The 69898-nt window shown below is 51.8% G+C and overlaps 3 protein-coding genes and 1 long non-coding RNA gene across 12 annotated transcripts; 2 read left to right on the plus strand and 2 right to left on the minus strand.

The window, feature by feature from the left end:
• The first annotated feature begins 11393 nt into the window (after window positions 1-11393).
• LTO1 (LTO1 maturation factor of ABCE1) lies at window positions 11394-34449 on the plus strand. 8 transcript variants are annotated; one of them, XR_013403230.1, is made up of 9 exons: window positions 11394-11557; window positions 13772-13877; window positions 15477-15547; window positions 19245-19362; window positions 19674-19853; window positions 20733-20829; window positions 30085-30180; window positions 32040-33362; window positions 33768-33949. XR_013403230.1 is itself a non-coding variant. In NM_001194174.1 (7 exon segments), coding segments are annotated over 7 exon segments (699 nt in total). In that variant the 5' UTR covers window positions 11409-11507; the 3' UTR covers window positions 34273-34345.
• On the minus strand, window positions 21447-25968 carry LOC144334064 (uncharacterized). The gene is made up of 2 exons (XR_013403431.1): window positions 25573-25968; window positions 21447-22813 (listed from the first exon to the last, which is right to left on the minus strand). It is a non-coding gene; the product is annotated as an uncharacterized LOC144334064 (long non-coding RNA).
• LOC144334063 (uncharacterized) lies at window positions 27395-30562 on the plus strand. The gene is given in 4 exon segments (XM_077961831.1): window positions 27395-29808; window positions 29810-30112; window positions 30114-30374; window positions 30376-30562. Coding segments are annotated over 4 exon segments (843 nt in total). The 5' UTR covers window positions 27395-29580; the 3' UTR covers window positions 30427-30562.
• On the minus strand, window positions 33040-46250 carry CCND1 (cyclin D1). 2 transcript variants are annotated; one of them, NM_001278446.1, is given in 5 exon segments: window positions 33040-36353; window positions 39277-39425; window positions 43356-43515; window positions 44103-44318; window positions 45849-46250. In NM_001278446.1, coding segments are annotated over 5 exon segments (888 nt in total). In that variant the 5' UTR covers window positions 46047-46250; the 3' UTR covers window positions 33040-36188.
• Window positions 46251-69898: the final 23648 nt, after the last annotated feature.

A 69898-nucleotide genomic window follows, 5' to 3' on the forward strand; every position in this document is an offset into this window, starting at 1 on the left:
GGATGAGCAAACTGAGGTGCAGGAACGTGAATTTCACTAACGCTGTCGAGAAACGTTTGGAATTTGGCAGGGTGCAGTGGCTCATGCCTGTAGCCCTAGCACTTTGGGAGGCCAAGGTGGGTGCATCACTTGAGCCCAGGAGTTTGAAACCCCATCTCTACCAAAAAATATACAAATTATCCAGGTGTGATGGCATGCACCTGTAGTCCAAGATACTTGGGAGGCTGAGGTGGGAGGATCACTTGAGGCTAGGAGGCAGAGGTTGCACTGAGCCGTGATCATGCCAGTGCCCTCCAGCCTGGGCAACGGAACGTGACTCTGTCTCAAAACAAACCAAAAACCAAAAAAACATGTGGAGTGGGGGAGACTGCATCTCAGAAGCCAAAAATCCCTGGCTTCCTGGACCAGCACAGCCCACTGACCAGAGGAGGACATGGGAAGGCAGGTAATGAGAACGGCTCACCCTTTATTGCACCAGACTTCATACTGGAGACTCCATACTGGGCATAGCTGGGGGCACCAAGGTTTAGAAGGAGTCACAGTCCTGCCTCTGGGGTGCTGTGTCCAGTTGGGAAGGGGGAACGGCCAGTGCAGAAGAAAGAAGATGGAAGCAGCAAGGCCACTCCTCACAGCCCTCCTGGTGTGGGGGAAGGAGCCCAGCAAGAATTTCTGCTCCACCAAGGGCGGAAAGGAAGAAGCTCCCCCAGGCTGCAGGGATGAGAGGGAACTCATGGCTACAGCCTTGGGAGGTGGAGGGCAGAGGAGAGGAGAAGCCAGGGAGGAGCCCGAGACCAGATGAAGGCCACAGCCCTTGGAAGATAGACACTGGAGCCCCAGGGCTAGGGCCTTCTTCTTCTTCTTCTTCTTCTTTTTTTTTGAGACTTTTGATCTGTCACCCAGGCTGGAGTGCAATGGTGCAATCTTGGCTCACTGCAACCTCCGCCACCTGAGTTCAAGTGATTCTCCTGCCTCAACCTCCTGAGCAGCTGGGAACTACAAGTGCCCGCTACCACACCCAGCTAATTTTTGTATTTTTGGCAGAGACGGGGTTTCATCATGTTGGCCCCAGGCTGGTCTTGAACTCCTGACCTCAGGTGATCCACCTGCCTCGGCGTCCCAAAGTGCTGGGATTATAGGTGTGAGCCATCACGCCCAGCCAGGCTAGGGCCTTCTAAGAAATCAGGGGTATCGGTCAAATGGGGGACTCTCTTAGAGCCTCCCTGGGGGGTGCATGAGTCCTACACACTCCCACCTAGAAGGACAGTGCGTCAGGCCATGGCAGGGCTGGGTCCCCCACAGCCACTATGCGTCCTCGGCTGCCTCACTTCCCTCTCCAGGGTTTCACCATGTTGGCCAGGCTGGTCTCAAACTCTTGACCTCAGGTGATCCACCCGCCTCGGCCTCCCAAGGTGCTGGGATTACAGGCATGAGCCACCGCATCCAGCAGGTGGCAGCCCCAAGCCCAGGTTGGATCCCTCATTTCCCCTTTCCTCGATACAAACAGGGAAATACAGCTAGCCCTAAAGGGCTGGGCCCAGTTTTGGTAAACGGTCTTTGAACTCTGGAAAGAGTCGTTTATCCAGGCACCCTCTCTACTGAGATGATCCGAAAGCCATGGGCAAACACCACGGCAAACACGGCCTGTCCCCCTCCCACGGCTCAGAGGGGCCTTCTCTGCCAGCTGCCACACTCTGCATTCTCGCGTATTCACTCAACAACCATTTACTGAGCACTCGTTATGTGCTAAACCCTGTGCAAAGTAAGATCTACATGTTTGGTATCTGCTAAGATTCAAACTTTCATCATTTATTTTAAGTCTATTTACTTCAGGAACCACAGTTTTGGAGACATTGTTATTATTTTCAGTAAAATGTGGATATGACATATCTCTTTGACAGCATCTATTGTGTTTTGCATTTTGTTCAATTGGGTGAGGAGAAGTGACTGATATATTCCACCTGTTACATACATAGAATATATAACATAATGTATAATATACGCATTAGATAACAACTCTCCCTTTTCGCTTTTCTTTCTTTTTACGTTCGAGAAGCCATATATTTACAGGGTTCAAAACAAATCCTAACAGCACTAAAGCACTGTGGCAGAGACAGAGTTGACCAAACGTCCGTGGGCTCTTCTCCGTTTCCCAGGCTCCCCTGCAGTTTGGTCAGGGCCTTGGGACTGGTTCTGGCCAATGGAATGGAAATAAAATGTTCTCCTGGGACAAGGCAGCTAGGAGCTAGTCTGCTTCCTCTGTCCCTCTCTTCCTCTACTGGGGCAATCAGGGGGCCTTGGTTCCTGCAAGTTGGAGAAGAGCTGCCCCACCCGTAGTGGACTTAGTGGAAATGGGAAATAGCCCTTCCTGGTTAAGCCACTGAGATGTCAGGGCTTATTTCTTATCGCAGCACAGCCTGGCCTAACCTGACTAATGCAAGTTAGACAGTGAAAAGTAGGCACCCTCTCAGACTTTCAGTCCACACCCAGTAGAGGTACTGTTGCCAGATCTTTGTGTCACGTTCCCAAAATGTTATCTCTTCTCTAGAAGCCTGAATAATGTGGGTGGCGAGCCACCCAGGTGCCGAGGCAAGAGATCAAGGGCATGAGCTGTTCCAGTATAATAAAATATATAAAATAAGAATAGTTATACTAGATATAGATCATAGATATGATTATATATGAATATCATTAATCATTAGTTTGTAGCAATTACTCTTTACTCCAATATTATAATAATCCTTGCTCTACAATCATAACCTAGGAAAAACCAGGCCATACGGAGATAGGAGCTGAGGGAACATAGTGAGAAGTGACCAGAAGACAAGTGTGAGCCTTCTGCTATGCCTGGGAAGGGCCACCAGAGGGCGCCTTGGTCTAGCAGTAACGCCAGTGTCTGGGAAGAACGCTCGTTGCCAAGTGGACTGCGGTCTAGCGGTAGCATCAGTGTCAAGGAAAAGCACCTGCTACTTAGCAGACGGGGAAAGGGAGTTCAGAGGAGTTCAGAGAAGACTCTACTCCTCCACCTCTTGTGGAGGGCCTGACATCAGTCAGGCCTGCCCGCAGTTATCCGGAGGCCTGACCGTCTCCCTGCGATGCTGTCTTCAGTGGTCACACTCCTAGTCCGCCTTCATGTTCCATCCTGTACACCTGGCTCTGCCTTCTAGATAGCAGTAGCAAATTAGTGAAAGTACTAAAAGCCTCTGATATGAAGAAATAATGGCGTAGGCTGTGTCCTCTCTCTCTCTCTCTGTCTCTCCACCTCGGCTGCCAAACAGGGAAGGGTCCCCTGTCCAGTGGACACGTGACTCACATGACCTTGTCAATCACTGGAGATGACTCACACTCCTTACCCTGCCCCTTTGTCTTGTATCCGATAAATATCAGCGCAGCCTGGCATTCGGGGCCACTACCGGTCTCCGCCTCTCGGTGGTAGTGGTCCCCCGGGCCCAGCTGTCTTTTCTTTTATCTCTTTGTCTTGTGTCTTTATTCCGACAATCTCTGGTCTCCGCACATGGGGAGAAAAACCACCGACCCAGTGGGGCTGGGCCCTTCAGAAGAGGACTCCCCTGGGAGCCTTAAGGATGGGCAGAGGCTGAACCCTGCTGGCCGGAGAACTTCAGCAGCCAGGTGGGTGCCCAGAGGAGCCCTGTTCTCAGTTACTGTTCACAGCCCCAGACCCCTACCCCAACCCAGGTCTCCTGCACTATGACCACCAGGGAAGCAGGTAGAAAATGGCATTTGACAGGCTCCCAAACCCAAGCACACCTATTAGGGAAGGAACAGAGAGGAGGCTCGGCTGGAAAGATTCAGTGTGGCTCACGCCTCAGATTCTCCTCCCCCTGCCCCATGGGGTCAAACTTGGATTTGAGGCCTGGCTGCAACTTGCCTCCTTTTCCAAATGCGTTATTTATTTATGATGAATAGAGCATGAGATGAAACTTTATTCCTTGAACTGTCATTTAACGACTTCCTTTTCAGAATTTAAAACCGCTTCTTTTACTTCCAGATTGTGAAAGCCGCACTTGCTTCATTTTTTTTTTTTTTTTTTTTTAACAGGGTCTTGCTCTGTCACCCAGGCTGGAGTGCAGTGGTGCGATCATGACTCACTGCAGCCTGGACCTCCTGGGCACAAGTGATCCTCCCATGTCAGCCTCCTGAGTAGCTGGGACTACAGGCACCCGCCACCATGCCTGGCTAAGTTTTGTATTGTTTGTAGAGATGGGGTTTCACCATGTTGGCCAGGCTGGTCTCAAACTCTTGACCTCAGCTGATCCACTTGCCTCGGCCTTCCAAGGTGCTGGGATTACAGGCGTGAGCCACCGCATCCAGCAGCTTCGTGCTGTAAAAAAAAATAATAAACCTGAATCACAAAATACAGAAACAAAGGAATATAATTAAGAAGACACATAATCCATCACCCAAACATGACCACTGCAACCTCAGGGGTGCGGTCCTTGCACATTATTATATACATAGATAAAAACCTGTTGCTATGCTCGAGGACTTTTTTCTTGAGCCAAAATAAGAACAAATGATAATTTGCTCTTAACTTGTTTTTTTCTTTTCTAATAAAATGAGTATGTTTCCAGGTTAACAACTGTAGATCTACATTGTCAGGTTTGGTTTGGTTTGGTTTGAAAACTACCTAGTATTTTGCTGCTAGAAGAAAGTCCACCAAAATGTTAATGGACACTATATCTAGATTTTGGAATTGCCATAATTTTTTCAATGTCCTCTTTTTTTTTTCTTTTTGAGCATGGGACTACAGGTTAAAAATGTAAATATAAAATTTTTAAAAATGTATTCTTGTAAGTAAATACAGTTTAATATTAAACTTCGATGAATTTGTTTTTCACTTTAGTTATGTTGACCTGGTTTTTCTTTGAACTCTCACAAGAATGTAAGCAATATTTCTACTTTATTTACTTATTTATTTATTTATGTATTTATTTATTTGAGATAGAGTTTTGCTCTTGTTACCCAGGCTAAAGTGCAATGGCAAAGTCTTGGCTCACTGCAACCTCTACCTCCTGGGTTCAAGTGATCCTCCTGCCTTAGCCTCCCAAGTAGCTGGGATTACAGGCGCCACCACCACGCCTGGGTAATTTTTGTATTTTTAGTAGAGACGGAGTTTCACCATGTTGGCCAGGCTGGTCTCGAACTTGTGACCTCAAGTGATCTGCCTGCCTTGGCCTCCCAAAGTGCTGGGATTACAGGCGTGAGCCACCGTGCCCGGCCAACATTTCTATTTTTAAAATGTTTTTTTTCTTAATGTGGTAGATTCCTGGCAGGTGATTATATTATCTCCTTTATACCTTTTGTTATAAGTTAAATATTTACTAATAGTGTTTTTAAACCACTGAAATAAATACAATTAGTGAACCACCACACCCAGTCAAGGGAAGATATTAATTTAGATTCTTCCTACCCTTTTTATGTGCTCAGTTGCTAAAGCATAAAATTTGCAACTTATTTAAGGATGTTGATGTAAATATTTGGACTTTAAAACTGCCTTTTTCTACTTTCAAAGGCATGTGTGTATGCACGTGCGTGTGTGTGCATGTGTGTGTGTCGGTGTGTGTGTCTATGTGTGCGTGCGTGTGTGTGCATATGTGTATGTGTCAGTGTGTGTATGTCTGTGTGTGTGTCTGTGTGTGCGCATGTGTTTTTAAGCAGACAGCATCTCCCCTTTGTTGCTCAGGCTAGAGTGCAGTGGCACAATCACAGCTCAATGCAACCTCAGCCTCCCAAGTAGCTAAGACTGCAGGTGTGAGCCACTATACCCAGCTAATTTTTAAATGTTTTGTAGAGATGGGGGTCTCACTATGTTGCCCAGGCTGTTCTCAAATTCCTAGCCTCAAGCAATCCTCCTGCCTCGGCTTCCCAAAGTGCCGGAATTACAAGAGTGTGCCACTGCATGCAGCCCCAAAGGCCCTATTCTAACCATTTGGTCCTTATTTGAAAATAAAGCAATTTGTAAATAGACTATTGAAAATCCAGGATAATGGAATCAGGCTCTTTGCCTTTATTTTTTATTTTATTTATTTTTTATTTGAGATGGAGTTTCACTCTTGTTGCCCAGGCTAGAGTGTAATGGCACGATCTTGGCTCACTACAACCTCCACCTCCCAGGTTTAAGCGATTCTCCTGCCTCAGCCTCCTAACTAGCTGGGATTACAGGCATGAGCCACCAAGCCCGGCTAATTTTGTGTTTTTAGTAGAGACAGGGTTTCACCATGTTGGCCAGGCTGGTTTCAAAATCCTGACCTCAGATGATCCACCCACCTCGGCCTCCCAAAGTGCTGGGATTACAGGTGTGAGCCACCGCACCTGGCCCTTCTTTGTCTTTAATGCTAAGATAGTCTGACTTCAAAATAAATATTTTAGGAACAAAACCGATGAACAAATTGATGATTGGGGACGGAAAATCTCTCCAAAGCTTTATTTCAGATCAATAGTTTGAATCAATAGTGTTGATTTTTGTAGCACATATAATTGTTTGATGCTTTGCAAATTTTTTTAAAGTTAGAAATTAAAACCTACGCTCTTCTGTATGAGCCTCCATGTCCACGGGCTTTATTCTGTAAGTGGTCGTTTATTTTTCTCACCACGTTATCTATTTTCCTATGCCAAAAGATATATTTATTTTATTTTATTTCAGCTAACGAAATGTATGCTCAAAAAGGTGTTTTTTTCTTTTCTTTTTTTTTTTTGAGACGGAGTCTCGCTCTGTCGCCCAGGCTGGAGTGCAGTGGCCGGATCTCAGCTCACTGCAAGCTCCGCCTCCCGGGTTCACACCATTCTCCTGCCTCAGCCTCCGAGTAGCTGGGACTACAGGCGCCGCCACCTCGCCTGGCTAGTTTTTTGTATTTTTTAGTAGAGACGGGGTTTCACCGTGTTAGCCAGGATGGTCTCGATTTCCTGACCTCGTGATCCGCCCGTCTCGGCCTCCCAAAGTGCTGGGATTACAGGCTTGAGCCACCGCGCCCGGCCAAAAAGGTGTTTTAAATACGTACTGATAAGAGAACAGTTCCCTTATTCGGGAGATGTTTGTAATCTAATGCTAAGTGGGCAGGGAGAAGGATATTACATTGTTTATATATTAAATTATGTTTATATGAAAATTCAAGGGAAAAATAACAAAATTAGCAAAAATCAGTTGGTGGACAGGGCGAACTTTTTTTTTTTTTTTTTTTTTTGCTTGCTGTCTTTCCCTTTTTCCTACATTCCAAGTGTTTTGTGATTTCATTTGCTTATTTAAAAAACCTAAAAATTAAAGACATCTTCAGAACAAAATAATACAAAGTCCATTTAATTTCATCCACCACAAACATTTTTGTTTTTTTATGCTTATAACATAATTTATGTTCATTGTGCAAACAAACATGAGATGTTCCAAAAAATATAAACGAGGACATTAAAAATTACTGTAATTCCAAAATCTAGCTATATTCTCTATTAACATTTTGGTGTACTTGCTTTCACTCTTTTTTCTCTTTTCCTTTTTTCTTTTCTGTCTTTTTGTTTGTTCTTTTGTTTTGTTTGAGATACGGTCTCGTTCTGTCGCCCAGGCTGGAGTGCAGTGGCACGATTACGGTTCACGGCAGGCTCAACTTCCTGAGAACAAGCAATCATCTTGCCTCAGCCTCCCGAGTAGCTGGGGCGACAGGTGTGCACTCCTGCACCTGGCTATTTTTTTTCTATTTTTTGGAGAGATGGGGTCTCACTGTTACCTAGCTTGGTCTTGAGCTCTGGGCTCAAGCAGTCCTTCCACCTTGGCCTCCCAAAGTGTTGGATTATACTTGTGAGTCACCTCACCTGGCTACTTTCATTCTTTTAAAGTGGTGTTTGGTGTGATTGGAATTCTAGTATATGTAGAGTTATTTTTTTTTCTTTTTCTTTCTTTTTATGTTTTTGAGATGAGATTTCACTCTGTTGCCCTGGCCTAGCTGCCGTGAAGTGGCATGATCATAGCTCACTGCAGCCTCAGATAGAGGGCTTCTTTTTTCTTTTTCTTGAAATATCATGAGCGTTTTACATGATGTGACGTTTGTTGAAATATTATTTGTAATGGTTGCTTAGGAGTCTTCAACATGAATATCCTACAATACATGTCATAATTCTACCATTTTGTCAATGTAAGCTGCTTTCCGTGCCTTGACTTTTACAAATCGTGTTGCACTGAACACCACTGTACATAATATTTTTACTTGTCTTTGATTATTTCCTAGAGATGAAGTCTTAGAAGTGAAATGATTCGGTCAAGGGGCAAAAAACTTTTATTTTATTTTATTTTTGAGACAGAGTCTCATTCTGTCGCCCAGTGTGGAGTGCAGTGGCACGATCTCGGCTCACTGCAACCTCCACCTCCCAGGTTCAAGCAATTCTCCTGCCTCAGCCTCCAGAATAGCTGGGATTACAGGTGCGTACCACTACACCCGGCTAATTTTTGTTTTTTGAAGTTTCACTGTTTGGCCAGGCTGATCTGCAACTCGTGACCACAGGTGATCCATCTGCTTTGACTTCCCAAAGTGCTGGGATTACAGGAGTGACCCACCACGCCCAGCTAGTAAAAACAAACAACAACAACAACAAAAAACCTATATATATATATATATCTATAGAAATGCTCTTCCTGTGTTTTGAACTGCCTGACCAAGAGGTGTCTTAAATTTATGCACCTATGCTCAATAAAAGTATCTTTTAATTCTAAAAAAAGGGGAAAAAGAGCTTAAACTATTTTAAAAGGTAAGAAATGCATCTCATTATTCTTTCTGAGCATTGTTTTGGTTACTAGTAAGGCTGCATCTGCTTTCCCTGATAAGCCAGCCATTGTTCTTTCTGTGAATAATGTTTCAAGTATTTTTTTTTTCCCCATTAGGATGTATTTATTTCTTATCCATCTAAATAAACTCTTTACTGGAAATATTATTTCTTTAGTTACAATATTTATGACAAATATTTCCCCATATTGTTCTTTAACTTTAAATTGTGTTTATTATCACTTTTGGTACACACAAGTTTGCATTTTCACATAGTAAAATGTTGGTTTTGCTTGCTGAGAATTCCTTCATGACTTTTATGTGTTAAAAGAGCATCTTCATACTTGTCTGAATGTTCCACCTAGATTTTTTTAATGTACTTTATTTTATTATTTATTTATTTATTTATTTAGAGATGGAGTCTCGCTCTGTCGCCCAGGCTGGAGTGCAGTAGTGCGATCTCAGCTCACTGTAAGCCCCACCTCCCGGGATCACGCCATTCTCCTGCCCCAGCCTCCCCAGTAACTGGGACTACAGGCGTGCATCACCGCGGATGGCTAATTTTTTTTTTTTTTTTTTTGTATTTTTTAGTAGAGATGGGGTTTCACCATGTCAGCCAGGATAGTCTCAATCTCATGACCTCGTGATCCGCCCACCTCGGCTTCCCAAAGTGCTGGGATTACAGGCACAATGTGCTTTATTTATTTATTTATTTATTTAGAGACAGTGTTTCGCTCTTGTTCCCTAGGCTGGGGTGCACTGGAGCGATCTCTGCTCACTGCAACCTCTGTCTCCCGGGTTCTCCTGCCTCAGCCTCCCAAGTAGCTGGGACTACAGTCATGTGCCACCACACCCAGCTAATTTGTATTTTTAGTAGAGACGGGGTTTCTCCATGTTGGTCATGCTGGACTCGAACTCTCGACCTCTGGTGATCCGCCTGCCTCGGCCTCACAAAGTGCTGGAATTACAGGCGTGCGCCACCATGCCCGGCCAATGTGCTTCATTTTTTTAAGTTAACTCTTTAACTCATCTGGAATTATTTTGATGAATGGTGTGAGGCATACACGGAACCAAGGTTTTCCCAAACAACCAATTTTCCATTATAGTTATTACTTAATACTCCCTTTCCCCGATTCATTTGTGATTCTTCTTTTTATCTTCTTTTACATGAGAAGGCTTTACATCTATGAGAGTCCATTGTCTGGGCCATTCACTTTATTTCACTGGTCTGTCTCTTCTTGAAGCAACATACCACAATATTTATATTGTCACTTTATCTTTTCATATCTCATGTGAAAATCATTCTTTTTCTTCAAAAACATCTCAGTTGTTTTTATTAGTTTATTCATACGGATGAAAAAGTTTAGGATTTTGACACATTTTACCAGATCTCATGGAATTTTCTTTGGTACTGCACTTGTCCAGTTTTCCAATCCTCAGTCAAGGTAAAGCTGTAGTTTTCTTTATATGGGTCCCGCTCAAATTGTTAGAAATTCCTATTTCTAAGAAATATATTATGACTATCATAAGGCGATTTTCCCATCATCATCCCTGCTCAGGTTACTACCAATTTTTGTTGGAATAACAGAAACTGATTTTTTCCCTATTCATCATACACATAGCTACTTGCTGCGATTATGGATTCTAAGAATGTCTTAGGTAACTATTTGGGTTTTCTAGTTGGGCCATGACATCTGCAAACAGTAGTATTCCTGCCTTTTTTTTTTTTTTTTTTTTTGGTATTTGCACTTCTTGCTTCATGTTTTACTGCATTGGCCAGGGCTGGTAGAAAGATGTTCAGTGGTCACGTGAGGTTTTACTACTTACTTTATTAGGAATGCTTTTGGTGTTTCTCATCTGAATTCCGTGATTGCTTAGAGTTTGAAATCGCTTTTTAAAAATCGTGTTCAGAAAGTACATCTCATGGAAATGACAAATATGAGAACTAAAACCGACAAATTTCCCCCCAAAATCCCACATGCAAAGCCTCCTGACCCGGAGTCTCTTGAGGCGTCGGTTGTTTGATGACTTCCTATTTCTTTTCCTTTTTTTTTTTTTTTTTTTTTTTGACGTTGTCTCTCTCTGTCGCCCAGGCTGCAGTGCAGTGGCGCGATCTCGGCTCACTGCAACCTCCGCCTCCCGGGTTCAAGCGATTCTCCTGCCTCAGCCTCCCGAGTAGCTGGAATTACAGGCGCCGCCCACCATGCACAGCTAATTTTTGTATTTTTAGTAAAGACGAGGTTTCACCATGTTGGCCAGGCTGGTCTGGAACTCCCGACCTCAGGTGATCCGCCCGCCTCGGCCTCCCAAAGTTCTGGGATTACAGGCGTGAGCCACCGCGCCCAGCTGATGACTCTCCATTTCTTCCTTGGTTCTTTCGGAGTCACTTTGGGAAATTCGGTTCCATCTGCGGTGGTAAAATACAGGCTCTCCCCGCACGCGGCCAATGGGCGCTCCCAGCGCGGACAGACAGGCCCATTGCGGGAGCGGGGCAGGGCGGAGGGACCCCAGGGCGGGGCTTCATTCGAGCCAGCCCCGCCCACCGCCGCAGCCGCGCATGCGCCGTGTGCCGTCCGCTTTGGACCCTCCCGCGTGCCGTTCTTACCCGGCCTGCCCCGCGCTGCCGCTTCCGGAAGTGGATCTTGTCTCCTCCCAAGCGGAGCGTTTGTGCCTGAACCTGCCGGGACTGCGACGGCATCGCAGTGCTGCAGAATCCCGGGGGCCAAGGGCGGGCTGCTTGCCGCTATGGCTGGCAGTCAGGATATATTCGATTCCATCGTGATGGCGGATGAGAGGTGGGTGGCGAGGCCAGGCCCGTACCCCGCCCTGTCTGGTCCTCTCCCAGCGGATTCGCCGCCGGCTGAGGCCCAGGGCGGCTGCTGGAGCTTGGCGTCCCTTGGGCGTGCGCATTGGGGAGCGCCTGGTGGTCGTGGACGCAGGACAAGTGTGGGCCTGAGGCTCTGGTCCTTCTCTCCTCGCCCTCTCCGGCGAGGCACGTGCCCAGCTGCAATTCCAGACCCGCCTTCCGTGTCAGGGCTGCCCCAAGCATCTGCTCAGCCTGGTGGTTCCCCTCCTCCGAGGCCGCCCCGTCCTGTGGGAGGACAGACTTTGCCATCTGGGAGCTGCCTCTTTTTCTGGTTCCTTAACCATAGGACATACGGCAGTATTCATGGATGTGCTGATAGATGTGCCCGACCACACCCCTTTCCCTCCAGAGCCCCTGGGGAGCCCCTCGTGCTGCGACAGTGGGGGAACTGTGAGTTGCCTCCTGGCTGACTTCCAGTGCCCGGCCCACAGGACACGTCCATAGATGTTAGTTAAGAAAGCGACCGAACATTTAGCAGTCAGTTGCTGACATTTATTTAGCTCTCGCTGTGAGTCAGACGCAGAGCTAAACGTTCCACCCTGGTTATCTACTTCAGCCCTACTTAGTAAGTGGATCCAATTATTCTTCGGAATTTACAGACTAGGAGGCACAGTCACTTTCCAGGGTCACATAACTGATAAGTGGGGAGCTGTGCAGTCTGCTTCATGGAGTGCTGCAGCCCACTCCTTGTGTCTTTGGTGACTGCAGGTTAAGATAATGCCAGTTCCACTGTTGGGCCTCACGGTCAGTGCTACTCCAGGTACCAGTGGGAGTACATTTTGTGGTGATCTGATGCCATTTCTCTCTGTTGTCCTACCAATGTGATGTCAAACCCTGTGTATGTTGCAGTTTTTTGGAAGCAGTTGACTTGGGCTAGTGCTACTTGAACACTCACAGAACTTTGGCCCCCTAACTCTGGCTGCAAACCAGACTTACCTAGGAGACTTAGAAAAGTAGACTCCGGGCCAGGTGCGGTGGCTCACACCTGTAATCCCAGCACTTTGGGATGCTGAGGCGGGCAGATCACCCGAGGTCGGGAGTTTGAGACTAGCCTGACCAACGTGGAGAAACCCCGTCTCTACTAAAAATACAAAATTAGCCGGGCGTGGTGGCGCATGCCTGCACTGTAATCCCAGCTACTCGAGAGGCTGAGGCAGGAGAAATGTTTGAACCTGGGAGGTGAAGGTTGCCATGAGCTGAGATCATACCATTGCACTCCAGCCTGGGCAGCAAGAGCGAAACTCCATCTCAAAAAAAAAAGGCTGGGCGCGATGGCTCATGCCTGTAATCCCAGCACTTTGGGAGGCTGAGGCAGGCGGATCACGAGGTCAGGAGATAGAGACCATCCTGGCTAACATGGTGAAACCCCGTCTCTACTAAAAATACAAAAAATTAGCCGGGCGTGGTGGCAGGGGCCTGTAGTCCCAGTTACTTGGGAGGCTGAGGCAGGAGAGTGTGAACCTGGGAGGCGGAGCTTGCAGTGAGCCTAGATTGCACCACTGCACTACAGCCTGGGCCACAGAGCAAGACTCCATCTCAAAAAAAAATAAAAAAAAGTAGATTCTGGGCCAGGTGTGGTGGCTCACACTTGCAATCCCAAGACTTTGAGAGGCCAAAGCTGGAGAATCGCTTGAGCCCAGGAGTTTGAGGCTATAGTGAGCTGTGATTGTACCACTGTACTCCAGGCAGGGCACAGAGACCCTGTCTCAAAATTAAAAAAAAAAAAAAAAAAACGAAGGAAGAAAGAAAAGTAGATTCCAGGGCCTTGCTCCGGACTTACCGAATCTCTGGGGTTGAGGCTTTTGAGTTAATATCTTTGAATTTTCCTTGTGTGTCTCTAGTACTCTTATCAGGTTTGGGAATCACTGATTTAGCCCTTTGTTGTAGATGAAGAAACTGGGCTACAAGAGGTACAGTGACTTCCAGAGGAGACTAGGAAGTGGTATATCTGGGACCGGAATCTGTGTCTTCTAACTTGAATTTTAGGCTTTTCCTTCTTACTCTGGCTTGTCTTACTGGGTCCGGGTAATATAAGAGAGAAAAATTTTTCTGGAAAAAGTGTTCTTTCTTCTGTTGATTTGATGAAGCTGGAAAAAGTATTCTTTCTTCTGTTGATTTGATGAAGCATGTTTCTTCTTCACAGGTTTCATGGGGAAGGGTATCGGGAAGGCTACGAAGAAGGCAGTAGTTTGGGTGTGATGGAAGGAAGGCAACATGGCACGCTGCATGGAGCCAAAATCGGGTCTGAGGTAAGTGGGAACCCCCATCTGGAGATGAAACCTCTTCATTTACAGTTTATAATTTATTTGGATATTCAATGTGATGGAGTAAGAATGTCAGGCCTTTTAAAATCAACAGTGCCTTGGCGTGGCGGCAGGCGCCTGTAGACCCAGCTACTCCGGATGCTGAGGCAGGAGAATGGCATGAACCCGGGAGGCGGAGCTTGCAGTGAGCCGAGATTGCACCACTGTAGTCCAGCCTGGGTGACAGAGCGAGACTTCGTCTCCAAAAAAAAAAAAAAAAAAAAAAGTCACAGTGCTGGATGGGCACAGTGACTCACACCTGTAATCCCAGCACTTTGGGAGACTGAGGTGGGCGGATCACCTTGAGGTCAGGAGTTGGAGACCAGCCTGACCAACATGGTGAAACCCCGTCTCTACTAAAAATACAGGATTAGCTGGGCGTGGTGGCGCATGCCTGTAATCCCAGCCACTTGGGAGGCTGAGATATGAGACTTGCTTGAACCCAGGAGGCGGAGGTTGCAGTGAGCCAGGATTCGTGCCATTGCACTGCAGCCTGGACAAGAAGAGTGAAACTCCGTGTCCAAAAAACAAACAAACAAAAATCACAGTGCCTTTGTGTGGGAGTTAATGGACTAGATGGACTGTTGCTGGAGAAATACTCTTAGTACAGAACCGAGAGCGCATTTTGCTGTGGGTAGGTATAATTAAGTTATGCAGGCTGGATAAGATAAAACAAGTCCCTGGTCTCCTCAGTTTATTTTGGAGTGTCGTGGTGCTGGCTCATGTACTAAGCCAGCTGAATCATTGTCCAAAGCATGGGTGCCCTCTGTCATGTGAAAATATTACATTTATGTTTACGTTGAAATTTCATTAACTTTATGGGTTTTTTTTCTCCTCTTGCCCTTTGTCCTAGATTGACCCTTACTTACAGATAAGTGGCCCTTATTGGCAAAGTCTGAGTTGAGGCAGTTATGACTATATTGGATGTTTGATGCTTCGAAACAGATCACCACAAAATGCATGGGGATTAACATAGCAAATATTGATGGTCTCACATGTTTCTGAGGGTTGGGAGCTCAGGAGCAGCTTTGCTGGGTGGTCCTGGCTCAGGGTGTCAGCCGGAGCCATGTCACCTGACGGCTTGACTGGGGTTGGAGGATCTGCCTCCAAGGTGGTGCTGTCACCTGACTGTGGGCATGGACGTCTCCATGAGGCTGCTTATGTGTCCTTGTGACATTCAAGAGTGAGTGGTCCAAGAGAGCTGGTGAGGCAGGTGGCATTGGCGTTTATCCCTAGACTCAGGAGCTTTGTGCTGGTCCTCCACATTCTGTTGGTTACGAAAGCCACCCTGATGGAGTGTCGAGGGACCTGCATAGGGCATGGGTACCAGGAGATGAGGACTGGGGCATCTGGGAGACTGGCTGCCCCACCGATGACCTAATCTCCTAATTTCCATTGCCTAATGCCCAATGGGTACTTCCAGAACAATAGTGTAAGAAGCACCGCTGCCCTTTGCCCCCACCTTTTGTTTTGAGAGATCTTGGTAATGAAAGTGTAGCTAGTTGGCTTATTAATTTCACTCTTACATATTTTTCACATTCACAGATCGGGTGCTACCAGGGTTTTGCTTTTGCATGGAAATGTCTACTGCACAGTTGCACCACTGAGAAGGACAGGTAAAGATGGAGGTGTCTTTCTTTCTTAGTGTAGGAACCAGGAGTTCTAGTTCCATGGGTTACCGACATGCCCTTGAGTAATCAATCTGTCTGTTCCTCATCTGTAAAATGGAGAAAATAATCAGTGTCAAGCTTGAGCATTGTTAGGAGATTTAATGAAAATACTAAACAGAAAGCGCCAGGCACGTTTTAGGTGTTTGATGAACACTGGCTGTTGTTGCTTCTCACGAGTTCTCTGCTCCTGCCTTTTACCTGGAGTCATTAGGGAACCACGTGGCTTTTAGATACCCTACCAATAAAATAATGTTGACATTGATTGTATTTTCTCGTTCACCTTTCCCCTGAGCTTCTAATAAACAAATTATAACAGTTTTGTATGACTTGGGCCCAGAAATGAGGATGCCATTGTCATCAGTTTTTTAATGTAGCCAACTAAGTCTGTTAACAAGAAAATGCATTTATATGTGTTTAACTCCTTTCTGGAGCTTGTCAACAGTCAATAAATGTTAGCTGTCATTTGAATTGTTTTTAGCTGTTAAAAACTCTTCTCGGCCGGGTGCAGTGGCTTACGCTTATGATCCCAGCACTTTGGGAGGCCGAGGTGGGCAGATCACCAGATCAGGAGTTCGAGACTGGCCTGGCCAGTATAGTGAAACCCTGTCTCTACTAAAAATACAAAAATTAGCCAGGTGTGGTACTGGGTGCCTGTAGTCCCAGCTACTCGGGAGGCTGAGGCTGAAGAATTGCTTGAACCCGGGAGGTGGAGGTTGCAGTGAGCTGAGATCACGCCACTGCACTCCAGCCTGGGCGACGGAGCGAGACTCCTTCTCAAAAACAAACAAACAAAAACTCTTCTTCCTGCATTGTACTTACTGAGGCCCCACGTGGCCCTGCTTTATCTAGCTTCATTCTGGAGCTGGAAATGAACCCTCAAGTAAACGGCAGAGATGGTTTGGATACTCTGCCGTTCATGGGCGGCAGCAAGCGCGGGACCTCAGCTGGTGCTCTGGGTTGTTCTGACACCTCGTGGCCTCGCCTAGCGTGGGGGGGCACAGGGAGAGTGGATAACACTCGCCCTAACCACGTGCCTTGTGCTTTTATTTGAAATATCTGGAATTTCTAGAAATACCTTGAATATCTTGAATATTCAAATGTTTAAGAATGAGGATGCTTGCAGCTAATTTGGTGGTTCTTTCTGCTGCATTTGTAGCAGCGGCTGGGAGTTGATGGGATTCTGGGTTAGTAGAGAGGCACCTGAGGACATTTTCCTCTTGGTTCTCAGGCGGTGGCAGGCAGCTGGGGACCCCAGGGCAGTCGTTGTTGGCAGCCTGTGCCGCCACTGGGTGGCAGTCAAAGCTGAGCTTGGCTCTCGACTCCAGGCCACAAAAGGATGTGTGTGCTTGGCGTTCTCCACCCGTCTCCCGTCTCCCGTCTCCCGTCTCCCACCGCGGCAGAATCTGCCGGCTCCCGGAGAAGTGCTGCGCTGTGTGTCCGTGGTCCCATCCCAGGAGGCTGCCAGCCCTTACCCCAGAGCAGGGGTTTGCTGACGTCTTAACGCAGCACACCCAGTCTAGCTAACAGAGAAGAACCGCTTTGGTTGACGAGGGGCTGGTGGAAGCCCGGCCAGACCCCCCTTGCAGCCACCCTCACCCCGTCCAGTAGTACCCAGAGGTCTCTTTGGAACCTAAGGCTTTATTGTAGAGCAGTGGTTCACGGATATTTGGATCTTATATGTCAGGTTTTGTTTATTTTTTTTAAATGAAGAAGGGCTGATGTTGCATGTTTTACCTGTAAATGTTTCCAAATAAGGATGTTAAGAGAAAAACACCCGCCACTTGCATTGTCATTCAGCAAAATGCTGGGCATGGTAACACCAAAGAAACCATGGAGAGCGGCATCTCGGGCCAAAAGATGGTGCTTTCTGTTGAGTAACTAGCTTTCCAGTAAACTGCGTGGCACTTCTGTCCCCGGCTTTAGCAGTCTGGTGAAACCCTTCTGCAGAGCAGCGCGTGCCGGGGCTGAGCGTGGGGGCTCTGGTGCCATCACTTTTGTTTCGTTAGCCCTGAGCTGCTCACACCTGCCTGATGTGTGCTGCCTCTGATGGTGCGCCCGGCTGGGTGTGTCTGAGCAGCATCGCTGAGCACCGAGGGTGGTCCTCTGCACTGGGTAGCATACAGCCACCTCCCACGTTTTGGCATCTCCCTTTGGTTTCCCTGGAAACCAGGTGCTTTGTTGCTAAAACTGACTTGCTTTGACCTTTCACAGTTTTGTATTTTCTCAGAGAGGTAGCCGTCGTTAGCTCTTGTAAACTGGATGCAGCTGGCGAACTTGCTCTTCTGTGTGTCCAGGAGCACCAGCTGTTTGCACACACACAGGAGTCTTGGTTGCTTTGAATTGCTGTCGATCCATCCTCACCGTCAGTTCTTTAAAATTCCTGTTAATCGAGAATCTTGCCTACTCTGGCCACTCACATGGCCCAATGCGGCACAGGGGCAGCGTGCTTCTGTGGTTCATTGGAAGGACCTGGCCCCACCAGATGTACACACGTGTGGATTATTTTTAAACCCCTGCAGGTGAGAGCCCTGGTCTCTAGGATCCAGAGGAAACCAAGAGACTGACATTTATTGAGCACCTACTCTGTGCTGGAGTCCAAGCTTCATGTCTTTTTTTTTTTTTTTTTTTTGAGATGGAGTCTCGCTCTGTCCCCTAGGCTCGAGTACAGTGGCGTAATCTCAGCTCACTGCAGCCTCCACCTCCCGGGTTCCAGAAATTCTCCTGTCTCAGCTTCCCGAGTAGCTGGGACTACAGGCACACACCATCACACCCAGCTAATTTTTGTATTTTTAGTGGAGACGGGGTTTCACCATATTGGTCAGGCTGGTCTTGAACTCCTGACCTCAGGTGATCCACCCTCCTTGGCCTCCCAAAGTGCTGGGATTCCAGGCGTGAGCCACCAGGCCCAGCCCATGTCAGTTATTTAATCCTCTTGGAAGTCTATGAGGTTGCTGTTACTCTCCCCATTTTAAAAAAGATAAACAACAGAAATGAATTTATTACCATCTGGAGACTGGGATGCCCCCCATTTTACAGACGAGGCCAGCAGGGTTGAGAGCGGGTAGGTCGGTGTTGGGGAGCAGTCATGCCCAGGGCTGCTGTCTCCTGAGTGCACACCCTTTCTGCAGAACCTCCTTGCCTCCCTAGCAAAGCTCTGTCCTTCCTAGGGAGGGGACAGTACTGATTTCCGCTCTTTTGAGGGAGGGATTTGCTGGTTTACTTGCAGCTGAACTCCGGAAGGCTTTGAGCACAAAGATTCCAAATCCTGGAAAATCCCCAGACCCAGAGCAGGCTGCTTGTGCCCAGCCCCAGTCCCTCTTGCCCAGTTCTGTCTGTTTTTGCGTGTGCGACCTCAAGAGTCAGTGGGGCTTCAGGCTGCCTCAGCCACTCAGCCCCATGGTCCGGATGGAGGCATGTCTGTAAGCTAGGCACACACTTGCTGTCGAGGTGCTGGGTGTGGGCCTAAGCACGTTGCTAGGTAAATAAATATGATTTCGTGTAATGAGAAAATGATCATCCAGCTTTTGAACGAAGGCATTCTTAGCGCACCTGCTGGGTTTCAGTAAGCAAGCAGCATAGCTGTTGCGTAAGTTGAACCTGGTGTGTGCACATGACTGAGAGTCTGTATTTCTGTGCTTTACAGCCGAAAGATGAAGGTCTTAGAATCATTGATTGGAATGATCCAGAAATTCCCTTATGATGACCCTACTTATGATAAACTCCATGAAGACTTAGACAAAATCAGGGGAAAATTTAAACAGGTGCGTGCACTGTGTGTTTCCTCCTGCTGGGAGCGCCTGACTGTGCCTTTCCCGGGCGGGGCGGCGCACTCCAGGGCCGCTGCGGCGATGGCCTGGGGCTGCGTGCGCCGTGGAACTGTCCGTAGAGGCGCCTCGTCCTTGAGTCGCACTGCGGGAAAACCGAAGATGGTCCAGAAAATAGGAGTTAGAACTCACTTATGGGCTGGCCACGTAGACAGGAAAAGCTATCGCTAGAGATAGAATTATCTTCTCGTTTTTCAGTAAAAATACACAAGATTAAAAATACCATCCCTTTTCTTTTGTGTTTTCAGTTTTGTTCATTACTCAACGTTCAGCCAGACTTTAAAATTAGTGCAGAAGGTTCCGGACTTTCATTTTGAGAACGATGGATGAACAGAGACTGAACATCGAGGAACAGATGTGTGTGTGACATGTTTAGAAATGCGGCGAAGGGCCAGACGGTGCTGGGAAGGCCGTCGTTCAGTGGGAGGGTGAGGCTTCCGGTTCGGCCGCGGGAGGGCCTCCTTCCCCGGGGTTTTTTGCCTGTGTCATCTCGGTGCCCGCCGTGGGGCCTCTTCACAATGCCCTTTGTTGGGCTGAAGCCATCCCTGGCAGAGCCCTCGCGTGGCTGCTCCCTGCTGGGCCCACGTGCATTGGCCTGACGGCCTCTTCGGCAGCACAGGCCTGGCTGGCTCTGGCCTGGGGTTGGCTCTGGATAGGGTCAGTCCCCAGGCCTGGACTCAAGGCAGGTTTTAAAATTTTTTTTTGCAATGAGAGAGACAGTTGGCCCTCAACGAGGCTCGTGGGAGGTCTGGACGGGTGCTGTGCCGCATGTCGAAGCCGATTGTGTGCCAGGCCCTGCAGGACGTACGTCTCGTGTTTTATTTAATCCCTTCAGGAGCCCACGGGGTGGGTGTTACTCCCATTTTACAGAGGAAGAAGGTGAGACAAGAAGGGGTTGCATGGTCTGAGGGCAGCCAGCAGCAGAGCTAGGACTTCCGCCCCCAGGCCGTGCCTCACCGCCACCAGGCACAGCCGCCTTTGGAATGCACAGGCCGGCACCTCAGCACTGGGAGTCCCTGCCCTCCCTCCCAGGCCGCATGGGCCCTGCTGAGCCTCGAGGAGCACGGGGGAGTCCGTGGTGGCCAGTTTGCCTGGCCATCTGGCTGAGAGGAAGAAAGGCCAGCCCAATCCTGAGGGGACCCGGACATATCCTTCACACTGTCCCCAGAGGGGCGATGAGCTCTGCAGCATTAAAAGATGGTGAAGGGGGGAAATATTTTGAACCAAAGACCAAATGTTAGGAGGCCGTTATATTTGCAGAAACTGAGAACCGTGTGTACAGGCTCCTGCATTCTCCCCTCTCCTAGGCGCTCTTTTGTCTCTGTCGGTCCTTAACGAGGTGCCATACAGAGACTGGGCTGGGCACGGATGAGCGGAGTGGATGGTTCGGTGGGTCCCCACGAGGTGAGTGGTCATATGCGATGACATGTGTTCACGCACCCTCCTGTGTGCACCTCAGGGTCACCGAAGTCCCCGCACGCTGGCTCTCCCCACCCCTCCTGTTCCAGAAAGCATGTCTGAAAGCAGTCCACGGGATTATTAAGGAGTCACCATGAATCCACTTCGGTTTTAAAACCATTCCCGAATGTCCTAGTGGATTGTGCTGTGCTGCCTAAGCTGCTGGCTGCAAGAGCCAGAGCAGGGACTCCCTCAGGAGCAGCAGCAGGCGGGCCTCCACGGTGGCGGGTGGGCCTCCACGGCAGCAGGGGGACCTCCACGGCGGCGGGCGGGCCTCCACGGCAGCAGGGGGACCTCCACGGCAGCAGGGGGACCTCCACGGCGGCTCGGGAGGAGAGAGAGCGCTGCTTTGTTTTTGTTTCAGTTTTTCGTTTGAGACAGAGTCTCACTCTTTCACCCAGGCTGGGATGTAGTGGCGCGATCTCGGCTCACTGTAACCTCCACCTCCTGAATTCAAGCGATTCTCCTGCCTCAGCCTCCCTGGTAGCTGGGATTACAGGTGCCCGCCACCACGCCCAAGTAACTTTTATATTTTTAGTAGAGATGGGGTTTTGCCATGTTGGCCAGGCTGGTCTTGAACTCCTAGCCTGAAATGATCCACCCACCTCCACCTACCGAAGTGCTGGAATTGCAGGCATGAGCCTCCACTCCCAGCCTGCTTTTTCTTTTTGAAGACAAGACTTAGGTCTCCTCCTCCTGAACTGTAAACCTGCGTGTGTGGCTGTGCACCCCTCGTTTGTGGCCCCACCTCAGGTCTGGGGAAGTCTGCGTTGGGCATCGCCCCGTTGTGCCTTCATCAGAGCTGGTGCCTCCGGGCAGAAAGATTTCCATTCTTTCTAGATGGCAGGATCAGGGGCCTTTGTTGTGTTTCCCTTGGTGGATTTTTGTGTTTTGTAAGTTGTCTATTTTGATAATGTATTATTTTTATAATTGGAAAAAAGTAAATAGCATATTTTAAAGTGAAAGTTTGTCTGGGACCGTTTATAACAGCATCGTTCATAACACAGCATCGTGTATAACACAGCATCGTTTATAACACAGCGTCACCTGTAACACAGTGTCATTTATAAAACAGTGTCACGTATGACACAGCATCATTTATAGCACAACATCCAGCCAGTTTGTTTCTTCCTCCAGGGCATTTCGGATCTGGGTATGAAGGAAGACATGTGCCCTAGATTTCTGCCAGCTCGTCTCCTTAACCCAGCGTAGACACAGCCACTGCGAGAGTGGTTCCGTTGTGTTGGGGACTGGTCAGCTCCTGCTCACCTGGCCCAGCTCTTACTCATCCACCCTCTCCGAGACATCTCTATCCCCGCTGTCCCCGACCTTCTCTCCCCTCCTCTTTTTTTTTTTTTCTTCTCCCATCTCTGTCTCCTGTTCTCTCTCCCTACTCCCTGCCTGCCTCTTCGACACAGCTGGCTGAGCAGCAGACTGCCGCTTCCTCCTCTGGTTTGCCTCACAGGGAGCCAGGACTGCCTCGTCTTCAAGATTCTCACACACTGTGCTGGCCTGTGCCTGCCTGGCCCCTTTCTAGAGGACGAGACCCAGTTTCCAGGATCCCTTGGTCACCCCCGACATTGTGGTACAGACAGAGCCCACTGTAACAGGTGCTTCCATCCTATCCAGGCAACGCCATCCTCAGCCTCTACCCTGGGAATGAGCATGTCTGTGTCTTCTCTTCTGCTAATGAGGTGTTAGTAGAGGGTTGACCAGTCCCCAGCACAGTGGGCCCACTCTTAGAATGACTGTATGTCTCTGCTGGGTTAAGGAGATGAGTTGGCAGAAGGTCCTGCGGGGGTCTGGGAAAGGTTACGTCATTCCAAAGAAAAGGTGCTGGTGCTATTTTGAACATCATCCTGTTGGGATGTGACAGCTAGAGCTGCTCCAGTCATCTTGCAAGCTGGCTACAGCTGAAGCCACCCCGAGCCTGGCAGAGCGAAGAGCTAGGAAGAACCTGCGTCCTCGATACCACCGCGTGCTGTTCCCAGCAGCCCTGAGCCACCTTGCTCGCACCTGTAGGCGCTGCCCATCCCCGTCGTGGAAGGCCGTGGCCCTGGGTTTCCGTTGTTTGCGGACAAAGGCTGCTTGTTGCCTTCCCCATCCCCGTCAGGCCCATCCCATCCCGCTAATTCTGGATGTCAGCCTTTGTCCAGAGTGGCCTTGAGTTTGGGAGCTCCTGGGGTTGGTTTGCATCCCTTGTGGTTGGTTTTCCAAGGCTTTGGCCTGCCCCTTCCTTCCTGTCGGAAGCTCCCAGCGTGTTGTCTGCCACTGTCTCAGCTTGGGCTGCCACCACAGCACCACCGATGGATGACTTCAACAGCGGTCCACCTTCCCTTCGTTCTGGAGGCTGGAGTCCGAGATCAAGCGTCACAGGGCTGCTCCCTCCTGAGGCCTCTCTCCTTGCCTTGCAGACAACTGCCTTCCCCCCATGTCCTCACGTGGTCGTTCCTCTGTGTGTGTCCTCATCTCTTATAAGGACCCCAGTCAGATTGCATTCGGGCCCACCCTTCCAGCCTCATCTGAACTTAGTTACGTGTTAAAGACCTCACTCTTCACACAGTCACATTCTGAGGCGCTGGGGGTTAAGGCTTCCACATGAGTCTTGTGGGGACACAGTTTAGTCCCTAACAGGACCCAGCTGTGGCTGCTGGATAGACTGTTGAATTGGGACTCGGGAGAAAATAAAGCCATTTCATGTAAAAGTTGAAGTTACTTCAGTTAGTTTTTCTAGAATGTTAACAGCTAGGCACAAGCAAGAGTAGTCAGTCCTCCACTGAACTCTCCACTTTGGAATCACCTGTCAGAGTCACTGGATGGCCAAAGGGAACTGCCCAAGGGCCACTCAGCAGTCCTAAAACACGACCACCTTTCACTTTATTTTCCATTCACCCCTTGACATTTTTTCTCTAACCAGTGGCAAGAAAAGAATGAGGAGATAGGAAGAAGGGACGAGAGGCCTGTTTGCTCGGTGGCTGCTGCTGGCCCGCCCTTTACCGGGATTATCCACCAGTGCTGGAGGCAGGGCTACCACCCTCGCTTTGCAGAGATACTGAGGACAAGTCCAGTGGTCACAGTAAGTGGCCAACTTCAGGCTTGACGGGGCACAGCAGGGCTTGAGCAGGTTGCTTGAATGATTCACTTCCTGAGGCCATTGCTTTCTGAGAATTTGCAGCCTGTCTTCAGGACCAGTCTTGCATCTGGCACAGCAGTCCCCAGCCTTTTTGACACCAGGGACTGGTTTTGTGGAAGACAGTTTTTCCATGGCCAGGGCTTGGGGGTGGGGATGGCTTGGGGATGAAACTGTTCCACCTCAGATCATCAGGCATTAGATTCTCATAAGGAGCACGCCCCTTAGATCCCTCACGCGCACAGTTCACAATAGGGTTCCCGCTCCTATGAGAATCTAACGCCTCTGCTGATCTAACGGGAGGTGGAGCTCAGGCAGTAATGTTCTCTCGTCTGCTGCTCACCTCCTGCTGTGCGGCCCGGTACCTACCGGGTCATGGACTGGTGCCGGTCCACGGCCTGAGGATGGGGGACCCCGATCTAGCAGATTGAGGCCAGATTGAGGCAAAAGCAGCTGGATTTATGGAAAAGGACCCATGCCGGCTGCCTGTAGGAGAGGCAGTGCCTGGATGGGTCCTTAGCTGCCCCAGACCCTGTGAGCAGGTCTCACCTAGGGACGCCCCTGGCACTTTGGGAGCCCAGGGGAGAGGAGGGAGTGAGAGGGTGGGCACAGGAGGAGATGACCTTCATACTGAGCTTTGCGAGCGTTCATCTGGCCTTACAACGCCGCAGGAAAGTCTCTCCCACTCCACCTGAAAACACCAGTGTAATCTGGAGACACCAAAAAGGGTAATTAACATGCAAGTTTATCCTAATTCCCACAGTTATCCTGATCCTTAATGAATCAAATGAGGAACTGGTTTGTGACTCAGTAAACTGAAGTCACAGAGTTCTTATGATCTGAGAAAAATGGGTCACTGTGTTTGGTGCTTCACAGGACACGGGACCTGCAGGCGAGGAGCCAGGCCTCAAGGGTTCAGCGAGTTGTCCAAGCCAGCGTGACTAGGGTTCAGCTGGGATCTCTCAGATTAACTTCCAAGAAGGAAAGTCACTCCTTGCTCATACACTTTTTCATAACTCTCCTTGGCTGGTAAACTCAGGTGGCATCGAGGCCTTGGCATCTGCCCCTTGGTGACCCGCATCAGGATAGCGCCTTGGCTGTGTCTCCTCCCTGGCACCCTTACCAGAGCAGCTGGGCCTTGGGTTGCAGGGATGGAAGCCTCTATCTCGGGCGACACCTGAACGTGTAGAGTATGTGGTGCTTGCTGAGCTAGAGGCTCACGGATTGGTGTCCCTTTGCTGGTTCCAGTGAGTATGTGCCTCTGAAATTCGAGGGGACTGTGGAGCCTGCTTCCAGGCTTTGAGAGCCCAAGTCTGTTGCAAATTGAATGTATTCACAAAAAGGAACGTTGAAGTCCTAGCCTCTGGTGCCTGCAACTTCATTTGGAAATACGAAATGGGGTCTTTGTAGATTTTTTTAAGATGTGAATGGGGCCAGGCGCAGTGACTCACACCTGTAATCCCAGCACTTTGGGAGGCTGAGGTGGGTGGATCACGAGGTCAGGAGTGGCCAACAGAGTGAAATCTGTTGAGGTCAGGAGTGGCCAACACGAGACCAGCCTGGCCAACAGAGTGAAATCCTGTCTCTACTAAAAATAAAAATAAAACCAAATTAGCCAGGCATGATGGCGGTGCCTATATTTCTTTTTTTCTTTTTTTAATTGTACTTTATGTTCTAGGGTACATGTGCACAACGTGCAGGTTTGTTACATACGTATACATGTGCCATGTTGGTGTGCTGCACCCATTAACTCGTCATTTACATTAGGTATATCTCGTAATGCTATCCCTCCCGTCGGCAGTGCCTGTATTTCTGAGCTACTCGGGAGGCTGAGTGAGGCTAAATCACTTGAACCCGGGAGGCAGGGCTTGCAGTGAGCCGAGATTGCCTCACTGCACTCCAGCTGGGGCAATAGAGTGAGACTTTGTCTCCAAAAAAAAAAAAAAAAAAAAAGATGTAAGTTAAGGTGAGGTCTTACTAGAGTAGGGTAGCCCCTTCGTCCAATATGACTGGTGTCCTTTGAAGGAGAGGGGAGCCGGCAGCCCAGAGAGACTGCCACGTGAAGACACGGAGCTGATGGCCCTGTGAGGACGGAGGCCGAGTTTGGAGCTGCGTGTGGACCAGCTTACAAGAGCTGAAGGTCGTCCGAGGCGACCAGAAGCTGGGGGAGAGCGGGTACAGCAGACACTGCTGGCCTCTGGAACTCTGAGAGAAATGTTGGTTGTTGTTTTGTGAAAATGCATTGTAGCAGCCACAGAAAACGACAAGGCCCCTCTCCCGGCCTGGGCTTTCGTTTGCTGGTCTGGAGGGTAAGGGTGCCGGCCGCACCATCCAGACACTTCCCGCCTTGCACGCGGGGCCTCCTCAGGGGTTTGCCTTGACTCCCCCGGTCTCAGCCGTCACTGAGGGCAAGTGGCGGGAGCCCCTGAAAAGTGCTGTCGCTGCAAGGCTCCCTCCCTGAGAGGCCTCTGCCTTCTGGGAGGTGCAACTGCCCTGCACAGAGGACTGAGGCAGGGTCCACCAGAGAAGGCTGGCTCGATCCTCTCCCCTGGTCTCAGCCCCTGTGGGCACTATCCGGCCTCGGAACTGGGGAGGTGGATGTGGTCAGGCCTTTCCTCCAAGTCAGTTTGGTCACACATGTGCTCTGTTACACTCAGAGTGTTACACACAGAGGGGTCTGTCCCTTCAGACAGCAGTTCTAGGCATACCTCTGGGCACTGGTGGCCCCAAGAGGAGTCATTCCCTGACCCTGTGGAACTCCCAGCTAAGCAAGACAGGCATGTTGAAATTCTAAGATCACATGGTAACTCTGTCAGTCGCTCCTGTTGTTTATGTCAGTCATACACGTTAGATCTAGAAGAGGTAGAAAACACAAGCGGCCGGGTGCAGTGGCTCACACCTGTAATCCCAGCACTTTGGGAGGCCGAGGTGGGCGAATCACAAGGTCAGGAGATCGAGACCATCCTGGCTAACATGGTGAAACCCCGTCTCTACTAAAATACAAAAAATTAGCCAGGCATGGTGGTGGGCACCTGTAGTGCCAGCTACTCAGGAGGCTGAGGCAGGAGAATGGCGTGAACCCAGGAGGCGGAGCTTCCAGTGAGCCGAGATTGCGCCACTGTACTCCAGCCTGGGCGAGAGCAAGACTCTGTCTCAAAAAAAAAAAAAAAAGAAAAGAAAAGAAAACACAAGGTGTAGTAGTTAAGGGTCTTTGAAAACCAAATGACACAGTGCCCATATCCAACTGACTTAATAAAGGACAATGATTGGCTCCTGGAACAAAAGGGGGATGGCTTCAGGAGGGGCTTGATCCAGCAGTTTGTCTGGAGACCCGTTACCCATTATCTGCTTTCCCTCAGGCTGGCCTTGTGCTCAGGCTCCCCTGTGAGGCTCTGGGAGCAGCTCAGTCTTCCCTTGGGGCTGCAGAGGGGCAGTGCCACCCCTGGGCTCGTGTTCCCCTGCTGGGAATCCTAAGGAAGAGGGGGAAGCATTCTCTTTTTCAGAAGCCCCAGAAAATGTCTCCTCAAGACTCAGTGGCTCTATTTGATTTCTCCCCCATCCATTAACTTGCTGCTCTTCTGGTGGGCATGGATGTGCGGTTGGATTTCAGCCTATCAGGGCCTGGCCTGGAGCTGGGGATGGGGTCAGTCCCGTTCAAGTCACAGATCTGGGAATGGTGGTTCTCCTGGAGCAACATCTGGGTGCTGTCAACACCAGGAGGGGGCATCCATGGTGGCAAGAAAACCCAGAACTGTCCACTGAATGGGCCAAAGGAGGGAATTAAGATCAGCCTTGGTGCCACCACCCGTGGCCACCGTGGCACGGGGGCCTGTGCTTCCAGACCTGGGTGGTGCGTGGAATGGTGATGGTGACTATGCGGATGCTCCAAGGGGATGACGGCGTTCCCTGAGTGATCACTGCGCCCCAAGCTCGGTGCTCAGCACTGCTCAATACACATTGAGCCATTGAATCCTCAGTACCCCAGACAGAGTTCAGTTATTGGACAGAGATTTACGGAGCCCCTGTTCTGTGCTGGTCATTGGCATGGGTAGGAGATGGAGACGACTCCCCATCATGGGCTGTGTTCTTGCAGGCTTTCCCCATGTTACAGGTGTGAACACTGAGGCCCAGAGAAATGAGGCCACACAGCGGGAATGTTGCAGATCTGAGATCCAACCCCAGGGCCTTTTACTCCAAAACGTGTGTGCTTAATGTGTGTCTATACATGCTGGCGAGTTTTCTTTTTAAACAGCTGATCGCCCTCAGATGTCCACCGCTGGCCTGTTTGGCTGCCCTTCTCCAGGCCAGCAGCCAAGACACAGTGCTGCCCGCAGGGGCGACCGACTGGGAGCCTTGAAACAGGTGGAGCTGGCGAAGCAGGGCCCTGAGCTGTGTGCATGGGGCCTGGCTGCAAATGGCCCAGTGAAGGCTCCATGCATTTCCATTTTTGAAGCTTGAGCCCTTTCTTCTCCATGAGGCTGACCCACTAGGCTGGCTTGGTCACATACTAGCTGTGCGGTCCTAGCTTAGTTACTTTACCTCTCTGGGCCTCAGTTTACTCATCTGCAACGGGTCGGCAAACTACTACCCTCGCCCGAATCCAGTCCGTTGCCTATTTTTGTAAATAAAGCTTTATTGGCACACAACCATGCTCACTCATTCACAGAGCGGCTGCAGCTGCTTTTGCACAGGGCAAGAGACCCTGTGGCCCGCAAAGCCTGAAGCCCCTCGATGTGGCCCTCTCCGGAAAAACCTGCCAATCCCTGACCTAGCAGATGGGATGATTGTGTGCGGGAGAGTGTAGGCTCAGAGAGGGCAGGGCTGTGTCTGTGGCTCTCACCAGAGTGTCCCCTCCCTGTCACCAACCCATGGGGTCGTTGCAAGACTCGGAGAGAAACTGTGTTCAGTGTCAAACACAAGGCACACAGTACGTGCTCAGTAACCTCTAGCTTTGGTTCCTCCTGTGATTAAACAAAGGGAAGGAGGACTGCCCCGACAGGCTCAGAGGGCCCAGGGTCTGGAATAGGAGCTGATCCTCGGGTTAGACCACTCGGCTCTTAAAGTGGCTGCCGGTTGAGAGGCTTGTCTCAGCTGCCGCTAGGTGCAAATTAAAAGGATTAATGGACACCGCCGTCTTTGAAAGGCTCAAGGCCCACCGAAGCCCCTTCAGCAGAGGGCTCTGCATTCTCTCTTCCCCAGTCCTCCTTGTGTGCCCCCGTGAGTGGCGGTGACAATGCTCCCGGATGTGGGCCCCAAGGCCAGCGGCCCCGGAGCTGCCCGCCCACCCGTCCGCCAGCTATTGTCTGCTCCGGCCTGGCGGTGTGGCGCTGGGCTTGTGGGGCCCCAGCGGGCAGGGGACTGTGGGAACGGATTAGAGGTCCTGGGCTTGCTTTCCTCGTCTTGCATAAACTCTTGATCAAAGACATTCCTGGGATGACAGAGCCCTGTGAGCTGCGAGGCTGGCCCAGCGTGCGGGACGCACACCCCATGCTGCAGCCCCTGCACAGGCCTGCCCTTGCTGGCCCTCGCTGGCCCTGGCTGCAGTGCTGACTCTGGGGACTAGCCTTATGGTGGGACTGGTGATGGAGCGGGTGCCAGGAGGCAACACAGCCTTCCCCACCAGATTCAGAGGCCAGGCCCTCGATGCTGGGCAGAGCCAGGCTGTGACTCTGCTTCCTGGGGTGCTTCAAGGAGGGTCACGCTGCATGCGGGGTGGCTGGAGGGAGTGCCAGCTGCATGCCACTGCCGCTGGGCCTGGCTTCTCTGGACTCCCACGGGCACTGCCCCATCCTCTGCAACAGCCCTGCCCACTGTTATCCCACAAGCACGGTCGGAAGTCTGCATGCCTGCTCTGTCCAGCCTCCGTCCTCTGTCCCCTCGGGGACTTTCACTCCTCATGACAACTCTAGGTGTTGTCTGGGCCCCTGGGGAATCCCCGGCCCTTCCAGCCATGGAGTCAGCTCCTGGCACGCGGATCAGGCTGGACCTATGGATCTGCAACTCAGCCTGGCAGCTTGGGGCTGCCCTGTGGGAGCTGACACGACCTCCCTTCCATTTGGCCCCCTTCCTAGGACCCACTGTTTGCCAGGGTGGGGAGAAGGGAGGCAGAGAGGAATCAGGGAGATTTCCATCCTGGAGGGACTCAGCCGGAGCAGGAAGGTGCCCAGGTATGACAATCCCAGACTCCCAGAGCCAACTGCCTGGTGTGGGGTGGGGAAGCCTCCAGAGAGCCCGTCCTCACAGTGAGTGCAGAGATGAAGGGTCCTGTGGACCAAGGCGGTGGGCCAAGCACAGAACAGGAAGCTTGATTCTGTCTGGTGTGTCAGGAGCTCCTGGGCAAAGACATTGAGCTTATTGGGGCTCAAGGCTGGGTAGAGATGGGGCTGAGTCCCAAGGACCTTGGACGGAGCTGAAGGGAGATAGGAAGGCCGGGGGTTGGGGGCAGAAGATGAAGAATGGATGAGGACTGTCTGCCTGCAGGGACAGGGGCCAGGAGGCAGGGCAGGGCCCCTCGTGAGCGGGTAGGGGTGCTGGGGCACCTGAGAACAGGTTTCTGAGAAGGGGCTGCAGGGAGAGCTGACTGCGGAAGTCGTTGTCTCTGAACTTCCTCAAAGGTCAGTTTTTTACCGTCACCCTCTGGGCAGCGCAGATACTCCAACAATGGACGAGGTCTTCACTGCGTCCCAGGAGGGATCACAGGCCCCAAAGTGATGTCAGTGGAGTTTGAGAGTTGGGAACAAGGGCCCGGAGTAGCCAGACCACACCTTTGATATGGTTTGGCTGTGTCCCCACCCAAATCTCGTCTCAAATTGTAGCTCCCATAATTCCCACATGTGTCGGAGGGACTCTGAGGGGAGATAATTGAATCATAGGGGCAGTTCCCCCCATACTGTTCCCATGGCAGTGAGTAAGTCTCATGAGCGCTGATGGTTTTATAGGGGTTTCCCCTTTCATTTGGCTCTCATTCTCTCTTGCCTGCCTCCATGTAAGATGTGCCTTTCGCCTTCTGCCGTGATTGTGAGGCCTATCCAGCTACGTAGAACTGTGAGCCTATTAAACCTCTTTTTCTTTATAAATTACTCAGTCTCGGGTATGTCTTTGTTAGCAGCATGAAAACAGACTAATATAGCCTTGGAGCTCGTGGCATGACCACGATGTATGGACCTACCCTTCACTGGGGGGGTGTACAGACCCCCCCATCGTGGCACAGCCAGGGGTGGAAGGTGTATAGACCCCCCCATCGTGGCACAGCCAGGGGTGGGGGGATCAGGGGATGTACAGATCCCCCCATCGTGGCACAGCCAGGGGTGGGGGGTGTACAGACCCCACCATCAAGGGGATGCCACAGATGCCGAGACAGAGAGACTGGGCTGTGGGGGAGCTCACAACCGCTTCACTCTGGGCCCGAGCCCTCTCTACACACTTGGCTGTGAACACACCTGACCCACTCAGGGCCCCTGCCTTGCCCTGCCAGCCTGGCTGAGCCCCGCGCTCGGCAAAGTGGCTCTCCAGCTTCTTCCCCACATCTTTGCTCAAACCTAACAGGGTCCGATGGCTACCTTGCCTGCTCCGTGAAACAACCAAAGGTGCGCGATGGTTGGAACTCTCTGCACAGGCCTTCTGCTACACCCATGTGCTCTCGGGGGATGAATGTAAACCCAGCTGCAGGCTGGGGGCGGGGGCATGGCTTCCCTAGGACCCCAGCCCTGACACAGGACCTGGCTCTTGCCCAGAACTGAACAGCTACAATAGTGCAGACCTGGTCCCTGCCTTCAGAGTAATTTGCCCAAGGAGCAAGGAGCTGGGCCTTGTAAGCCACCTGAGTGGCCACCAGTGTCACCTCTGGCTCCGACGGTCCCTTGAGCTCTTGCTGAGGTGACCTGTCAGGGGCACCCTGCAGACTCCCCCACCCACTCAACATGGGACTCCCTTGGGGAAGGCTCCCGGAGCCCCCACCCTCAGGGCAGAGGCTGGTGGAGACCTATAGGGGCTGAGTGTTTCCCTCCATACCCCACCTTCCTCCCAGGGCAGGTGCCTGTGGAGCCAACACACCGACCACCCTGGCCCCACTTTCCGCCCTGGGAGGAGTGCTCTACAAGGCAGGAAGGGTAGACAGCAGGTGCTTCATAAAGGCCAGAGATTTGACCTACAGCTGACAAGTAGTAACCATCAGTGACGTGGGACCTGAGCTTCCACTTAGCTTGGGGTAAGGACAGACCAACCTCACAGATGGGTCCAGGAGCAGTGACCAAGGTCCGCGGACACCTTCCCAGGGAACTCCCACTACCCACCTCCACCCCGGGGTTTGAAGTTAGGTTCAGTCACGTGCACCTGAAATCCAGAGGTGGATGTCACGGGCATCCTATAAGGCAGCCTCCAGGTCTCCACAATCCCAGTGAAAGGCCACCCTGGATCACAGCCCTGACACGGTGCTTTGCTCTCCTGGAGCCTGGCGTTGCCAAAGGGTCATGATTCATCCAGAACAAACAGCAGTTTGTGCCAGAAGGGGGTTAACAAATGCCGGCTTTATTTATTTTCCTATCTGCAAATAACCTGAGAAGACAAACTGGTGGGGCAAGCAAGGGATGGAAGATGTTCCCAATCAATGGGCACCACTCACGTCACCCAGGCTGGAGCTGTTGTCTCGCGTGGTCGGAGGTGGGCTCACCCAGCCAGGCTGCCTGCAAACTATTCTTTGGAGCCTCCCCGGGACAGGAGTCCCCCTCCCACCTCACACCCCTGTGCTCAGGGCTTCCTCCCAGTTGGGAAGGGTGTGCCTGCTCCTGGCTGGATTCTGTCCCCACCCCCGGGGATGTGGCAGTGTCAGGAGACATTCTTGGTTGTCACAGCGGGTGGCGTGACTGTCATCCTGTGGGTGGAGGTCAGGATGCCGCTGAACTTCCCGCAGTGCACAGGACAGGCTGTGGCCTCCCGCATCTGCTGAGCCTGCCACCCTGCCCTGGTTCTGGGGCACCAGGACACGCGCCCCTGGCTCCCGGCCAGCCCAGGAAGCAAACAGGCGGGCACCATGCTGGGGTTTTACCAGTTTTATTTCTAGACTTTCACGTTTGTCTTTTTGTCTTCTGCTGGAAACATGCCGGTTACATGTTGGTGCTGGGAAGCGCCGCAGTGCAACCAGAAACACACGGACCCAGCCGCCCGCCGCCCAGACCCTCAGACTTGCGCGTCACAGGACAGACTCCACTGTGCCCCGTGCACTTGCCACCAGCCTTTGGCCTCTCGATACACACAACATCCAGGACTTGTGCCCTTGCCCCATCACGACAGACAAAGCGTCCCTCAAGGCCCCCGCGTGGTTCAGACAGACGCCGCAGCCAGGATGGTTGAGGTAAGCGTGAGCCGTGTTCTGGAGGGGTGGGGCGGGACGGGCCTGTGCCCACGATGGCCTCTGAGCACAGGATGACCCTGCCAGGGCAGGGCCCCAGCCACGCGGGCCCGCAGTGGGGTGCAAATTCTTTTGGTTCGGCAGCTTGCTAGGTGACCCGGGCACATAGCACTGTGAGCTGGCTTCATTGAGATTTGGAGTCTCTTTAAATTAGCATTATGCTGTAATTAACAAAACAATAACAAACAGAACACTAGTACATAACAGATTAAACATACCCAAAACTTGAACAAATTCCAGAAGCTATTCCAATCATCCCGAATGAGAGTCCTACGGGCACAGCACCGTGGTGGCACGTAAGACACACTTGTTATAATAATAATAATAATAATTATGCAACTTCCATAGCTACACGCAAAGAATGACACAGCTGTAAAAACTACTATGATGATACGCCCCCGATCAGATGAAGAGCCCAGCGTCACAGGCGCAGGGAAGAGAAGATGGACACAGCCTGGTCTCCGGGGACACCGGCACGGTTCTCACGCGTGCGGCTTCGGGGCCGGCCCCCACCAGCCTGTGTGGGATCGCGCCCGTGTGTCTGCCCGCCGAGGCAGACAGAACCTGCCCGCTGGGTCCACCATGGCTAAGTGAAGCATGAGGTATTGTGAAACAGGAACCTTTTTGGAATAGAGCAGTAATCACATTAAGTCAAAATTGATCACATAAAAAAAAAAAAACTACAAAAAAGGCATCTGTAATACAATGTTCTAAGAGAAAATTAAAACTAGTACATGGCAGTATATGACATTGTAAAACAAAAAACTGATCCTCCAATAGCAGCAAACAATGTGAAAGAGATACAGAGAAGCGATGTGAATATTTCCAAACCGTGCCTGGAAGTCAACGGTAGCAGCGCAATAAGAAAACGGAGCTGCGGCCTGTCCCCGGTGTGGGCACCGCCCCGTCCCCTCGGGAGCCTCTTCCTCACACCTCCTCCCGCCTGTCCTCCCTCACACATCAGCCTCCACACTCTTGCCACCTCCCTTCAACACTTCCTAAATAAAAATTACAAGAATTACAGAGCCAAGATGTGCAAATTGTCTATTTTGTCACTAAGGTTTTTAAAGGAAGGGGCAGGGGATAAGAATATATCGGAACCGAACTTACGTCGAGTACCCTAATTTTCCTTGTGACACCCATGCCTTTCCAATCAGATGACTTTGGGAAATGCCAAACAAGCTGAATCAATGTCTTTGTGTGTTTTTTTTCCTCCAGATTGTTTTTTCCCACCTATAAAAGGTTCTATCTTTAAAAATAAACTGTATGAAACCTGCAACATCAAAGGCAGAAGGTTTGTGTATGTATGTCTGTGTGTTTAAATCAAGGGGAGATTGCATTTATAAATCATACTGGCCTTATGAACATCCTCTGCAATAAATATACTTTTTAGCCTTAACTATAAATTATATATTTTAGTGTTTAAAAACCTTCCGGTGTGAAACATCTAAGATAACCCTTAAACCACCTGTTCTCTAGGTAAACCTCTGAGATCCCTACTTTCAAACACCAGTTGGCACCAAAGGATTCCTAAACTTCAACTTCTTTAAAGAAAAGGAAAGGAACTTATCATCCTGGCAATGTGAGAATGCAAACCTTTTTCTTCTTAACTGGCACGCAGCCTCCCAAACACCCCACCTCCACTGCCACCACAGTGGCCCGCACTTGCCTCGAAGTCCTGCTTACACACAAGTACAAGGATATTCCCAAACCATTCCATTAGAAAACTGGCCTCCCTCCACACACAACAAAAACAGCGCTATCTCCTACACCTATTGGACTGAAAGTGCTTGGAAATGGAATGGTTTTAGAATATTGAGAAGAACACAAACCAAGTAGCTGTGGGTTGAACCTGGACGTGAGCTGGCTGTGGGGCCGTTGGGTAGAAAACCAGCGTCTCATAAACAGGTCACTACAAAAATAGGAAGAGTATAAAAATAGAATATATTACGTCACTATTTCGTCTTCTCTTTATAGTAGCGTATCGTAGGAGTGGGACAGGTGGCCTTTCCCAACCCTGCTACGCTGGCTGGTGCCCGACAAACCTCCACTGGGATGGTGGTCACAGGTGCAAAGGACATGCACACGGGCACGCTACGCTACGGTAACCAAGAGGTGACTTCAGCCATGAATAAGGTGAAGAGGTTACACATCTACCTACGGAATATAATAACATACAATGACTTATAAAGTGACTACATGCATATGAGCAAGCAAAGTACAGAGATGCCTAGAACCACACTACAGCTGCGCTTTTCAGGAAAAGCACAAGAATACGTTTTGCTACCTAAAACCCTCTTCTACTTTAAAAATGGTTTGCTGAATTTTTCTATGTTTTAAAAATGTTTTTACGCTTTCTTTTTTAACACGTAAAGGATCGAACCTAATCCTCTCCCGAGACTCCTGCTTTGTGTTAATGCCTATTCTTACAACAGAGAAACAAGTACATTAATGTAAAAACGAGTTGATTATTGGGGTATAAAATCCTCTATTGTCTGTAGCACAGCCCTCCTCCCCCACTGCTCAGGGTTATGCAAATACTATTTTTTTTCTCTCTCTTTTAAAGACAGTTTGGGGTAATCTTTTTCTTTTGCTTAAGTCAGAGATGGAAGGGAGGAAGAGCAAAGGAAAAAACAACCAACAACAAGGAGAATGGAACTTTCCCTTCTGGTATCGAAATGCTCCGGAGAGGAGGGACTGTCAGGGGAGCACCTGGGGCCGGTTCCGCCCTCGCTGTGGGTGGCGGTGGCGCCTGCCTGCCTGGCGCCCTCAGATGTCCACATCCCGCACGTCGGTGGGTGTGCAAGCCAGGTCCACCTCCTCCTCCTCCTCTTCCTCCTCCTCGGCGGCCTTGGGGTCCATGTTCTGCTGGGCCTGGCGCAGGCTTGACTCCAGCAGGGCTTCGATCTGCTCCTGGCAGGCCCGGAGGCAGTCCTGAGAGAGACGGAGTGGGGAGAGGTGGGAAGAGGGGGTCCTTAGAAGGGGCCTGCGGTGAGGGCCCCCTCCCAGGTGCCACGACCTGGAAGGCCTCTATAAGAGCAAGACTAAGTAAAAAACTGTCCCTTGACCCATGCCGCCGCCTCTGAACCTGAGCGAGACGTGGGAGCTGCCATCACCTGTCAGTGAGACACTCAGGACCCAACGCTTCCACCTCCCACCTGGCCTCCGGAGCCACAAGACAGCAGATGCTTGCCCGCCCACCCTGCACCCGCTCTGCCCATCCCCAAGCTCAACAGCTCCTTGACCTTCTGTTCCCACTGGCCCTGCCAGCTCCCTGGGGAATTCAGTGCCATCTGATCTGGACAGACAGGCCCTTTCAGTCCTGCCTTTTCAGACAGCCTCTCCGTGTGGCAGCCCTCCAGGTGAACCTGGCCTTCCATGATCAACGGCTGTCAAAGTCTCAGGCCGTGCATGACTGAGGATGAATGCTGGGTGCCCAGGGGGACCTGGACCCTTGATCCCTCACCTCCATCCTCTCCCGCTCAGGCCTGTGCCCCGGGGCCACCCATCAGCCTGGCACAGCATGCATCCACCCGCTGCGGCCACAGAGGTGCTCGCCCTCGGGTGGAGTGCAACAGAAGCTCCTGGAAGTCCTGCACCTCCGCCCTCCGGGTCTCCAGACCCCCTTGGCGGCGGCCGCACCACACCGTCAGTGGGAAAGAGCAGCCATGGAATCCGGAACCCCGCGCCCAGCCGGGGGCCTCTCCTCAGCTCCAGCACGGGCAAGTCCCAGGCAGCCCGAAGCGGCTATCTCCTGTGCGGGGGCTTCTGGATAGAGAACTGGCTTCATGTGTTGGGGCTGTGTGTGTCCCAACTGCCAGGAAGCCACAGTAGGGCTTCAAGCCGAGTCTCTAGGCAGCCCAGGAAACAGACTTTCCACAAGGAGCAGGGCTGGGCCACAGCCCCAACAGGTGCCACTGAACTTCCAACCAGATGGGGGTGGACAAAGGCAGGGCATGACAGGCGATGACCTAGGCCAGAAGGACTTTTCAGTGGACCCCTGGGGTCGTAACATTTTAGCGTCCTGTGACTATAGGGAGGGCTTTCCTCTCCCGCCTTTCAGATAAATTCTCATCATGGCAAATGAAGCCGGCTGGGCTGGCAGCACAAACAGTCCCACTGTACAGATGGGGAAACTGAGGCCAGAGACCTGGGGTGAGATCCAAGACTCCTGATGTTCAACCTAAAACACCAGCCACCCTCAGTTCCCAGCTCCAGGGGCCTGGCAGCTCCACCCACGGACTCTTCACCTGCCGTCCGCCCCCCTCACCATGACCCGCTCCAGGGTCACGCATGCAGCTGGACTCCATTTCCCTCATTCCTCTGGCCCCACAGCTGCCTGCAAGGCTACCCTGGTGGACAGAGCTGTTCTCCCACAGCCAGAAGCTCCAAGGAGGCAGCACGCTCCTCCACGAAAAGTCACTGGTGTGTGGCCCTGTGCACCCGATTCACACAGATGGACATTCCACCCACCAAAGAAAATTCTAGAACACGCCCTAGAAAGTGCAGGGGGCCTCTGCTGTGAACGGTTTTTCTGAGTCTGGGCTCAGCTAATCAGGCAGAGTGGACTCCGCCTCAGGTAACTTCACCCCGTGTGTCAGCTGTGAGCGTGTGCCTCCCATCTAGTTCAGATGGTCTCTACTCAAATAAGGGCCAGTGCCCAACTTCCCACAACTGCCCAAAGACAGCAACATCCCGGGCAGATACCCCTGGCGGGGAGGCGGTTTCCACTCAGGGCGTGGAGTTGGAAATGAAAGTGCAGATGCGAGTTTCATTTTGACGGAGGGGCTTTCCCTTTGCTGGGCTTCTGGAGGCCTTGACGGCGTTTCTGAACCATTTTCCTGAGAGAACTGTGGGCTGCTGGCCTCCACCCTACAGCGGGTGAGGACACCTTACCACCCCCACAGGATAACACGGGGCAGGGTGCAAGGGAGGCCACGGCCGAGAGCACAGAAGGGAGGGGAGGGCGCCCCTGCCACCTCCAGTATCCCATGGCAAAAATGCTTCTTCCTCTTCCGAGACACACATGGGCTGGGCAGCCGCTAGCTGCCTAGAGGCACCGCTAGGCAGGGGACAGGCAGGTGGACGCTAGATAGCATCTGCTGAGACCCGTGCGGAGCCCCCGGGAGGCTCGAGGGCAGACCCCCAAGAGGCGGCCCAGGCCAGAGCCACAACGGGCCTCGCAGGCCCAGCCGGCCCCAAGCTGGGGTCAGGCGGTCACTCCCTCACACACCGCAGGGCCGGCGGCTGACCCGGCCACCTCTCTGGTCTAATTTGGTAAATGCCACAAACCCTTTTGATTGTCATTTTAATTCTTTCTTTAAGAAAAGAATCGGGAATAAAACAATGGCATTTTGAAGAAGAAAGACACAGTCATGCCAGGGTTTAACGGCAGCAGCCTCTCAAAGAGCCGTAAACAAGGCCGTCTCTATCCGCCCGTTGTCCGGCGTCTCGGACCTCACAGGAGCCCTTTTCAAGCATCTATTTATTGGCCACGCACATTGTGGCCCAAACAAAGCTCGCCTGGGCCTAACCCCACACACTATCACCACACGGACCATTGGCTGGGGCCGCCTGGGGCCGTCGTCCTAGACGCTTCGCCCAGAAACACTCTACAGCTCCTGGAAGCCCCAGGGGACATGAGCAGCCTGTGAGGACCTCCCGACCGGTCAGTGAGTTCTAGGAGCAGTGGAAGAAGCTGGTGCCCTGTCAGTCTGTGGCTTGGGGTCCGAGGGGCCCAGCCCCAGCCCCAACCCCAACCTTGTCACCCTTGCACCAGCCTTGGCATTTCCGTGGCACTAGGCGTCTCCTGCCTGTGAGCCCCGGCGAGGCTCCCTGGGACACTGCCCTCACTCACCGGGTCACACTTGATCACTCTGGAGAGGAAGCGTGTGAGGCGGTAGTAGGACAGGAAGTTGTTGGGGCTCCCCAGGTTCAGGCCTTGCACTGCGGCCACCACGCTCCCTGCTGCCACCATGGAGGGTGGATTGGAAATGAACTTCACATCTGCAGCAGGAGAGAGGGAAGGGGGCTGTGAGCAGGGGACCCGTGATCTGGGCATCCCCACGTGCTGGCTCTGAGCAGGCGGCCCGGCCTGGTGGGTACCACTCTCCAGGCCCTCCCCAGCCTCCCGCCATCCCTGGGTACTAGGAGAGCAAGAGCCCGGCCCAGGGACCCTCCAGGAATGTCAGCCCCACTGTTGACTCAAACATAACCAAGCAGAGAGAAAGCCACGGGAAGACAGGACAGGTGACAAGGACATCACTACCCTCTCATCCTTTCAGCATCTTGAGCCTTGTGAATGTTACCACTTATTCACAAAAACAAAGTTAGACGACACAAATATGAGGACACAGAGATGTCGCCTCTATGACCCTAAACCTTAACCCCAAGTACGTGCCACCCCCCAGCAGCAGGGATTGGAGACAAGTCATATTCTGAAGGGACGTTGCACGGGGCCAGGCCATGGGGCTGCAGGGCATTGATGAAGCCATTCCCTGTGTCCATCGAGGGGCAAGCCCTGGCCGGCAGCCTTCAGGGTGGCCGTGATGGTGTGGCTCCGGCTCAGGCCCTGGCGTCAGGAGAGCCCGGCTTGGCTCACTCGGGAAGGAAGAGCTGTTCCAGCAACCCATGGCCCTTACCGTGGGACCACGACTGTCACGGTGACCTTCAGAGCACGGACCAAGTACACCCCAACTCCACCCAGGGCCCTCTACTCACAACTCTACTTCTGGCCGATGACAAAAACGCTTCTCTGGGCCACTTGATGTAGCCCAGCAATTCCAGCGACTTCCCAAGTAAGGGAAGAGGTGTGGGGTTCCTAGCAGCAGGCACTATGGGACACCCTTGGTGGACTGGGCCAGGAGCCGGGTCCCAGGAGGGAGCAGCTTTCCCAAGAAGGCACCAATCCCCCTACTTGGGGCTTCCTGGGGACTGTCCCGCACATCTGGGCCTACTTCCAAGGGGGACACCAATCTAGGGCGGCCCATCAGCCTTTGTGGTCTGCACAAAACTCCCTCTGGTCATTGTCAGATACTGGGACTCATCTGCCTGCCAGGCTGCAGTAGTGGGCATCTCAGGGCCTCCATGACTGACCTAGACAAACAGCAGACCAGCTCTTTCCATAGAGAGCCTCGCCACCAATCACGTCCCAGTGTGTGGCGGGGAACTCCGGCCTCCCCTCCTCAAGCAGTCATGCACCTACCGTGGACAGGTGGGCCAGCGTGGGATGTGCCTCTCGGCCTGGCCCCCACCCCAGCTCCACTGGGGGTAGCCCTTTGTCACACCCACGAGGAATTCTGCATAGGAACCAGGGGCCCTGGGCTGGGAGCTGGACGTCAGCAGGGATGAGTGTGGCATCTTTGTCGGCCCCATCGCCTCATCTCGCGCCACTGAGCGCCCGGGAACAAGGGGGGTCGGGGGAGCTGAATGGGAGCCGACCCAGGCACAAAGGGAGAGGGGCCCCCACGGGCCGCCAGGGGTGCGGCGGCCCATCCGAGACTTCATCCCGAGAGAATAAACAACTTCGGCCTTGTTAGAGAGGGGCGCCGGCGAGGGGCTGGGAAGAAAGGCAGCCACCCTGAAGGGGAGACAAAGCCGGCTGCTGGGCGCCGTAACAACTTAAAAAAAAGAAATCCTTAACGAGCCGAGCCACCTCTTTTCCCCTTTAAATGGGAGCAGTTCCACCCAGTCTGAGAGCCATGAATGAAAACCTTTTCATGGAGGCAAATCAGAACCGTACACACAGAAACCGCTTCTGCAGGGAGCGACAGGTTCTAGCTGGCCCCGTACCTTGTGCCCCCCGTCTCCAGGGGCACACGCAGAGCGGAGTCACTGGGGCCACGTTGTTTCAGAAGCTCATTCTCCCACCCGAATGTGTGGCGCTGCCTGTGTTTAGATTGGGAGCCACCCAGAATTAGACACCAACGCTCCAGGATTTGACCCCATCCGCTGCCCGGTGGTAAAGGGAAGTGACAGCCGTCCTGGAAGCTCCTAGGTACTGGATGTTCCTCATCTGGCCTCTCGCAGAGCCAAGGGCACACCTGCCCTGAAACCCCCATGCGTGAGTGTATGCGGCATGTGCACACCCGCTGGGGACGTGGGGCCAGGGATGCCTGGCGCAGGGAGAACCCCCAGCATCCCCTTTAAACGTAACCCTTGCCACGTGGACGGCAGAAACACCTTCCCAGACTCTTTTCCATGCCTCCACCTCCTTCAGCCATCTCTAACTCTAAGCAGCCCTAAGTCACTCTCATCTCCACAGATGTCCAGCAGGACCAAGGCACCGGCTGCTCAGTTACGTTCCATGGGGTGGCCATGGGTCAGGACCTGGAGCACTTTGCAGGGGTGGGTCCTCTGGCCTCCTGCCTCTCCCTCGGGGCCCACCCTGGAGTGGACTCCACAGCCACTGAGAGTAAGTGCACAGCTGGGTCCCCGAGTGTCCCTCCTCCACCCACCGCTGGGGGCGCCTTAGCAGACAAAGGGTGTGCAGTAGCGGGGAGGGCGAGACTCTGCACCTGCCCACTGCCTCCCACCAGCACTCAGGGGTCCTGGGACGGGAGCTCGTCCGCAGGAGCCACCCTGTAGGAAGGCTGTGCAAGAACCACGCCCCACGTTCTCTCCAGGAAACTTTGCATTTCTCTGAAGCCACTTTCAGCTCCATAAAAGGCTGGCTGGAGTCTCCAGAGGCCTCTCTCCTCTGAGGAGCACCAGCCAGAGAATGCCTCCCTGTCTGCCGCATGCCCCCACCCCCCACCGTCAGACCCATCCAGGCTGGACGACATCCTTGGCATCTTCATCTGCCCACCTTGGGGACTAGCTTGGAAACATGTTGGGGACGGGTTCATGCCCCAAGCAGGTGGAGGAGGTGGGGGAGGCCTCACGCCTAAACCAGAAACTATTCTGGAATACCAGATACTGGTGTCAGAAGGGAGCACAAAGTAGGCTTGGGGGGCTCCGCCCTCTGGGGAGGGGAGAAGATGCTACTGCTTCCTTGAGGCCCCCTGGGCCTTGCGGCCTAGGTCACCCAGAGTGAGCCCCCAAACAGATGTGATGACTGAGGCTTGAGCAAAGGTGGGCCACAGCAGAGCTGGGTGGGATGGGGACATACCCCCCCCATCAGGGTAACCAGGCTTCCTGGGCCAGGAAAGGAGGCAGTCACACGGGGGTCAGAGGCAGGGCTGGGGACAGCAGGAGGCAGCACCCTGTGTATGTGCGTGTCTGTCCCCACTGGGTTCTGGGGCCAGGGCCATGTCAAGGAGGGGCCTCTGGGGCCATGCCAGGGGAAGTGAGGACTGGGTGCTTCTGCTGCCTACGGTGGCGGCCCAAGCTGAGACTGCTCTGAAGCACCCCCCAGGGCTCAGCTGAGCCCGGCTGGCTGGCAGCACCCCTGGCAGGGCCTCAGGCAGCAGAGCTCCTCTGCTGGACACCCCTGCACTCGGCTGCCCAGAGCACGTGGTGCAGGCGGGCCAACAGCTCTCCCCGCCCCTGGAGGCGTCTCTGGCAGGTGGCCCAGCCTGGGAGAGGCCAGGAGGGGGCCCTGCAGCTCAGGCTCCTTAAGGACACAAGAAGGGCTGGAGGTGGGTGGGGAAAGGAGGCGGCCCTGCAGCCAAGGTAAACCCCTTTGAGCATGGAGTGGCCACAGGCTGCCTGGCCTGGAGGATGAGGCCACAGAAGCTGGACACAGGCAGGCCGAGCTGTCCACACCGATGCCCAAGGTACTGCATGGTGGCCGTGAGGGAGCAAATCCCCTTCCATCCAGCACAACAAATAATCCAGGGCCTCTGCTCACCAGAGCTGGAAGAGCGCTTCCCAGCGCAGGAGGGAGCCTAGGGACATCTTCCCAGACATCACCCCGGTGGAGAGCGAGAAGCCGGCCAGGGTCACCTAAGGAGCTGGCTCTCCAGCGGAGGCCGGGGGCTGCTGGGCCTACCCTACCTGTGGCACAGAGGGCAACGAAGGTCTGCGCGTGTTTGCGGATGATCTGTTTGTTCTCCTCCGCCTCTGGCATTTTGGAAAGGAAGTGTTCGATGAAATCGTGCGGGGTCATGGCGGCCAGGTTCCACTTGAGCTTGTTCACCAGGAGCAGCTCCATTTGCTGCGAACACAGGGTGAGCGGCCATCAGGGGAGGTGCGGGCCGGCCCGGGGGCGCGGGGAAGCCGGCAGCATGGGGGCCCGGGGCCATGCAGCACCTCCGGCTCAGAGCACTGGCTCCTGCGTCTCGTGCGGTCCTGGAGGTGGGAGGGGAGGGCTGGCGAATGATGGGGGTGGTATCGGGGAGCCGGGGCAACACGCGATCCCAGATCAAAACAGAAAAGGTGCCCGCTGCGTGAAAAGACTCTGCAAGTGGAAACAAAAAGACCTCCCACCACCTGAAACAGGAGGCTCAGTGCGGAGCGCGGCGCTCCTCGTGCAGCCGCTGGAGGGCGCGCGCCGCCCACTTTTCGGCCACACTGCCGGGCGCGAACGCGGTGGGAGTCGCAGGCAAGCGACTTGGGGGCGGTGGGACGGGGGCGGCTAGGATCCCGCCCGCTCCCGGGACAGGGACGCCCGGCGGCGGGGCCGCCCTCCCTGGGAGCAGATATGCCAGAGGCGGGCCGGCCGCCACTGCCTGCACCTTCCCCGGCCCCGTGATCCTGCGTGCGACTCTCGGGGGGCAGGGGGCGGCGGGGTCCCGCGGTTACCAGCAGCTCTTCGGGCCGGATGGAGTTGTCGGTGTAGATGCACAGCTTCTCGGCCGTCAGGGGGATGGTCTCCTTCATCTTAGAGGCCACGAACATGCAGGTGGCCCCCAGCAGCTGCAGGCGGCTCTTTTTCACGGGCTCCAGCGACAGGAAGCGGTCCAGGTAGTTCATGGCCAGCGGGAAGACCTCCTCCTCGCACTTCTGCTCCTCGCAGACCTGCGGAGGCACGGGGCCCGTGACCGCCGCCGCCAGGTCGCGCCGCCCCACCCCCGCCCCCGCACCCCCCCATCGCGCTCGGCAGGACCGCCAGTTCTGAAGGGCGCCGAGGGGTGGGGGCCGGGGGCGGAAGGACCTTCCTGTGATGCGCCCCCTCCCCCGCGCGTCCCCAGTACCCACCCTCCCCGAAACTGAAAGGGAAAGTCCCCGCGAGGCTGGCACGGTGGGGGCGGGAGCGGGCACAGCTGGGCGGCGTGCGCGGCGGCGCGGGCTGCCAGCCCTGGGGACCCCGGCCCGCCCTGGAGCTCCGTGGTCCCTCTGACTGAGGGTCGACACCCACTGGGGTGCGGGGCCGCGGAACGGGCCGCGGGGTTGGGCGCCGCGCCTGCGAGACACAAAGGTGGCGTCCCAGGCCGCCGCGCCGCATTTCCCCAGACGTCATCTTTTCAAAAAATATTTAAAAATATTAAAAAAATAACTAAGTGCATAAAAAAACCCTGAAAATGACCCTCGGGCGACCCTTTACCCAGGCCGAGGGTCGGGAGTTCGTTACAGGCTCCGGGGGGAGCCCCAGGAATTCAAACTCCGGGGCCCCCCTTCCCCCTGGGCGCGGGCGGCGTTTCCCTCTCGCAAGGGCACCACGCCGCACTTTCAAAAATTATTTAAAAATACTTGCGGGCCCCTCAGGCGCCCACCGAAGGTCTGAAAATGTGCTCCCAGGCCCCCGGCTCCCTCAGAGAAGGTCCCCCAAGCCGAGATCCCTGCAGACGGGGATCAAGCCCTGGCGTCTTGGGGGCCACGCGACCTTGCAGCTCGGCGTGCTCTCCGGCCCTGGCTGCCCATTTGGGGCGCCCCGGGACTCGCTGCTTAAACAAAGGGCCCCCCTTCCCGAGCGGGGTCCCCCCAAAACTCCCCATGCCGCGTCCCTGCGCCCCTCCCGCGGGCTCCCGGCGGCCGCGCGGCCCCTAGCTGCGGCCCCAGCGCCCGGCGGCCGCTCCCCGCCCCCACCCTGCCCCCAATTATTAATAAACACTTTTGCTTTGCAATAAAAGAGCAAAGATGGCGCATAATACTGGCACGAGCGGCCCTTGCATACGTGTCCATGGATATTAATTTAAAAATCAAATCTATGCCCCCTCCCCCCGGAGTTGGCGGCTCTCGGCCGCAGCGGCCGCGAGAGGAGGCGCAGCCGGGCTGGGGCGCAGGCGGGGGGCACAAAGCGCACTCAGCCTGCCAGCCCGCACCCTCGGGCCCATTGGGGTGCCCCGACACTGGCTTCTCCCGACGGCACCCCTCCCCAACCCCCTTCTCCCCTCCCACGAAACGCAACTTATAGCACCCCCACCCCCACCCCTTCCTGCTTCAGAAAATACCCACAATTTTTATTTTTAAAATGCGGATCCCTAGCAACACCACAGCAAACTTCAAAGTTCTAGCGGGAGAGAAGGGAGGGGGGTGAGGAGCAAAGAAACGTGGGTCTGGGCAACAAGTTGCAGGGAAGTCTTAAGAGAGCCGCCCAAAGCCCCGCACCTCCAGCATCCAGGTGGCGACGATCTTCCGCATGGACGGCAGGACCTCCTTCTGCACACATTTGAAGTAGGACACCGAGGGCGCGCAGGTCTCCTCCGCCTTCAGCATGGCCCGCAGCACCCGGTCGTTGAGGAGGTTGGCATCGGGGTACGCGCGGCGGATGGTTTCCACTTCGCAGCACAGGAGCTGGTGTTCCATGGCTGGGGCTCTGCCTGGGCAGCTAGGGAGGGCTGTGGGTCCGGGCTGGGTCCGCGCTCGGCTCTCGCTTCTGCTGCCCCGCGCTCCCTCGCGCTATTCTGCCCCTCGCCGGAGCGTGCGGACTCTGCTGCTCGCTGCTACTGCGCCGACAGCCCTCTGGAGGCTCCAGGACTTTGCAACTTCAACAAAACTCCCCTGTAGTCCGTGTGACGTTACTGTTGTTAAGCAGAGATCAAAGCCGGGCAGAGAATGGGAGCGGGAGGGGGGCGGGGGCGGGCGCAGGGGGAGGGGGCGCGGGCGCCAAACGCCGGGAGCAGCGAGGGGCAGAGCCCAAAAGCCATCCCCGAGGCGCCGCGCCTGCCCTGCGGCGGAGTTGCCCCCGTAGTCCGGTTTTCATAGAAATGCAAATCGCCCCGCTGCAGCCTTTCTCCCCGCCAGGGAAGAGGGGTGCAGGGGGCCCCGTCCGCCTCGAGTGGGTTCCCTGGGATTTAGGGGGTGAGGTGGTGGTGGCTCTGCAGTAGGGGACCACTAGGAAGGCCGGCAGGCCACACGCAGCCTGGGGAGACCACGAGAAGGGGGGACTCTAGGGCGCGGCGACACCCCATATCCAAGCCGGCAGAATGGGCGCATTTCCAAGAACGCCACGAGGGCACCCACGGGCGGACAGACGGCCAAAGAATCTCAGCGACTGCATCTTCTTTCATTTTCATTAACACGTGTAAATTTCAAGAACTATTTAGCATACAGGGACGGGGAGGACCGGGCACACAACCCCTGTGCAAGTTTCATTCCGGCGCACAGGGGCGTCGTTGCAAATGCCCAAGGGGGTAACCCTAAAAGTTAAAGGAATTTCAGCTTAGCATGCGCTCGCTCAAAAAATAAAATAAAATAAATGCCCGAAAATTCCAGCAGCAGCCCAAGATGGTGGCCAGCATTTCCTTCATCTTGTCCTTCTAGCCTGGAGACTCTTCGGGCTGCCTTCCTACCTTGACCAGTCGGTCCTTGCGGGGATCCCCAAATGCACCCCCTCCCTTCCCGTGCCGGCAATTTAACCGGGAGAAACACACGTCTGAATGGAAAGCTGAGAAACAGTGATCTCCGTTCTGACTCATTTTTTTAATTAAAAAAGAAATTAAATTGCTGGAAATATTAGTCGCCTCAGCCTGGGACAAGACCACTGGAAGGTTCCTAATTGGTTTTGTTGGGGGTGTAGACGTCCCTTCACCTTTAGAGTTTGCCCTGGGACTAAATTCGTGAGCATGAGGGGGCTGGCAGGAGCGGGCATAATTCAGAACAATTATCAATTAAACAAATGAGTGTACTGATCTGATTTTTAGCAAAATCGATAGGTGTTCGTGGTTTCATGAGAGGGTCCCCACTACCGCAAACTTAAGCAGATGTAAATTAAAATACATAGTTTTTAAAATAACAGGTTCTGTCTCTTTGGTGCATTAAAAAATAAAAGGACATTTTACTGTCTTAACTTTTGTTTTTGTTATTTTAATAGTACCTGCCCCAAATTAAGAAAACTGTTCATTTACTTCCTTTTGAATATAGTTTAGTGTCATCAAACCACCGTATCCTCTTAACAGTAAAAGCTCAAAGAAAACGGATAGAAAAAGTCCCCTCCCCTTCGCCAGGGTGCTCACAGCAAGATGCGACCCCCCCCACCCCCCACCTTTCAGGGTGAATTCCTCCCGTGCCCCCTCCCCCGCCGGGAATTAGGATTACTAATATTCCGGGTCCTGGGGGGTAATTACCCCCAGATTCCGCATGGGGAGCGATGGGTGGCCCCAGCAGGGAGCACCCACGGTCGTGTCCCCCCCACTCCCCGAGCACCCATAATCGCTTTGGCCCCAGCATAGCCAAGCCTCAGAGCATCAGCCCGCGCACGAGGGCGGCCCAGCTGCTTTTTCATTCATAAAATCCCGACCCGGCGGCCGCCTGGATGATTTATGGGGCCCGGAGCTATCACCCGGCCTCTCCCACCCCGGGGGTCGAGGGGCCCCGAGCCCCGCGTGCGCCCTGGCCCAGCCCGAGGCGCGAAGCGGGCCGAAGTCGGCTAGGGGCAGCACGGCATAAAGAGGCTCGCCCACTCCGGCAAAACCGGCTCTGGGTCCAGGAGGGAGCTTCACCCCCCCATCCCGGGCGCAAGACAGAGGAAACTGGAATTAGCATGAGCCAATGGGGGCGCGGCGCTGTTACTAGGCGGACCGGGCAGATCTAGGCTAGGAACTTTGTTGATTTCCCGGCTCAGGGACGAGCGCAAAATTGCAAGCCCGGCTAGCGAGCGTAAAGAGCCGTCCAGGAACCCGCGGGGGAGGCGCTGGAATTTGGGGCCCGGCGGGGAGCGCCAGCTGTCCAGCCTCCACCTGGGGGAACCCTGCTTAGCGGCCCCCGGGTCCCCTGAGGGGGCCAATACCTCTGGGCTTTTGAGGGTCATTGCTTCAAGAAGCGCAGAGAAAGCATTTTGATTTTTTTCCAAAGGGAAAAGCAACTTTAAAAAACTTTTCTGTTGCAGTTTTACTTTACACTGTCTTCTTAAAACCCACCACGAAGCAGGAACTGCGGCTTCTGGGCTCATTTAAAGTGCTCTGTTCTTATTTCTTGGTGACCATTTGGAGACAAAGGCCAAGTGGCCCAGTCGGGAGGGTAACCACGCTGGTTTGAAAGAAAATCCAAAAGTAACTTAAATCACCTTCACGCTTTCCTCGCCCCTTGGCCCCTGCCCGGGTGACCGCGGCCTGGGCGGATGGTCGGCCCCGAGAGAGCGAATTCCGCTGCAGGCGCGTGTTCGCCACCGTCCCTGGCTGTGGGAACCTTCATTCAGGCGGGGGAAGGGAGCGCGTTCATTCAAGAACCGGCGCGACGCGGCGCAGACCCCGGGACTCAGCGCGGCTGCGCGCCGCGGGGCTGGGGGCTTGGGATGGGGGCGGGTGGTGCAGGGACCAGTCCCGACCTTTCGCCAGCGACCTCCGGCACCCGCCTTACCACCAGGGCGGCTGGCGGGCGGGCGCACCCAGGTGGGGTCACCTGCAGCCGCATACCTGGCGGCGACTTGAAAGGACTTGGCTCAGGCTCCGCGAGTTTTCCATTGTTAAGCCCTTAAGTCGCCCGGGAAAACGCTTCCGAAAGCCGGCCCCTGGGTTCCGAAGACGCTCGAGCTCCCCTTCCCCCTACACTACTCGCTTTTGGGGTGCGCGTGGCGGCCCACGTGCTGCGGCAGCTCTGCTTCGGTTACGTAGCGCCGATTCCCGGCGCCCCAAAACTGCGAGGTGGGCCGGGGCGAACTCCGGCCCCAGTGCCCACCCGAGGCAGCCACACGCTCGGCACATGGACAGCCGCACCCCGCCCCCCATCGCCCCAACCGCAGACGTGCGTTTCCGCTGTAGATCAATTAGTTTCAGCCACACACAGACCACCCTGCCCCCCCCCCCGCCCCCGCGCCCCAGTCGTCCGTCAGGCGGGCTGCGGGGAAACGGGACCCCTCCTCCAGCTCCGAAGGCTGCGGGCGAGATGTGAGCGGGAGTTAAAACGCAACCCAACAGGTAGGGGGGCGGCCCTGGCTCCAACGACGCATCTGGGATCCCGAGGCTGAAGGCGCAACTCTTGAGGGTTAAAGGCGATTCTAATTCCTCGACTCCCGCCCCTCAAAATGCATCGCCTGGTACCCTGAGCAATGTGAACCCCCAAATCCACCAGGGATTTCCTGGCCTTCCGGCTGGCCCCAGCCCCTCTCAGACCAAGTCGTGGGGAGTAGGCGCCCAGATCGAGAAGAAAACCACCTCGGGCCACAGGAGAGAAAGCGGGCTGGCGGTGACCTCGGAGGTCACGTCCGACCCTCTCCCCTGCAGTCAGGCCTGGCCGCGGCCCACTCGAGGCTGAGCAGACCCCCGCGTCGGACCGAGACGCAGGGCGCCGCTGCCGGACTCGCGGGGCCTAGGAAACCTGCGGCGGCGGCTCGCAGGAGCCGGTTTTCCGGCGGAGGATCCGCGCTGAGGTCCTCGTGGGCTCCCACGGCATGCCCCACTCCGGAACTTGCCTCGCCCTCCCCCGCCCTTTCCGGAAGACTGCGGGGAGGACCCCGCATCCCCGCGCCTCTCCAGTTCGCTCCATAATGCCGTTGGAACGCTTGAAAGCGCTTCCATCCCTCTGTTTGGCACTTGGGGGTGGGTGGAGGGACAGCGAGGTCGTTATTAGGGGCCACCTTAGAGTTCTGTTTTCGGGACACTCAACAAGCAGGGGAAGGGAGGGAAACGGAGTTGTTTTTCCAGGTGCGGGGAAACGGGTTGCGTACCTAACGCCCCGCGCCCTTCCCCTGGGGTCCCTGGAGCCCGTGCCTTAAGGGCTGGGGGCAGGATTCGGTTTCGGACCCCTTAGGGAATTCTGGGTTCGCAGGGTCTGAGGGACTGATGGGCCGCGCTCGGTGTCCAAGTCCCTCCTGGGTGTTCACGCGGGGCACGATTTGCCCAGCGAGTTCTGGGTGGCAGGACCAGGGCCGGGGTGCGGCTGGAAGAGGTGACGGGGGAGGCGAGAGCGCGCGCCGCCGGACCCTGGGCCGTGGCCCGGGAGCCGCGCGAGGCCGCGCCGCGCATTCCGCGCATTCCCGCCCGGCCTCGGTTCCACCGCCACGTGGTTGCCTTGCTTTCGCGTTTACCGTAAGGCTTAGAAAAGACGCGCATCACGGTTCCCGAGCGCATGCGGACCTCCCAGGACGCTGAACTCCGGCGCAGGTCCCTCTGTGATGCCGAACATACTCCTTCCCTGCGGGTAGATAGGGGCTGCTTTTTTACGTAATAAGGCGGGTTGTACTGCTGGAGCGATAGCGTGTTCATCTGTAAAGACGGGCAGGAAGGAGGGTGCTCGGCCCTACTGGAATCTGTAATAGGGCGACTGTCCGGCCGAAGAAAGTGACGGAACCGGGCCGTGACCATTCCACCTTCTCAGCGCTGGTAAAGTACTAAAGAGCAGCTGCACCCTTCCCATGGCGTCCAGTGCGCTGTGGCTGGAAAGCTCGGAGCCAGAAAGTGCTTAACAAGTAGGAAAACGTCCAGAAACTGCCTATAGCTTTTTTTTTTTTTTTTTTTTTTTTGCCTGAGGGTCACTTTAAGATAAAGAATCTAGTGCATCCCTGGACCCTGAGCCCGACCTTAACCAACAGGATGCCTGCCTGGGCTCATGAGCTTCAGGGCATGATTGTGGCCCCCTGAGATCCAGGCTAGGTTGTGTTGCCTCCCGAGCCGAGGCTTGGATGAGTCAGAGGAATCCTTAGGCCCCTCCTGGACCATCTCACTGAATCCTGGCTTAGACAGAGAGCTGTCCCTGCTATCCTATGGGAGGGAGACAGGTTATATGCCCTAGGGTGGTGGGGGCTGCATTAGTCCCCATGGTTCTAGACACACCTCTAGCCCTGAGCAGCACCAGTTCACCCAGTCTACGGGAAGCATGGCCATTTGCTTTGAGGTCCATCTCCTGTAGGGTTTGAAGAAAAAGTCTTCACCCACCACCCATCCTCATCTTCTCACTTCTATGAGGTGTTTCCTCCAGCCAACTTATAGTTTCACACACTTAATCTCAGGGAAATGCATTTAATGGTAAGGAAACCGAGGCACAGAGAAACTTGTCCAGGCGCCTTGTTCAGGTTCACAACATTGGCAACAGTGATGGTCTGTAGCCATGTCATGGACACTGTCAGAATAAATCCAGCTTGCTTAGAAGTTGATAAAGATAAAAATCTACTTTTTCAGGAATTCATGCAAAGCCAAACCACTTTTTTTTTCTCAAAATTTCAGGCAGGTGGCAGCCACATTTATGAAACTGAACAAGAATGTCACACACAGACCTACATCTGCCACTAGTTGTGTGGCCTTGGACAAATCTCTGTCCCCATCTGTAAAACGGGCTATGATCATTTTCCTCACAAGGCCACGGTGAGGAGTAATTAAGGTAATATGTGGAAAGCATTTAGCGCAGGGCCTGGCTTGTGTCAAGGCCTGCTCCATTTATTCATTCATGTATTTGTTCTTATGCAGGATGAAGGCCATGTGCCACATGCAGTATGTGGAATTAATTACACATTTCAGTTTATATTCAGAAAGAGGATTTTACAAATGACTTTATAATCTGTCAGCTTGCTTCTCTATGCTGACTTCTGAGCTGTTTGTGGCCATGAGATTTAAATCATGGAACAAACTTTTACATGAAAAAAAAAATTAACCGCATTAATCCTTTCTTCTTTCTTCTCCCCTAACTTTTTTTTCTCTTACTCTGCAAAAAGAGTAGAAATGTTGATTTAAAAAAGAAGCACTTTAATTAAGGGCACAAGTGTCAATGCTAGGATGAGAGGCAAAGCCATAGGGAGGTTTCGGCTGGCCCAAGAGGGTCAGTAGCCCAGGGCTCTGCCCTGTCTTTGGATGGACTGGCCGGGTTCCTGGCACTCATTGCGTAATAGGAGCCATTCTGCTCAAGCGGGAGGGGGCAGTCACAAGGGACGCTGGCCAAAGGTGTGGGTCAGTGAGTGTCACTGCTGGAAACAAAAAGACACAACTGTCAAGAAGCTGCCAAGGCCATGTCAGCTCAGGGCATCGACATGGCCTGCCAGGCCAGCCTCTGCTCTTAGTATCTTGCTATGGGGAAGGGAGAGAGGGTTACTGGGATGTCCAGCCTGGAAACCTTTCCCTGGGTCCCCAGGCTCTGAGCATTGGTTCTCTGCTGGCCCTCTGGGCTAAGGGTTGGTATACTTCCAGGCAAAGGCAAAGGAAGCCTGAGGCCTTCCCTTAGCTGCCTTGTCCCGGGCAAATACATTGTTTACTCCATCCCTTTTGAGTTACGGGGAAAAAAATCCCTGGAATCCCTTTTGTAGCATCCCAAGAGGGGAATTACAGCTGCAAGAAGGGCGCCACTGAAGGTTATTGAGGGTCAGGGGCGTAGGGGCTGTAGGGGCCATGGTGGTGAGGCCAAAGCAGCTTTCTGGGAAGGTGAATCTGGGCTTCTCCAACGGGAGACAGATCCTGGAGCTCCCTTGCCCCCCGGGCCTCTGCCCTTTGGTTGCCATCTGATGAAGCCAAGCTCGGCATCCACCCACCTGTGAACCACCCACTCGTGTATTACCATGCAAGCTCCAAGGTGCTAGACAGAGGCTGTTTGGAAAGAAGAGATGAGAGATAAAGACAGTAACTGGGGAGATGCAATATAGGGGAGGCCCAGGAGGAGGCAGGGAGTCGAACTTCCAGGAGTTGGGGGTGGGCAGGGGAGAAACAGGGAGGAGATGGGGAAGTTAGGAGCCTCCGTAGGGAAGCAGCCCTTCTGCCTAGACCCTGGCTGCTCCCTAGACCCTGGCTGTTCCCCGGGCAAAGATACCGGTGAGCCCCGCTGGCGGTGATGGCGCGGCCCCCGGGGACGCTTACTGTGCTCTCCACCTGCCCCGCATCTTCACAGAGGGCATCTGATTCAATCTTCACGGCAGCTCCAAGGAGAGGCCCTTTATCCCCATTTTACAGATGAGGAAACCGAAGCCCGCTGCATCATTCAGCTATGGTAGAGCTGAGATGCCTTCTCACTCTGACTCCAAAATGCAAGGAGAAAAACGGTAAACTCCAGAGCACCTAGAAATGGCAGGGTTCACCTTTTTATTTTATTTTATTTTATTTTTTAAAAACAACTTTATTGAAAAATAATTTACATACCATAAAGTTCACCCTTTTAAAGTATATAGTTCAATGGATTTTGGTATATTGGACAGTCACCATCACCATCTGAGAACATGCTCATCATCCGCCAGAGAAACCCTGGACCCATTTGTGGTTATTCACCCTTTTCTTCCCCCTTTTCCTCAGCCCCCGGCAATCACTAATCTGCTTTCTCTGTGGATCCACCTTTTCTGGACGTTTTCAACAGATGGAATCGTATGCTATGCAGCCTCTTGCATCTGGCTTTTTGCACTTAGCATCATGTTTTCAAGGCCCACAGGTGGCATGTGTCCATGGTTCATTCCTCTTTATGGTCGGGTACTATCAATACTATCAATAGACCACATTTTGTTTATCCATTCATCAGTTGATGGGCCTTAGAATGGTTTCTACCTTTGGTTACTGTGGACGCTGCTGCCAATGAACATGGAGGTACAAGTTTATATGTGGATGCTGTTTTCATTTCTCTTTCACAAGGCTCATCTTTTTTTCCCCCCTGGATACAGGGTCTTGCTCTGTTGCCCAGGCTGGAGTGCAGTGGCACGATCATACCTTACTGTAGCCTTGACCTCCTGGTCTCAAGCAATCCTCCTGCCTCTGTCTCCCAAGTAGCTGGGACTATAGGCACTTGTCACCTCACCCAGCAAATTTTTTAATTTTTGTAGACATAGGGTCTCACTGTGTTGCCCAGGCTGGTCTCAAACTCCGGAGCTCGAGTGATCCTCTGGCCTTGGCCTTCCAAAGTGCTGGGATTACAGGCATGAGCCACCACACCTGGCCTTAATTCTTATTATTATCAACCTATTTCTCCTTTGAGGAATAAAGTTTCTGCTCTTTAAAAAATAGAATGTTCCCACTTTTTGGCTATTATGAATAACGCTGCTAAGGTTTTATTTAAAATGTATTTTTGAAATAAACCTGACAGCTTGACGTCATGAGATACATATACGTAGTAAAATGGTTACCAGAGTGAATCGGATTAACATACGCGTCATCTCACATAATTACTTTTTTTGTGAAAAGAGCAGCTAAAATCTGCTCATTTAACATAAATCTCTTATTTCTGGACTTTCTATCCGGTTCCATTGGTCTCTTTTCCAGTCCTTACCCTAAGAGCATCATGGAAGCTGTACACTACGAATTCTTGATATCTGGTGGGCTAAATCCTCCAAATCGCTTCTCTTTTATGATTGCCCTGGCTATTCCTGGCCCTTAGGGTTCCATAAACATTTCAGAATCAACTTACATGCTTGCACACACATGACGCTGGAATTTTGATTGGGATTGTATTGGATCTATAGATCAATTTTGAGGGAATTGACACTTTACTAACAGAGTCACTCAATTCATGATTCATGGGCATGATATAGACCTCTGTTTATTTAGATTGTCTTTAATTTCATTGCAGGTGTGTGTGTGTGAGTGTGTGTGTGTTGTGTGTTATGCATCTTTTATTAGATTTCTTCCTAAGTACTTGATATTTTGATGTCATTATAAATAGCATTATCTATACATTTCATTTTTTTGATCAAGATTTTGAATTGGGAGCTGGTGGTGGGAAGAATCAGAAAAAGTAGGAAATGTCTTCTAGTGTAGAACTGGGTGGGACATCCAGGTTTATGAGCAGCAGTATCTGTGGTGCCCATCATAGAGCCATGGGCTCTGGTGACAAGGTCTGAGCCCCTGCAGTTTTATTGGAGGGTCTGGTGTGGGGACGGGGAGGGGTGGCCCTGGCTTCTCATGAGATGAGATCTGCAGCATGCTTTCATTATGATTCATGCTGTCTTGCCTCCCTTGTTCCTGCCTATCTTCTGCATCCGATTTTCCTTTTCTGCTGAAATCTGCCAGCATTGGTTTCTGTTGCTTGGAACCAAAAACTAGGATGAGGAGGACACCAGGATTGATCACTTTTGTAAGCTGCATAGAGACCTGTTACATCATTGCCAATTACCATATTTGCAAGAGATACCCTAGAAACAATCTCATGTTCAAGAAGAGGAGAATGGTAAATTATGGTGTGTTCACTGGATGGAAGAACAGTAAATGAAAAAAAGCAAGATACAAAAGATAAAACCAGCATCAATTCAGCAAAATAAATACATAGCTGGTTTGAAGGACATGTAGCAAAAGAGTAGGAGCTGAGACTTTTGGGATGATCACAGTGATTTTTCCCTTTTGTTTTGAGATAGAGGCTTGCTCTGTCGCCCAGGCTGGAGTGCAGTGGTGCGTCTCAGCTCACTGCAAACTCCACCTCCTGGGTTCAAAGGATTCTCCTGCCTCAGTCTCTGGAGTAGCTGGGATTACAGGCATGCACCAGCATGCCCAGCTATTTTGTTTGTTTGTTTGTTTTGTATTTTTAGTAGAGACAGGGTTTCACCATGTTGGCCAGGCTGGTCTCAAACTCCTGATCTCAGGTGATCCACCCACCTCGGCCTCCCAAAGCGCTGGGATTACAGACATGAACCACCGCACCTGGCCAATTTTTCCCTTTTCTATACTCTGTTATGTACTTCCACACACTGCATTCTATTATGAACAAATACTACCTTTATAGTAGAGAAAAGAATCCAACCAGAAACAACTTCAAAAGACACCCAGGTATTTTCCAGGCCCCAGGCCCCAGGCTCCCTGGCTTTCCTGGGAACACCTGAGCCAAATCCCTTGTGTTTTATTGGGCAGTAGCTACATGGGATTCTGTCCGTCATGGAGGGAGGAGCCCCTTGCCCAGCCCCCTATTACCAGGCTCAGGAGGATCCTAAATTCCCCATCACCTCCTTTCCAGCAGACAGTGGAATGGGAGGCTGGTGTTTCAGGTAGAATTTAATTGGTCTGGTCCCAGGGCAGATGCTGCACGTAAATGCAAAGGCAGGCTTTCATGTCACTGGATGATGATAACAGGAGGACAGGAGGCCTGGGTTCTGCCTCCTAAGATGCAGGGCATGGGCCGAAAGCAGGAGGAAATGGAAAGAGAAATGACAGTTATAGCATCAACGTACAATGCTTTTGCCACAGGGCCGGTGGGGTGGCTGCTGAGTAAGCAGCAGTAAGGCAGCCATGTTTTCCTTAGCATGAACTTTAACCATGCTACCTCTAAGAATTCATGAGGTCCTTGGGAGACACATGTGTGTCTGATCCAGCAGCAGCCTGCTGTCTACTAGGGCAAATCAGGACACCTTGAAGGCTGCTAGACCTCCAGAGTCTCCCAGCCCCTCAATTCCTCCCAGGAGCATTATATAGACAGATGGGAAAAGGTAGTGCTGGGTGATAGGGTTTTGGGTGGCCAGCATTGCTCAGTGCCCTTTGATATCTTTGATACTCTCCTTCTTCCATAGCAATAGAGTTTTTAAGTGGGCACCTACTATTCAGCTAAAGACTACATTTCCCAGCATCCCTTGCAGCAGGGGATGGTCTTGTGACTAAGTCCTAGCCAATGGGCTGTGAGAGCAAGTGCTGATTGAAACTCCTGGGTTGGGGCATTAAAAGGCAGGGGCATGCCTTCCCCTTCTCCTTTTCCTTTTCCTGATGAGGCGCAAACATGGCAGTGGCTCTTCTTGAATGATGTGGATGAGGAATGTCACAGTGATGAGGGCCCTTTACTCAAATTACAGAGTAGTGCCACCATGCCAAGTTTTGTACATAAGAGGAAAAAATACATTTATACCCTATTTCAGCCACTTTGTATTCATGATATTGGCAGTGGGAGTGGTTTCCTTGAAGACAGGCAGAGATTAGAAGGGCAACAGGCTTGAAGGGCAAGAGGCAGTGCTCCAGATGAGAGGAAGAGACTTGGAATTGCCCACGCTGGGTCTTACGGCACAGGGACAGGGATGAGGGGGCCCTGTGCAGGGCTGAACTTCCTGTGGTGCTTCCCAGGAATGAGGGGCAGTGACTCAAGTTGTGGAACTTAACCTGTTCCCTTCTCTACTATGATTCCCTTAGGTCTCCTAGCCCTCAGTGAGGCCTGTCCTCTGCCATGAAGGATAAGCAAGAACAGTGATGCCACAGAGACACAGTCAATGGCAACGTGGTAGTGGCTCTTAGTGGGGTCAGGATTTGTGGGGTGGAGCAGGAAGTCTGAGAGCAGAGCTGCCAGGGGAGAAATCAGCTTTGTTGGAAAGGGAAGGAAGTTGGAGAGGAGAATGGGTCACAGGGGGGTTTATTTTCTTTTCAATGGGAGAAATAGCAGCAGACTCGTTTGTTGATGGGAACATTCCAGGAGAAAAGGAAAATGATGCTGGGGAGAGGCAAACATTGCAAAGTGGGGAGGCTGTGGAGCGGGGCCCACTGCACAGGCAGAGGAGCTTGCTCTGGCTGGGAATGTGAATGGTTTGTCTGCATTCATGGAAGAGACAGAAGAGTCAGTGGTCATAAATGCAGGGATGGGGGGCTTCTGGGAGGGTGGGGCACATATGAGGACAAAGTACCCAGACAAGGAGAAAAGTCCCGGTTCTGAGGGATGAAGCGGGACCCAGCCTGAGCCACAGCAGTGGCAAGGGACAAAGGAGGTCCAACAAGGGCTAATGATGAACGAGGAGACAGAAATCTGGAGAGTTTTTATTTAACACTTTTTGCATTTTTCAGTGCCGATCATGAAATGTTTGTGTTTTTCAATGCTGATCATTAACATTTTTTTAATAACACAAAAAAGAACTATAAAATAAGCTCTGATTTTAAAAGTTGTGACAGACGATCTCCAGAATGGCACCCAATAGCCCTGCCTCTTGACACTCTTGCCCTTGTGCAATCCCCTACTCCTTGAGTGTGGGTGAGGCCTATGACTTCCAAGGAAATGTGATGGGACGTCCCTTCCAAGACCGGGCTCTGAAAAGGCTGTGCCGTCTGCCTTCCTGGCTGTCTTTGAGCCCTTGCCCTTGGAGAAGCCAGCTGCTATGTTGTGAGTTGTCCTCTGGGTGGTCCACATGGCCAGGAACCGCAGTCTCCAGCCCACAGACAGCACGGCCTTGCAGGCTGCTGACAGCCATGGGCGTGAGCCTGAAAGTCCACCTTTGAGATGGCTGCAGCCCCCCAAGAGCCCTTTATTGCAGCCTGTGAGAGACCCTGAGCCAGGGGACCAAGCTAAGCCCCATGCCCATTCCTGACCCACGTCACCTAGGTGATAACAAATGAGTGTTGTTTTAAACAACATATTGAGGCAGCTTGTTACGTAGCAGTGAATAACTAATACAAAAGGAGAGGCATGTTTCCAGCTCCTGATTCAGTCCTTTCATTTCTAAGCAAGCGTACAGGCCTGTCCTCCTCCTTGCCTCCCAGGTCTGCCGATGGATTACAGCCCAGCCAAGCAAGGCTGTGCAGTGATGACGTGTGCGGCTCTGGGGCCAGACGCCGGGCTTCCAGTCTCAGCTCCGCTACTTGCTGGCTGCATGGTCTTAGTTGAGTTGCTTTCTCCATGTGCCTTGTTTTACTTCCCTGTAAAATGGAGTGATAACAATGGGAGGATTTAACAAGTCAATTCCTGTAAAGTGCCTCGACCCAGGGTGTGCACACAGCTGGTGCTGAAGAAGGTGTCAGCTGTTACCCTCATCACATGGCTTGATGTCAGGCCTGTGAAGCTTGCTGTATGTTACCACTCCCCTTGCCCACCTGCCTGGCAGGCTACACCCGAGGACTTGTCTTATGATGCTACTGTGCACTCAGGCACCTTCAGTGGCTCCCCGGCGGTCCCTGAAGGTGTTCTAAAATCACTACACGGTGTTCCAAGACCCTCTTCACCCAAGTCAACTTCTCCTCACCCCTAGGGGCCTACCACCCCTCTTTTCGAGCCGCGGGACTCAGCTCTTCTTGCAGTGGTGCCCCTGCCTCCAAGTGCACAGCATCTGGGCCTTCAACACAAGACCCCACCGTGGTCCCACCCCGCCACGATGCGGCTCAGCAGCCAGCTGCGCACAGCCACCACCCACAGCTGCCCGCATGTCTCAAGCACCATACGTGTTGCTCTATGGAAGAGTGACTTCCTCCAGAGTCTGTGACCACCATTCCCTCCCACTGCCATCCCAGGCTCTCCAGGGGCTCAGGAGAGGGAGGGATCCCATGTGGCTGGCAGGTCCGGGGAGACTTCTCTTTGGAGAAGGTGGACTGGCTTGATATTTGAAGCAGGCATGGAGTGCCAGGAGGTAGGGGTCTGTGCAAAGGCAGCTCCTGACAAGTCATGAAAACACAGAGATCATGTACTTCCAGCTTCTCATGCTAAGATGCCCAACTGGAGCACCAAGGCTGGATGGAGCTGGACTCCCAGGGAGCCTCAGCCCAGGCGGAGGCTCAGCAGGCAGCTCTCTACTGCTTTCTGCATTTAGTCGTCGTCGTTTTCGCTGTTGTGGGCTTTTTATGTTTTTTTTTTTTTTCTTTTTTTTTTTTGCCATAGAATCTTGACTGGCAATACACAAACCTCCTCAAAAGAACATGAAAAGGAAAATTAGAGGGAGACTGCTGAGGTACTTTGCACAATTGGAAAAATCAGCGTTCTCCCTGTTGCAGAGTTCACTGGCACATCCACTCAACTCTGATTAAGGGGACTTGGTGTTTGTGGGGGCGTTCGGCAAGAGGCCTCTGATTGGGAGACAATTTTGTGGCTTCAGCCTGTAATTTGGGTGCAAGGGATCAGGCACAGTTAATGTGATAACCTTGCAAACCTCTGCTTGTGACTGAAGCGCATAGCCACCACGAGCCATCATTAAAAACATGCTGCAAACGCTCCTGAGGCTGGGAAGGGCCAGGAAGGTGGGGCTCTCGAAGGCAGTTGGGAAGAGCCCTTTTATGACTGGCATTGGGAGTTTGGAGATAAAAGTCACTGGTTGTGTTTATCATCTAGTTCTTTTTTTTTTTTTTTTTTTTTTGAGATGGAGTCTTGCTTTGTCACCGAGGCTAGAGTGCAATGACGTGATCTCAGCTCACTGCAACCTCCGCCTCCTGGGTTCAAGGGATTCTTCTGCCTCATCCTCCCGAGTAGCTGAGATTATAGGCACCCGCCACTGCACCCAGCTAATTTTTGTGTTTTTAGTAGAGACAGAGTTTCACCAGGTTGGTGAAGCTGGTCTCGAACTCCTGACCTCTGGAGATCCACCTGCCTCAACCTCCCAAAGTGCTGGGATTACAGGCATGAGCCACCGCACTCGGCTATCATCTAGTTCTAAATGCACCCTGCTATTGAGTTTCGTATTTGCTAGATATTAGTGTTTGATATTATCCATGCCCTAGACCAGGGCTGTCCCATGCTTTGGCTTCCCTGGGCCTCTTTGGAAGAGGAATTGTCTTGGGTCACATATGAAATGCACTAATATTCACATAGCTAATGAGCTGAAAAAAAATCCCCCCAAAATCTCATCATGTTTGAAGAAAGTTTACAGATTTGTGTTGGGTCATATTCAAAGCGGTCCTGGGCCGCATGTGGCCTGTGGGCCATGGGCTGGACAGGCTTGCGCTAGACTATAAACGTATAGTCTGGGGTACTGTCCACTGTAGGAGCTTTGCACAGATGTGTTGGACCAAGGAATGAAGGAATGAATGGACAGAAGTGTTTAAAAACATGTTTTGGGCTTGAAGAGTGATAGCCATTCCAGATAGGCTGATGGCCCCAAGAAACCTTCCTGAGTACCGGGGTCATTTGAATGTTACCAGGAATACATGGGTTCTTTTTGGCTAATGACTGCTTTTGTGCATTTTTCTGGATTCGTAAATCACCAAGATCAGAAGGCTACTGAGAAGACAAACTGTGTGTGTGTGTGTGTGTGTGAAAGAGAGAGAGAGAAATGTGGAAAATCAGGAGGGGTGGGGTAGGAGCAGGATAGGGTGAGGGAGGGAGGGAAGGAGTAGTGGGGTGGGGTAGGGGAGGGATAAATAATGTCCACAGCCGAGGCTTCCTACCCTCTCTCTGCTCCTGTAGGGTACCCTGGGTTCCCGTTGAGCACAGTGTCTGTGAGCATATGCTACACATTGGTGTCCGTGGAGTCTTTGAGGCTCTGGTTTTATACTGATACTTCTTTGGTTCAACTCCTTCCAACCCATTGTGACCCATATGGGCTGAATTCCTGCTGCCCCTCCATTTGGCTGGGAGAAGACTGGAAACTTTCAAACAGAAATGCGTCCTAGGAAATTGAAGGCAACCAGACCGACAGCATGTAAGAATGAATAAGACATGAATGAGTTTATACAGTGCAAATTCCTCGTCCTAACTTCAAGATCGAATCGGGGTCAGTTAGCTGAGCTGATACCGTTGATGGGGAACCAGGCTCCAGCTTCTTCCTCTTTCTAAAGGTTAACAAAGATACACAAACATCTAGCACTAAATATACTTTCCGGTTTGACTTCGGCAGGGCATGTGATTCTTGATAGCATCTCTGGGTTAGATGATAATGGAGTCCGGTGGTTTTACCAATCAAACAGGGACCGCTGAGCAGTGGCAGCCGAGGAAATGGGTCTCTGGTGACAAGGCACGGGCTTGCTCTCTGTTACTGTTCAACTCTCGGCTCAGTGACTTAAGTAAGAAGTCTACAAGGCCTGCTTATCTAACTGGCAAATGAGAGAGAACTTACACTCAAATAACTGTTACTAAATGCAGATGAATTGGATAAACTTTACTCGGCTGGCAAAAATCCAGGTTGTTTCAGAGATTTTACTTATACCAATAACATCTTAATACAAAATACCTTTCTTGGCTGGGTGCGGTGGCTCACGCCTATAATCTCAGCACTTTGGGAGACCAAGGCGGGTGGATCATGAGGTCAGGAGATGGAGACCATCCTGGCCAACATGGTGAAACCTCGTCTCTACTAAAATACAAAAAAAAAAAAAAAAATTAGCCAGGCCTGATGGCACACGCTTGTAATCCCAGCTACTAGGGAGGCTGAGGCAGGGGAATCGCTTGAACCCGGGTGGTGGAGGTTGCAGTGAACCGAGATTGCGCCTCTGCACTCCAGCTTGACGACAGAGCGAGACTCAGTCTCAAAAACAAACAAACAAACAAAAAACCCCTAATACTTTTCTTATTCTCAGTCTGATTGCCAGCAGCCTAATGCTCTGTGAGCTGTTAGTAAAGTTACCATGACAACGATTCTGGGGTCAAATTAATTGAGTAAATGGCACATAGTTTTGGAGATCCACAAGGCACATTAGCAGGTAAAGGGCACTGACAGGTCCTGAAATATAGAAACATCCGTGTTTGTAATTACAATACACTTTCTATATAATATCTATCAACATCCTTTGGAAGTATTCCAGAAATATTACTTGGAAGATGCTGCCCAGAACATATTTTCCAAAGTGATACAAAAGGGTATAAATAGTTTGTCTTCTTTTTTCCTCAAGAAGCCAAGAAGGGCTGTCAGAATATTCTCCAGAAACAAAACCAAATTATAGCAGGCACCTCAGACAATGCGGAAACCTGTTTCCCTTTTAGCCCTCACAACACAGGTTTTGCTTCCTTCAGCTGGTTCACAGGTGTCTAGTGATTTTCGTGTTGTTTTGGTTGTATTTTCTGGAATTGCTACTGACGCTTTGCATTTTTTCATGGGACGCTTTTTTGTCCTAATTTCCTGGTGTGTAAATGGTATTCTTTTCCTTCTCTGATCACTCATTAACTTGAAACTGGATCTTGAGCTTGTATATTTTATAGCAATACTTCATATATCTAGACAGTTATCTTTTAACTTACATTTATTACACATTTTCCAATGCTGTTGTTCTATTTGTGTTTTATCATGCCTATGATTATGTAAGGAGTTCACAACTTTTTTCTTTTGCTTTTCTTTTTTTTTTTTTTTTTTTTTGAGACAGTCTTGCTCTGTCACCAAGGCTGGACTGCAGTGGCCCAATCTCGGCTCACTGCAACCTGTGCCTCCTGGTTTCAAGCGATTCTCCTGTTTCAGCCTCCAGAGTAGCTTGGATTCCAGGCACTCACCACCACGCCCAGCTAATTTTTATATTTTTAGTAGAGATGGGGTTTCACCATGTTGGGCAGGCTGGTCTTGAACTCCTGACCTCAAGTGATTGGCCCGCCTCAACCTCCCAAAATGCTGGGATTACAGGCGTGAGCCACCACGCCCGGCCCTAGGAGTTCACAACTTTTGAAAGATGCTCAACAGCCCCCTGCCATCTTGTCTCTAATGAGATGTTTTTGTTTCCTTAGTCAGAATTTGTTTCCTTTACACAGGTGGGCAAAAAATGTGATTTTCTTTTCTTCTAGCTTGTTAAAATAAATAAAAAGAATGTTTTCTCATCACACAAGTAATACATGTTTATTATAGAAAAAAATAAAAATAATTAAAAATAAGTGGTCCAGGCGCAATGGTTCACACCTGTAATCCCAGCACTTTGGGAGGCTGAGGCAGGCAGATCACCTGAAGTCAGGAGTTTGAGACCAGCCTGGCCAACATGGTGAAATCCCATCTCTACTAAAATTACAAAAAAATAGCCAGGTGTGGTGGCGGGCACCTGTAGTCCCAGTTACCCGGGAGGCTGAGGCAGAGAATCGCTGGAGCCCGGAAGGCAGAGGTTGCAGTGAGCCAAGATCACGCCATTGCATTCCAGCCTGGGCAATGAGAGCAAGACTCTGTCTCAAAAATAAATGAATAAATAAATAAATAAATACATAAATAATTGGATAAAAGCACCTGAAATCTCACTACTCAGACATATTTTTGTAGATCTTTTCAGACTTCTCTCAATGTTTAAATACAACAAATTAAATGTTTTCCCCAGGATGAGTAAATTCTGGATCTCTCTTGTACCACATGGTGACTACAGTTAGTAATAATGTGTCACATACTTGACAATTGCTAAGAGAGATCTTAAATGTTCTCACCACAAAAGACAAAGCGGTCACTCTGTAAGGGGATGGATATGTTAATTAGCTTCATGTCAATGATACCTCAATAAAGCTGGAACAATTGTAAGTAAAAATGCAAAAGAATGTAGCCGCCGGGTGCTGTGGCTCACATCTGTAATCCCAGCACTCTGGGAGGCCGAGGTGGGAGGATTGCTTGAGCCCAGGAGTTTGAGACCAGCCCAGACAACATGGTGAGACCTCATCTCTACAAAAAGTCAAAAAATTAGCCAGGCATGGTGGTGTGTTCCTGTGGTCCCAGGCACTCAGGAGGCTGAGGGTAGGAGGATCACTTGAGCTCTGGAGGTGAGCTATGATCACACCACTGCACTCCAGCCTGGGCGACAGAGTGGAACCTTGTCTCAAAACATAAATAAGTAAAAGAATAAATAAAAATAGGAATTTGGGGATTCCTCAATCAATTCATTACATTCCTAAAAGTAACAGTAAAAAATATTTTGGCCTTTACTAAATGGTGTGTAGGAAAAACGGCTCTCTGGAAAGAAAAGCCCTGATTGGTGCATTTGTGGACTGCTTGGTAGAAATACCCATACTGTGGCCACTTTCTTCTTTTTTCTTTTCCTTTCTTTCTTTCTTTTTTTTTTTTTTTTTTTGAGATTGGGTCTCGCCAGGCTGGAGTGCAGTGGCGCGATCTCAGCTCACTGCAACTTCCACCTCCAGGGTTCAAGCGATTCTCCTACCTCAGACTCCCAAGTAGCTGCTACAGGCGCACACCACCACGCCCAGCTAATTTTTGTATATTAGTAGAGACAGGGTTTCACCATGTTGACCAGGATGGTCTCAATCTCTTGACCTCGTGATCCACCCGCCTCGGCCTCCCAAAGTGCTGGGATTACAGGCATGAGCCACTGTGCTGGCCACCGTGGCCACTTTCAAGCTATACCTAACTTAACAAATGACTGTCAAATTTTCTGAATATTCAAGAGTTGTCTCTTGCCAGCTGGCAGGGATAAATTTTTCATCTTTATTATGTGCTTCTTCCTAACAGGAGCGGGAAAAATTGTTTTTTTTATTTATCTTCCTTCATTTCTCCTATTAGGGTCTCACCATGCCCTTTGGGTAAGCGTCTTAGGTCCCCAATTAAGTGGATATACAAGTATTTGATTTTTAAATTGCTCTTGAATTCTCTTTTATTTTACACGCATTTTCTAGCTGCATTATATGCATATAGGATGCCCTCAATTAAATGTTTTCTTATGTATCTTCTGGAAGTAATTTACTGGTCCTTTTGGTTGCTTTCCTAGGTTTATAATCTTGGCTAAAAGACAATTCACATTTTAATGTCTTCTATTCTGATATTCACGTTATTTCTTTTTCTTATTAGCTTTTGCCAGTGTTTCTAGTTTTAATTTAGTTTTATATTAAAATAGGAGTGGTAACTGGACAAATGAGAGCATGTCCAGATTTTTAGTGCTAATGACTTTCTATTCCTTAAGCAATAATTGGCCTTTTTTTTCTTTAAGAGATAGGGTCTTGCTCTGCTGCCCAGGCTGGACTGCAGTAGCTATCGACATGCATGATCATAGCTCACTGTGCAGCCTTGAATTCCTGAGCTCAGTTCATCTCCCTGCCTCAGTCTTCTAAGTAGCTGGGACTACGGGCACACACCACTGTGCCTGGTGGCTTTTGATTTTAAATCCATAATCTCGGTCAGGTGCAGTGGCTCATGCCTGTAATCCCAGCATTTTAGGAGGCCAAGGAGGGAGGATTGCTTACGCCCAGGAGTTCAAGACCGGCTTGGGCAACATGGCAAAACCCTGTCTCTATAAAAAATGCAAACACTTAGCCGGCTGTGGTGGAGTGCACCTGTAGTCCCAGCTACTTGTGAGACTTGAGGTGGGAGGATCATCTGAGCCTGGGGAGGTCGAGGCTGCAGTGAGCCAAGATTGTGCCACTGCACTCCAGCCTGAGTGACAGAGCAAGACCCTGTCTCAAAAAATAAAAAATAAAATCCCGTAATCTTTATCATGTTTAGAATAAAACCTGTCATACAAATTTCTAGTGACTTTTTTTCAAATGCCTCATTGATATTTATTGAGATAATTAAATGGATCTTACTATTTCTCATGGTAATATGATAAATCATGTAAATAATTTTCCTGCTTTAATGCCACTGATGTAGTCTTGGGATAAACTTTTCTTGGTTGCTATAGACACTTTTTTTTTTTTTTAAGTGGCAAGAGTCTCTGCTTGTATTTGGAATTTTAAGATAAAACTTTTATTCTGAAATAATTTTTATTTTCTTGAGACAGAATCTCGCTCGTCGCCCAGAGCCCAGGCTAGGGTGCAGTGGTGTGATCTCAGCTCACTGCAACCTCCACCTCCCAGGTTCAACAGATTCTCCTGCCTCAGCCTCCCAACTAACTGGGATTACAGGCATGGGTCACCGCACCTAGCTAATTTTTGTATTTTTAGAAGATACGAGGTTTCACCATGTTGGTCAGGCTGGTCTTGAACTCCTGACCTCAGGTGATCCGCCCGACTTGGCCTCTGAAAGTGCTGGGATTACAGGTGTGAGCCACTATGCCCAGCCAATTCTGGAATAATTTTTGATAGTACAGAGTTCCCATATACCTCTCACCCAGTTTCTCCTATTGTTAACATCTCACGTAACCACAGTACATTTGCCAAAGCTAAGAAACCAACACTGGTATATTATATTTTTGATATAGGTTAGCTCTGTGCCTCCACCCAACTCTCACCTTGAATGGTAATAATCTCCACATGTCAAGGGTGGGACCAGGTGGAGATAATTGAATCAGAGGTAGTTTCCACCATGCTGTTCTCGTGCGAGCGAGTGACTTCTCGTGAGATCTGATGGTTTTATAAGGGGTTTCTTTTGCTCGGCACTCATTCTGTCTCCTGCTGCCCTGTGAAGAGGGGCCTTCTGCCATGACTGTAAGTTTCCCTAGGCCTCCCCAGCCATGCAGAACTGTGAGTCAATTAAACCTCTTTTCTTTATAAATTACCCACTCTTGGGTATTTCTTCATAGCAGTGTGAGAATGAACTAATACACTGTTCTTTAAACTCCAGACTTCACTGGATTTGGCTAGTTTTCTCATTGTGTTGCCAGGGTCCATGTTCATGATACAGACGAGTCTTTAAAGTTTCGCTGTTCTTGGTTTGATTCAAAACCCTAATCGTGTCATACTCCCATTGTGTCCCCCATTTTATATATATTTATAATGGTTGATTTAGTAGAAGGATTATTTGTTCCTTGAAGGATACTCATTTTTCATGATTTGAGCAAAGTTGATAAGCATATGTGGAAGGTTAATATATTGTGATAATATTCTGTGTTCTTTGCTGTTCTAGAAGAATCCAAAGAAAATGAGAGCTATTTTTTTCCCTTTCCTACTTCTCCTTCCAGAGGGCAAGTGATACCTTGAGATAAGAGGACCCAGCTGCTCTGGCCCCAGGGAAGGATTAAGACACTCTGCAGGCCAGGTGCGGTGGCTCACACCTGTAATCCCAGCACTTTGGGAGGCTGATGCAGGTGGATCATGAGGTCAAGAGATTGAGACCATCCTGGCCAACATGGTGAAACCCCATCTCTACTAAAATTACAAAAATTAGCTGGACGTGGTGGTGCGCACCTGTAGTCCCATCTACTTGGGAGGCTGAGGCAGGAGAATCTCTTGAACTCTGGAGGCAGAGGTTGCAGTGAGCCGAGATCACGCCACTGCACTCCAGCCTGGTGACACAGCAAGACTCTGTCTCAAAAACAAACAAGCAAGCAAACAAACAAAAAACAGACACTCTATTTAGAAAAGGGTTGAAATTTCTCAAGGGTTAGAGGAAGCTCTAGGGTTTGCAACAGGGCCTGGGAAGGAGTGGCCTAACTAAATGTGGCCAGAACTGGCAGACAAGATGGAGGCTTTATTTAAAAGAGGGGACATTCCAAGAGTGGGAAAGACCCTTGTGGTGTTCCTCCAGAGCATCCAGGAAAGCAGCAGGTCTCTAAGAAGTAGGGGAGGGAAAAGGAGACAGTTTTGGGGTGGGGCTCCCTTCTTGGGATCCCTGTGCATCCTGGCATAGCAGGATGGAGCACACCTTCACGTGGCCAACGAGAGCCACTCCTGGGCAGTCCAGATGGACCAAAGACTGGCCTCTCTCCCACCCTAGACCCATGTAAAATACCAAATGCTTGCATGACTCAGAGGATGCTAACTTTCTGGGATCCCAGGATTGTCCTTGAACCTGGCCTTTCTTCTGTGGACATGCATTCCCTCAGTTATCTCATTCAGCTCAGGGATTTAAGTCCCATCTCGATACTGACCACCCATTCCCACGTTGATGTCTCCCACCTGGACACCTCCCCTGGTCCCCACATTAATTCATGGGACGCCTGCCCCTGCCACCTCGTGAATGTTTCAGGCTTCACATTAATGAGACATCACAAACGTGTTCACAACTGAACCCGTGATCCCCTCCCTGCTCCAGCCTCCCCATCTCAGCTGGTGGAGACTCCATTTCTCTAGTTGTTCAAGCCCAAACCTTGCAGTCATCTCCAACTCATCTTTTCCCCTCACACCCCATACCCACCCCCTCCCAGCTTTCCCTTCAGAATATACCTAACTCCGACTACTACTCAGCACCTCACCTGCTCCTTTTCTGGCCTCAGCTGCGTTGTCTGTCACTGGGATTACTGCCATAGTGCCCTAGCTGCCCTTCTGTCTCTGCCCCCATATCAGAGTCAGGCTGGTTTCACTGCAGTAACAAAAAACCCTATCTCAGTGGCTGGAAACAACAAAGGCTCTGTTCTGCTTCATGCTGGGCACCCACTGTGTGCCAGGGGGCTCGGGGCCCTGGGCCCCAGCTGGTCACCATACCAGAGGAAGAAAGGGCATGGTTGAGCTGTCCTGGCCCTGAAATTGTCTATTCAAGGGACATCACCCTTGTGACATTTCGTTGGCCTTTGAGTAGGGAGGATAGTGCAATCTATCCTGTGTCTGGTACGAGACAGAGCTGGTCTCGTGTGGCTGGTCCCAGTGCCCCTCGTCCCCCAGGCCATTCTCTGTTTCACTCAGAGAAAATATCAGTTCCTTCTGCCGCCCTGAGGTCCTGCACCGTTTCTCCCCACCCTCAGTGGGTCCTCCCCACTCTCTCTGGCCTCTGCCCCTACAGTTTCCCTCACACTCACTCGGCTGAGCCCGGCCAGCTTCTCTGCTGAGCATCTGATGCATCAGGCACACTCCTGCCTCCGGGCCCTTGCACTGGCTGCCCTCTTGGCCTGGAACGCTCTTTCCCTAGCTAGCTACAGGGCAGGCTTCCTCCTGGGCTTTAACTCTTCAAATGCTGTGCTCTG

The sequence above is a fragment of the Macaca mulatta genome, chromosome 14 (genome assembly GCF_049350105.2).
Source record: "Macaca mulatta isolate MMU2019108-1 chromosome 14, T2T-MMU8v2.0, whole genome shotgun sequence".
Lineage (NCBI taxonomy): Eukaryota > Metazoa > Chordata > Mammalia > Primates > Cercopithecidae > Macaca > Macaca mulatta.

Coding starts and splice junctions, on each gene's coding strand:
- CCND1 (XM_077960355.1), bottom strand. CDS start 46,046: ATGGAACACCAGCTCCTGTGCTGCGAAGTGGAAACCATCCGCCGCGCG. Junction 44,319..45,848: donor TCGCCACCTGGATGCTGGAG/GTGCGGGGCTTT, acceptor GTGCCTCCGCAG/GTCTGCGAGGAGCAGAAGTG. Junction 43,516..44,102: donor TCCGGCCCGAAGAGCTGCTG/GTAACCGCGGGA, acceptor CTGTGTTCGCAG/CAAATGGAGCTGCTCCTGGT.
- LTO1 (XM_077960682.1), top strand. CDS start 11,508: ATGGCTGGCAGTCAGGATATATTCGATTCCATCGTGATGGCGGATGAG. Junction 11,558..13,771: donor ATCGTGATGGCGGATGAGAG/GTGGGTGGCGAG, acceptor TCTTCTTCACAG/GTTTCATGGGGAAGGGTATC. Junction 19,363..19,673: donor TCAGGGGAAAATTTAAACAG/GTGCGTGCACTG, acceptor TTGTGTTTTCAG/TTTTGTTCATTACTCAACGT.